This window comes from Marmota marmota, unplaced genomic scaffold, assembly GCF_001458135.2.
Source record: "Marmota marmota marmota unplaced genomic scaffold, marMar, whole genome shotgun sequence".
Lineage (NCBI taxonomy): Eukaryota > Metazoa > Chordata > Mammalia > Rodentia > Sciuridae > Marmota > Marmota marmota.
Window position 1 is genome coordinate 9,007,127 of NW_026000164.1, and position 65,302 is coordinate 9,072,428.

The window sequence follows — 65,302 nt, forward strand, 5'->3', positions numbered from 1 at the left end:
TTTCCGACATGAAATTCGATTCATTCCTACTAACATTTGTAAAGCATCTTGTGTGCATGTGAAGCAAAAAAGGGATACCATACCTGCCACAAAACATTTTTTAATCAACAGGGAGAGGAAGATGCAAATCAGTGGTGCAGTAGAAAGCAGAAGAAAGATTGGGACTCAGTATACTGAGTCTCATTCCTTAGTAGCAGGTGTGAGACCTTGTGAGGTAGGCATAGGAAAACATTACCTTCATTTTCCAGATGACAAAACTTGCTTACCAGCCTGAGAGCTTAAGTGGCTTGTTTATTGTTGCAGAGCTAATAATTAGCAGATTAGGGTCTCCTAGCTGGGTGATCTTTTAAATGTACAACTCTGCTTACAACCAGCAAGGAAATGAAACACCTAGAAAATCAATTAAGCATGCTTGGGAACAGAGTGAATGGCATGGAGCTGGGAGGCCTCCTGGGTAAGATGGCATTTGACCTGGGAATTAAAAAACCCAAGAGATTTCAATCAGAGAAGAAAAAGAAGGAGAAAGAATATTCTAGAAATAAAGGGACTTTATGAACAAAGCCACAGAACAGGATAAGAGGAACAGACCAAGGGCAAGATTTCTTGCCTAGTGAAGACTCCTCCCTCTTCTCCCCTGAGAAACTGAGATAAAGGAGGAGAGGCTTGAGTGTCTCCCTGCTGATAAACAGGCTCCACCCAGAGGCCAGTAGTGTGTGTTTGGGGACAGGGGGGCAGGAGTGGCAGAAGTGCTCTTTCTCCAGGACCACAGACCTGGGGCAAGGGCAGAAGGGAGGCCATTTCCTACATCCCAGTCCTCAGACTCAACACCTAGTGCAGAACCAGGAGGACTCTGGGTGCCGAAGAGGAGAGACAGATGGCAAGTGCCCTGGAGAAGCATCTCCTTCTGGAGCCAGATGCCTGGGGTGGGGTGTGGGGGTGGCTCTGTGAAAATGCCCTGCCCCCCACTAGGGAGGAGGGAATATGGGGCTTCCAGAATAGGAAGTGGGTAGAGCAGGAGGTGATGGAAGAGAAGGGATGAAGTGGCACATCCAGGGGATACATTCACCCTGAGGCCAATCTGGGGACACTACCTTGAGACAAGAATATATCTATGGGAGAGGTTGTGGGGGGTGTCAAACCGCCAGATAAAACTGTCTTTAACCCCCTGCCCCCTTCCTGAACTGGCTTCTCTCTCCTCCTCTGCTCTCTTCAGGAGGGTGGGGACAAAAGTGGACAAGAACGGAGGAGACAGAGCCAGGCCAGGGGCATGGGGCCTCCCTGGAGCCAGGAGGTAAGTGGCTTCCTCGGTGGCATTGGAGCCAGTCCCTCCAGCTCTAAAGTCGCACAAACCCTCCTTGCTCAGTGCTTACCCAAAACGGGTAACAACATCCTGTGCTTTCTCATCCGGCAGGGTCTGAAGAGGGATGGGTCTAGGAGAATCAGCAGAACTCCCTCTGTGCCAGGGGGCCCTGGCACTAACTTATTCCCTCTCTGTGCCCTCCCCTCGCCATTTTCTATCCCTCTCTCAAAACTCCTCCATGTTGTGTTTTTCACCTCCTGCCTCCTCCCACAGAGCTCTCCAGAAGAGGGGCTGCCCACTGAATGGAGCCGAGAGTGGTCAGTGACCCGGCGGGTGCTGCTGGTTGTCTCCCTTTTCAGCCTGCTTCTTGGTTCTTCTGTGCTTTGGGTTTACATCTTCCGGAACTGTGGTCCTCGTAAGCAAGATTCTGGGACACCCCGGGCCCAGGCAGCTGTCCCTCAGCCATGGGCGCCGTCCTTGCCCCTGAGGCTCCTGCCCTCTGACTTACTAGCCGTTGCCCGGGCCCTTGTATCCCCTGTGAATCCCTGGATCCCACACCCTGCTCCCACTCCCACCATGTTCTTCCTACCCTTGTTTCCCAGTTGATCCTCCCCTTTGATCCTCACTGGGGATTCCTTGGCCAGCCCCTTGGGGGAGCCCTCATCCCTTTCCCTCTTCTCTCCTAGCTCTGAGCTGTTCCCCACAGGCCCCTGTGAGACACCCATGTGTTTGGATCTCCTGGCTCGTTACCAGGCCTCTGGGAACACCAGTGAGGCCCCCTGCACTGACTTCTTCAGCTTTTCCTGTGAAAAGGCCAAAAGGATCAGTGATTCTTTTCAGGCTCTTGCGGAGGAGAATAAGAAACGTCTAAAGAGACAACTAGGTGAGGAAAGCAGGCTAGAAGATTCTCTGTGCAAGTAGATGGCTGAGCCAGGACACCATGACTGCCCCAAACTCTGCCCACCAGTGAACAACTGGTTTGCGCCATCCTCAGTGGAATTTCTTGGGTTTGCTTCTCCACCCCTTTGCTCTCACATCAGATACCTCTCTCCCTCCATCTTTTCTGGTCTCTCTCTCCATGATCCCTTCCTCTTTTCTTTACCACTTATATGTGGTTGCTCCATTCTATTTAAATGCTCTTTTTTTTTTAACAAGTTCCATAACCTTCGTTTCCCCCCCAATTTTTAATTTTTATCCTATGCATAGTATTTTCTACTACCTACTCCTCTTCAAGACATCCTGCACTTTAAGTCCTTATCAACATTACCTTCTCCTTCCCATCTCTCCTCAAATTCCCTCTCACAATGACTTCTTGCTTCTCCCCCTGAAACGCTGGACCATGTCAAGCAAGCTGAAATGGAACAAGGCATAATGGAAATGGGTGATTAGAGATGATAGGGGAAGAAAAGAAGCTGAATAGAAGTGAGAGGGGCTTTCATTACGGGTGGTGTGTGTGGAAAAGAATGAGTGAGCACAGAGCGAGAGGAGAGACAACTGAAATGCAGGTGAGGAACATTCCTGAAGATGGAGGTTATGCAGAAGAATGAATAACTGCCAGGACTGAGATGAAAACCAAGACAGAGGGGCAGATGAAAGGCAAGAAGAACGGCACCCAGGTTTGTTCCATGGTTTAGCAATACCATGGTACCAACCTAGGTTCCCTTCAATAGATGAATGGATAAAGAAAATGTGGTGTATATATTCAATGGAGGTTGAAAGAGGGGTCCCAGGAAGTTGGTGGATGGCAATGAAGATTTAGTAATAAGGACACATAAGATAGGCAAGAATTTCCATTCCAAAGAAACCTAGAGAATGGATTGACAGTATAAATTGGAACCCTCCCTTTTATAAGAAAATAGAAGTAGGTTTTCTTTGGTTGAGGAGTACTTTCAGTTAAGGCACAGAAATGAAAAGAAATACCATGTTCAGGATAAGTTCTGTTGTTCACGAAGGGATGAAGAGATATCAGGGACACTGGGAGGAGAGTTGTAGATTTTAGTGGGCAGATAGATGATCAGATAGATGTGTGTGTGAATTACTGTAATGTGTTGGATGGTTTGTTTTCTGAGATCAAGAGATGAGGAGAGTCTGAACTAATGGAGTTCTTCCCATTCTTCTCTTTTGATGAGTTTTCTTCCCTGCGATCCTTCAAAGTCCTCTGGTTCCCTGATTTTGTCCATGTCTCTTCTGCCTTCCGTTTCTATCCATTCTCCTTTGAATCATATCCCTCTTATCCCTATCCTTTTCCTTTATTATTTTGTTTAATTTTTAGCTACGGTGTCAGTAAAGACTTCCTGGAAGAGATACTCAGAGCCAACATTTGAAAACATGTAAGAATTTTCTAAGAGAAGTGTGGTTAATTGTAGGCAAAAGGAGCAGAGTATGCAAATAAAGAAGAGACATTCTTTTCCTTCTTCTTTTGTTTTCCACTTTTCCCTTATTTTCTTTATCATCTTCTTGTCTGCAGTCTCTCTTCCTGTTCTTCTGCTTGCATCAAGTTGATCCATTTCAAATTGGATGCTTTTTTTCCATTTTTTCAAAACAGTTCCTCTCCTTTCTTCTATATTCCTGTGGGGGAACTTCCCTTTCTTTCCTTTAAGTGTTGTGTCTCTCACCTCTCTGTCTCTACACCAGATTCCACCCTTTAATTCTCCCATTCTTCCTTTTCAGAAGATCCAGGGTCCTGGCACCCAGGCTCTGGGGAGGAGAAAGCCTTCCAATTCTATAACTCCTGCATGGACACAGATGCCATTGAAGCTGAAGGAGCTGGTCCCCTTAAACAAGTCATTGAGGAGGTAAGAAAAATTGGGGCATTGACTTTTCTGGATATAGAACCCGTAAGACCCTGGATATAGAACCCGTATGCTTAGGGCTGCCATTTTTCCTAGAATCGGGGTCTCTTTCCTAGGGATCCTTAAGTTCTAGGAGGGAGATGGAGATGGAAATGGCAATGCCCTATGAAGAATCAGGAACTAGGGTAAGAGGAGAGAGAGAGAATAGATGTAGAGACCTAGAGGGATCAAAGGGCTCAGAAGTCAGGAGACAGAGCTATGAGAGGAAGGGAAAATCAAGACAATGGGAAGAGGTCTCATCCCTGTACTTTTGCCTTTCTCTTTTTCTAGCTTGGAGGCTGGCACATCTCTGGTAACAGGACTTCCTTTGACTTTAACCAAACTCTGAAACTTCTGATGAGTCAGTATGGCCACTTCCCATTCTTCAAAGCCTACCTGGGACCTCATCCTGTATCTCCACACACGCCAGTCATCAAGGTGAGAGCTGCACGGGCAAAAACACAGCTGGACACGGGCCTGGCTCAAACTCTAGTCTGCCATCTCTTAGCGGAAGACTATAAGGCTTGGGAGATAGAACAAATGTTCAAAATTTCCTATTTCAAGAGAAAATTACTGCTATGAGAGCCAGGGACACTAGGTCAGGGTGGGAGAAAGAGCAAGAGTCAGTTCTGGGAAGACTGGAATAGTTCCAACCTTCCTCATTGCTAATCTGGATTTTTTTCAACCTCTTAACTAGTCTTCCCATCTCCAGGTTTGCCCTTTTCTGATTTACTCTTCATTTCTGCCCAAGGGACATTTTAAACTAAGAGTTAATTATGCTATTGTTTCTGTTAAATGTCCCCCATCTTAATGGCTCATCGGGTCATCAAGATCTGATCCCTAATCCTTAGCAAAGCCTCCCAAGTCTTGTGATCTGACCCTTATACACTTCTCCAGCCTTATCTCCTAGTACCTTCTTTCTCCCTTTTATACCCCAACCTCTGCTGACTCACTTGTAGCTCCAAGTCTCTTCTTTATTTGCATACTCTGCTCCTTTTGCCTACAATTAACCACACTTCATTTAGAAAATTCTTACATGTTTTCAAATGTTGGCTCTGAGTATCTCTTCCAGGAAGTCTTTACTGACACCGTGGCTATAAATTAGGTGAAATCCCTCTGTCCTGTCATATCCTCATGCTCTAAGCACTTAACACTCTAAATTGAAGACTTTGGGCCTCCTCCCAACAGGCAGCAGAGGTCCTCCTTGTCAAGCAGTTAGAAGTCTTTACTGGATGTTTATTGAGCAAATAAGTAAATAAATAGTGGCATCATCACTATTGTGGTAGGCAATGTCATGCTATATATTTGGCCCCTGTTCTCAAAAAGTTCCACGGCATTATAAGGAAGAATATTCAAGAAGATCTGATAATCAGTGTAAGGTATTCAAAGTTCACTTTTAAAGTGTGTGCTCAGAAGTTTAATGGGTATGGCCTTTGGAGATTTGTAAAGACCTGAGTTGGTTAAGGAAAGACTCAGAGAAGAGAATGTAAGGTGAGCCTTGAAGCATGGTCCATCTGCTCAGATGAAGGTGAGGCTGAAGGTCATCGCAAGAGCTATGGGAAGATTCTGAGCCAAAGGAAGAACTGGGAACACTGTGGCTTTTCCATGGGGTCAGTGAGAAGACTGGTCTGGAGGTAGGGTGGGGGACCGTAGGAAGAAAAGTAAGACAACATGTGAGGTTTGGCCTGGTTGTTCCTGGCCAAGGAAGCCAGGCAGATTTACCAGGAACAACAACAAGAACAAAGCTACTGAGTGCTTTCAAATTTTATGATGGCTATGTATGGAGTTTAAGAGAGACAGCAGTCTCGAAGGTCTACCAGAGATGTTAGGAATCTAAATGAGCACCATGAGGTCCTGAAATGGTGGAAGAAATGGAAAGGAAGAGCTAGGCATGAGGATATAGCCAACTTCATCCTGGTGGTGATGGTCTGAGGTGTTTCCAGAGGACTTAGTGACTGAATAAAAAATGAAGGAGATGGAGGCACTATCAAATGATGGCACTGTTTTGAGTCTGGATGGCTCTTGGGAATAGAATAGGAAGGGAGATGTAACCACAGAAGGAGCACCCATGAGAGGCTGGCTCAGAAGGGAGCCAGAGAAGAGTAAGAACAGCCAGGAAAGTGCAAGTTAGACCAACATGTGTGGGACCACCCAGGAAAAGAGAGGACTTCCAGAAGGGGGTCATTGTTGATTCCCGAGATTTCCAAATTTCTTTCCTTTCCATAGGAATGGAAAGATGTCGTTGGAGACCTGAAGATAGTTTCAAAACAGTTGTAGAAATGAACACAGTTTATATGGCATTTAGGAGAAGGGTAAGGAAGTTGAATCAGTGGCATAGATGCCTTTTTACTTTTTAAACTTAGAACCTAAGATGTGACAAAAGGGTCAAGTGAAAGATTTTTTTTATGCTAGAGGAAAAGTATATAGCTTCAATTGGGAGTGAGATGTAGATATTGATGAGAAAAAGGAAAGTGTAGAAATAAAGATCTTCAGAATCAAGGGCAAACTAGGGCATCATCACTATTGTGGTAGGCAAGGGGAATGGGGCACTCTCCTGGGGTGAAAAATTTAAGAGGTACCCCCAAACTCAGTATCAAGATAATTATGACTTGAATATTCTTTAAAAAAACAAAATCAATGCAAAAATCTACTATGAACAAAATTTCCAATTTTGGTTTATTGTGGATTTGAGAGGGGCAGGAATTATACCTTTTCTTCCCTAAATGGAACAAAAAAACTTTATTAAGGACTTTTTTTTTGGAAAATACTTACAATATTAAAAGAAAATTAAAATTCATTGTGGAATTTATGGTAAAATAATGCTAAGCAAATTTTTGATGTTATTCATCATGGATTTTTCTCCATTAACTTAGATTTTTGAAAAAATATTAAAATATGTGTCCTGTTTTCTGTGTTGTGGCTACTCCTAATTATTTCACCTACGGTGAGTGTCTCACCTGCCTTACCCCATACTTAACTCCGGCACAAGGAAGAGTTCCATTCAAGATGTTGATTTATTATATTTCTCTTTTGCTGAGTATCCTCAAACTGGTTGTAATTCCAATATCTGCTCACATTTTCATACCCAGACCTTCACCCATGCCACTTGCCCCCAATCTCTTCCTTTATTTATAATCTAGCTCCTTCTTTGTAGGCTCTTTACTCACATCTCCCCAAGCCATCTTCAGTGGAGCCTTCTCTACTTTCCCACACCTGCCCTCTCCATCCCCCATGCTCCCCATTTCTCTCCAGTCTCTCTTGTGTCCAGATAGACCAGCCAGAGTTTGATGTTCCCCTCAAGAAAGTGCAGGAACAGAAGATCTATGCCCAGGTAAGATGGTGCATGAGCACAAACCTGCCCTCAGATCTGGAGAAAGATTGGGACCTCTGGCACCTGTGACCAAGGTTGTCTTCCTCCAGATTTTTCGAGAATACCTGACTTACCTCAATCGCCTGGGAACTTTGCTGGGAGGAGACCCCATCAAGGTGCAGCCACACGCCTCCTTGTCCATCTCCATTACCTCACAGCTGTTCCAGTTTCTAAGTCCCCTGGAGCAGCAGGAGGCACAGGACATGCACTTCCAAATGGTCACTATTAACCAACTGCAGGTGCCTGGAACTGGAGGGCAGAGGACTGTGGGCATGACAATCTCCCAAACTTTATTTATTTATTTATTTATTTATTTATTTACTTTATCTTCTTCCTCCTGGTGTCCTTGGCTCCTTTCTATCCCTATTATTCTCTGGCTGTATTTTTTTCTCAACGCTCCTCACTCCATTTCAAACCCAAGAAGAAGCCCTTTCCCCTTCCTTCTCACTTCCCTTCATTCCCCCCACCCTCAGTTTTGTGTTCTTCCTCTAAGGAAATGGCGCCTGCCATCGACTGGTTGTCCTGCTTGCAAGCCACATTTACACCAATGTCCCTGAGCCCATCTCAGCTCCTTATGGTTCAAGACCTGGATTATTTGAGAAATATGTCGCAACTGGTAGAAGAAATGCTGTTGAAGCACAGGTTTGCCCCAATTGGGATTGGAGAGGTATTGGAAATGGAAACTAAATCTGAGGACCCATAGGTTCCAAAGATCAAGGACACTGTAGGTGAGAGGGAACTGCAGAGAGGGGACAGAGTTAGTGTGGGGTGGATGACACAAGAGTGAATGGAGGGAACAAGAAGTAAGCAAGGCTTAGGGGCATGAAGAAGGCATATGCAGGAAATGAAGGATCCTGGGGTCTGTGGGAGGGAGCAAAATGTTACCCTCCGAAGAGGCTGCATCAGAGGAGATGCTAGAAGGACAAGCCTAGAGCAGCCTGGGATGTTCTAGGGGAAGAAACGGTGGGAGGCCCCTTCCCAGCTGTGGTGAGCAGATCCAGAACCTTCTTGAGAAAGAATTTCCAAGATAAATTCTGCTATGATTAGGAAGTCAAGGATGGTGGGACAGGAGTGTGACTCCATATTAGTTTTGCTGCCTTTCCTGATGCCTAAATGGCCATCACCAAAAGGTAGTGGCTTCCATCCGGGGGCCTGGACTCAGGACCCTTCTGCAGAGTAACTCAGGACAGCAGCATCTAGAAATCCCTTTTGAGGGAGGAAAGAATCACCCATGTGGGCACCAGCAGGTTTACATAGGGTACTGGCTGAGAGAGCTGCTGTGCTTAGGAGATGCATCTTCAGATGAACTGAGGTTCCTTGGTTATGGAAATAGATGAATCTGTTTGTTGAGTTGAGCCCACCTCTTTGTGACTTAAGAAGGCTGCCTCTTTATCCAGTTCCTCTGTCATTCTCCAAACCTCACCAAGAAAGGCTCTTCTTGACTTGTCTGCATGCTGTGACAGTTATTCTTTGTAAATACACAGATGGGTCTGCCCCCTGGAATGCTGACTTGGCTTCCACAAAGAGATTCTTTTTCTGAAACACCGCCCCCCCCCCCAGAACCCTACAGTTTATATGAGGTCTCTTTTTTTTTTTTTGTCTCCCTAGGGACTTTCTGCAGAGCCACATGATCTTTGGGCTGGTGGGGACCCTTTCTCCCGCCCTAGACAGTAAATTCCAGGAGGCACGCAGGGAACTGAGACAGAAACTGCGGGAGCTGACAGAGCGACCACCCTTGGTGAGGACAGAAAGCCATGTGTTTTCCAGATGGGGACGAATATTGGTGTATCTCCATGAGGGAAGGGGCCATGAGAACAGAGACCCCTCCACGTCTAGGCTTTCCGTGGAAGCAGGCAGGTTGGGAAGACAGAGACTAACTCAAGAAGCAAACTAGCAGATACCAGATTTTCAGGCACAAATTTCTGGCCACCTCTCTGGCCTTTTGCTGAGTTCTAGAGTTAAAATATAACATTGACATTATCAAGGACTGCTTTTGACAATTTCTCATCACTCTTAAACTGTTTGCTCAGTTATCTTGAGCTCTGTGATTGGAGGACTCCCGACCTACAGTTTAGGACTCACTGCAAGAATACATAAACATAGCAAGCACTGGACTTCCCTCTGTCTAGATGATTCCACGTTTGATGTTCAAATGTGCTTCGCAAGGAGTTCATCTCTGATCCAGTGGGATCAGTGGTAGAGATGTTAATATCTCTGAGGAGGGGCCAATGTAGGAAATATGCTTCACTAATCAGAGACTACTTGGAATTCTAGATCATATACATTCAAATGCAAGTAGAGATATCTACTACCCTGAATACATCCCAACCTCGGCAAAGGCCACAGTTTTGCCTTGAAAGTTATTTTTTCCTTAATAATTTTTGGACCATTTCTCTGCCTTAGAGAAACCTGAAATATGTATGGAATTCAGAGATGGGAAATGTATCCACAGAGACAGGAATATAGTTATTGCTTATTGAGAGATTATCACATGCTCAATGTTTCCCTAAAACTTTGAGTCTCGTAGCTGATTTAATCCTCAAAATTCTCTGAGATATGATGGATATCATTTTATCTTTGTTTCAAAATAGGGAAATAGATGTACACCTATTAGGGAAGTTGCCCATGGTAATACAGCCAGTGAGTCGTTAGAACAAGAATGTAAACCCCAGCGGTCTGGCTTCTGGGTCTGAGTGTTATAGAACATTTCTTCTTGGGCCCTTCACTCAGGGGGGCAAATTCCAAAGAAGCTCTTGCCCAGCTCCTTTCTTGATTCAACTGAAGCCAAACAGAACCCCAGCTCTTGTTTTCTTGCTACAAAATTCCTGGAAACAAATAGCTTTCTGTAAAAGCCAGTACCATGGCCCGACATCATGTGTTGAAGGGTGCAGGAGTGCCAACCTGAGACTCAAGCTTAAAGAATGTAGAAGACTTTCAAATCCTGAAACCACTATCCTTGCTTCTAGGGTACATATTTGTCCTTAGGCTGAAAAGCTGAACCAAGCTCTGCCAAGAAATAGTGGTGTGACCTTGGGGAAACTACTTCACCTTTCGGGAACAACAGTACAAAATATGACACAATAACTACCATGCTCAGCCAAAAAACACTGAGTGGCTGTTGTCTGTAGTTATGTTCCTGGAAAACTTTGGTTTAAACAACAGATATTCTGGGGGTTCCCAAGAAGGTGCATGGTGGCAGGTTTGAGGATCAATGGCATCTCTTTATGACTGAAGCAATGTCTAGAGACCCAGAGTGTTCCAGCAAAGAAAGAGATCTCATCTGGTCAGGACAGCAGAGAACTTAGCGCAATATGGGGAATCCTCCTGGTGGCTCTGTCTGAGAAGAGATGACAAGGTTTGCCCGCAGGGCTGTGTCCAGGGCTACTGCTGAAACATGATGCGGGTGTTTGAAAAACAGAAAGTTAAATCAGGGCAACTGGAACAGAGGGAATAGGAGAACAGTAAGGTGGAAATGAGAGAGGCGTTGAGAGGACCTCACAGGGTTTGACAGGTCACTATAAAGACTTTGCTGTTCTCTGCATGAAATAGGGATTGCAGAGGAATTTATCTTTCATGTTTTAAAAGAAAATATTTTAAGTGAAGTAAGGGATTTTCTGACTCAAATGATGTAAGAAGAAAAGTGGGGACAAGGACAAAAATCAAGGTTTTGACTTTGATGTGACCAAAATTTGGGGTCATTAATTTACAGACTTATTGTTCCTAAGGAATTCTAATTTCAGTCGTCTTTATTCGATAAGACGGCTAACTTTTATCATCTGACTATCTTTGCTGGGATATGTAGTCAGTGAAAATGTTTTGGGAAGTAAAAAACAGACCAAAAAATAAGAAAAGAAAAATAGGACATCACATTTGTACCTGTTAAATGTGTAGTATTTATATTCAATCAAAGATCCCAATTTATTTATTTAATAATTTGAATCGTTGTTTCAACAACCCATTCTATGACCTTTCCTTCATATCCTTGGGTTGTTTGCAGTTTTATTCAGTGTTTCTTCATCAGACCACTGCTAGATCCCGAAGCCGGGAGGACTTTGGGTCAAGTTATTGATGACTTACCTTATTATACAGTCATCCATTTATTTATGTGGCAAATATTTATTGAGCACCTTCTATGTGCCAGACACTTCTTTACTCATGTGGAATACAGAGGAAACAAAACAGACAAGAATTCTTGCTTGTAGGCATTTGTAGGGTGGAGGAAGAAAAAAAAACAAAAAATGTTGGGTAGTGTTAGAGTCAAAAGCGTAACAGCAAATGAGGAAAGTGATGTGAGGTGGGCAGCAGTTGTGAGTCTTGATGGGAGGGTCAGGAGAGGTCATAGGAAATCCAAGTCCTCCACCATCCATGTTTAGTTATGGTTCACCCAGATGAGAGTCTGTTCAAATTGCACCATTGTTCAGCATTGATTTTTCTATTGAATTTCCTAGGACTAGGACTTGATTAGTGGTTCTGCCTGACATTCTCCTGAAATCAAAATAACTCCAACAGAATATATAGAGGAATTAGAATATATAGAGGAAAGAGCCAGGTGTGGCACACATGCCTATAATCTCTGAAGGCTGAGGCAGGAGGATGACGAGTTTGAGACCAGTCTGGGCAATTTAGGAAGATTCCTGTTTCAAAAGAAGAAATAAAAAAGGCTGGCCGGGCACGGTGACACATGCCTGTTATCCCAGCAGTTCGGGAGGCTGAGGCCAGAGCATTGTGAGTTCAAAGGCAGCCTCAGTAATTTGGTGAGGTCCTTGGCAACTTAACAAGATCTTATCTTTAAATAAAGAATTAAAAATGTCTGGGGTTGTGACTCAGTGGTTAAGCACCCTTGGGTTCAATCCCTGGTGCCAAAAAAAAAAAAAAAAAAAGGCTGAGATTGTGGCTCAGTGGTAGGTAGAGATCCCCTGGGTTCAACTCACAGAACTGGGGGAAAAAAAAAGATATAGATATAATGCTTATGGAATTCCAGTGGAATTTAGAATATGCAGAGTATTTTGAAGGTATTATTTTACCTGATCCTCCAATCTGTGAGGAAGGTAGAACAGGCATTACTCTCATTTTTACGGCTGGTGCAACCAGAGTACTGGGGTTTAAATTAATAACCATGCTTGGTAAATGCTGGATACTGTTCAGGAGTAATTGTGGTGGCCCTTGAGGATCATTTAGTCTATAGATTTGTTTTGTTGATTTTTAGAGTAATTTACAACTTAGAATTAATTGCCAGCATTCAAAAACTGGGAGATGACGTGCCAATATTCAGATTTCTAATTGTGTGTGGGTTCACGCGGCGTGCAAAGCTTGGCAGCCCTGGGCAGCCTTCTCGGGTGACAATGTTTGACTGTACCTGAAAAGGGCACCTCAGTCTCCCATAGCCTTGCCCTGCTCTGAGCTTGGGCTGCTGGACTGTTGCTCTCAGTTATGTTGCTGCGTGGCCCCTGTTGGAAATCGTGGCTCCTGCTTGTTCCTATGCCCCAGTTTAATGAGCCTTTTAACCAGATAAATTTTTATTATTTTAGTATTATCTGTCCTCAGTGATCTCTCCTTGGTTCTTAATAGTTACACATTACTTTCAGAGTTCTCTAAAATAATTCCTTTAATGACTCATTCTAGAATTTTGCTTAGGATTTAACATTAAAGATTCTCCACTGGGCTATTGTCCTTCATTCTACTTTACCCCTATTGAAGATTGTCCAAAGTTTTGCTTCCCTTCGGACTCTTGGAATTTTTCCTGAGTTCTGTCACTTCTGAAATATTATTATTCATGGTTCAGAGGTGATAGATGAAAATTTCTCAGTGTCCTAAAATTAATCTACTGAGCTTCATTTCTTCCATCTTATATGTAAGCGCAAGATGATGGGTACAGACCTCAACAGATTTAGGGATTCTAAAGTTTTAGAGAATCAGATTTAGGGAAGCCATTTATTCATTTGTGGACTCCTGGCACCCTAGGGCTCATTTCCTGGATGCGAGAAATGGCCTTCAGTTACAGAGGGGATTTTGGTTTTATAGGGTACAATTAGGGTGGTTTCATCATTGGAATTTGTGGGCGGGCCGTTCGAATAGTCAGGAGCTAGTTAAGTAGGTTAAAACTTTAACTCAGGAGGGCAGCTGTAAAAGGTTGAAATTCATTGTTACTTGGACAGGTAGGAGCCCAGATTGTGAAGGATGGGTATTTAAATCTGTTCATCTCCTTCCTTCAGGGACCATTGTTCAGTATTTACCATGTGTCCTAATTTGCAATGGAGGACGGTTAAAGTCCAGAGCCTAACACTCAGTTTTCAGTATTGGCCTCCTTCCTTCAGGGCCCATTGTTATCAGGAAGGGATTTACTGAAAGGTTAATGCTTGGCTAGTTTCTTTCCCTTCTCCTGAGCTGCTTTGTCTCTGTGCTTTTCCTCTGGGGGCTGTTTCATAGGATTATTATTTTCCATAACTCCTCATTATATATTTTACAGATTTTTCTCTTTTTATTCTACGTCTTTTTCTCTCTGCAGTCATTGTGGTTTTACTTTAGCATTTTTATCTTGAAAGACAGCTGGGGTAGAAGTCTGAATGGTGTCAGTACTCTTGAGTAACCAGGTCTCATTACAAAGGGTGTTGGAGAAATGGTCAGGCATCCACCCGTGAAGGGGATCAGCAAACAAGTCGGGAAGTGTGAAAAGGGCGGGCAGATCCACATCACCGAGCTCACTCGGGTCCCCCACAGATGTGTTGCTGCTGCACCCGGGTGCAGCCATAGTCAAGGGAGAGGCATTCTCAGAGCCAGGTCTGTCTGGAGCAGGAAGGATGTTGAAAGTCATTGCAGTCAGACCCACATTCCCAATGGGAACCCATTGCTTTTCACATTGATATTGCAGAACTTCAACTAGCACACCATAGAAAGGGTCTGACCACTTCTCACAAGAAGAGACATGCACAGAGTTTATGGTTCAGAGAACAGAGCACACAGATGTGGGCACCCAAGACTGGAGCAACCTGCAAAATAATGAACTGCCCAACAGGCAGGCTCAGGAGCTTCCTCTCCACCCAGGCTGCAATGACCCGCCTTTCCATTTCCTCTAGTGGGATGCCCCTGGGGCCCCATCTCCAACCAGAGAACCAGCCCAGCTCATGTTAAAAACAGCAGTGACAGCTTTCCTACCTTCCTTGCCAGCAGATCTTCAGGAGGGAAATAAGTTACAGGAATAAAGTGGCTGGTTTCATCTCTTCTAACCCAGATTAGTCTAGTAGCTGGTTTTTTGCAGGTTCCAGCTCAGCTCCTGTAGGCCAGTTGCCTGAATTTTTTTCTCTGGCTCTGCAATATGTTTCTTCATCCACCTGTGTCCTCTCTGGGCTAATCCCTGGTCAACTTTTCAAAATCACCCAATCCATTCTCTGAAATCTCCCCAGCATCTTTTTTTTTTTTTTTTTTTTATTCTTTGGGTCATGCTCTTAGAAAAACATGTCCCTAGTTCTCTTGAGCTGATAATTTTTCTGTACCTTTGAAGTTAAATTTTCCTTTTCTCATCCTATTCCCCCCCAAAAAAAAATTGGGGTGAAAGTTTCGTAGATATGTGAATTATACACTTAGCTGCTTTTTTTTTTTCTTGCTTCCTCTAGCAAACAATGTATCCTCCAAAGCCCCGTTTTATTGATGATTTTCTTCTTTATGACTTGAGGTCCTGCAATATGATATATACACTTAGAGAGCAGGCATGGGTGATGGTAGAGGAAGGGAATCACTATCTTAACTGTCCATTTTGAGCAAAGAAGTGTGGGAGGGTGGAGTCGTTGCTGGGACCCCAGGGCCATGTGTGTGGTGGGTGGGGGCCGGGTGGGTAATTGTCCCACTAAAGGAAGAGGTTAGGCTTCTCCTCCTCCCCTGCCCAGGAGCCTTTTATTCCTTCAGAGCAATGCCTGCCGGGAGCCTTGCTTTCCAATTAATAGGCAATTTGCTCAACCAGGCTCACAAGACCAGTTGCGGAGGACCCAAGCCCCTTTATGCTGAGTAGGAATGTATGGCCAGAGGGGGTAATAAAGAGAGATAAATCAGAAACTCCAGGGGAGAGAGCAGGCTCTGGGGTGAAGGTCTAGAGAAGATTGGTGAGGAAAGAGCCTTAGACTCACTCCAACTTTGTCTCTGCAGCCAGCCCACCCGCGATGGATGAAATGTGTGGAGGAAGCAGGCACTTTCTTCGAGCCCACCCTGGTGGCCTTGTTTGTTCGTGAGGCATTTGGCCCAGGCATCCAAAGTGCTGTATGTGAGAGCAGTCCCCTGCCGCGCCCCCTGCCCCGTCCTATGGACTGCGTGCTTCTCAGTAGTATGTGCGGGGACCAGGGGGATCCCAGAGGCCCCTCCACCCCCTGGGTGAGCACAGTTCAGCTATGGAACACGAGTAGGCATAACATGCACTAATTTGGACACGTCACCCGACTTCCTTAGTCTTGTGTTTCTTCAACCATAAAATGAGAAAATCGAACTCCCTGACCTTTAAGGCTCCTCCCTGTTTATCTAAGACTTTAGAGCAACACAGGACATGACATGAGCATGAGGTGACGTAACCTTGAGGAGTACAAATAAATAACTACAGAACACTTGGTGAGTGTCTGTCACATGCTGGGACTCTTGCAAGTATTTCACCTGCGACTTTATTTAAGTCTGGGTATCATCCTAATTTTATAGGTCCAAGAACTGAGGCATGGAAAGGTTAGATGACTTGATCAAGGTCACACAGCTACCAAATAGCACAGTCAGGACTGAACTCAGGCAGTCTGATGCCAGAGCCCAGGCTTCCAAATATTGTCACTCATTTTCTTCCCCTAAGAGAGGATGCATGCAAGATGCTGGATGGCTGAAAAACAGGAACTACACTTTCAGGCCCTGAAGATGGGGAGAGGCCCACTTGTTAGGAAGCTGAAGAGCTCAGAAAGATGAAGAGAGGAAGTGCATGCATTGAGAGGGAGGGTGGGAGGACAAGATCCCCGAGAGCAGAGGGGGAGATGGCAGCCCTCTTCTCCCTTGGCTCCAACTGTAAGGGCCTTTCCCAGCTCAGATCTCCCTCTTCCTGGTTGACCAGTGGTGGCCAGCTCCCACTTTCCTCTCTGTGCTTGGCACTGCCTTTTTAGCCCTGCCTTTACAGTATCTGGGAAAAGGCCTTCCCCTCATCTTTCTGAGCTCTTCTTCCTTCTCTGATAGCTCCTCCAGCACAGGCACCCTCCAGAGCCAAGGCCCCCTGAAGGTCAGTGCTGTGGCAGAGCCAGAGCTGAGGCTGATCTTGGTTCTGTTACCTTGTCCCCCACCCTCACCCCCACAGGCCATGGAGTTATTCACTGAGATCAAAGATGCCCTTGTCGCACACCTCAAAAGACTCCCCTGGATAAGTCAAAAGACCCGAAGAGAGGCCCAGAACAGGGTAAGGCCAGGAGTGCAGGCCAGTGTGGGAATGCTTAGGGGTAGGTCAAACGGCAGTGGAGGGGGAGAGAGCCAAAGGCACACAAGCAGGTGGGAAGTACAGATGCCACTGTGCTGCACACACGCCTGGGGACAGTATTAAAGGCTCCGAGACACTCAGGGAATGTGAGGTCCTTACCACCTTTCATGTCTCTCCCCAGATCACTCAGCTGCAGGTGCAGATGGGAGCCCCTGAATGGGCCCTGAAGCCGGAGCTGGCCGGACAAGAATACAGCAATGTGGGTCTGCCTTTTGCAGCTCTCCTCCCTAACCTAGCCAAGTCTTATCCACATCATCCATTTTCCCTGAGCAATTCTTACCCACCCACTTCCTTGCCCTGGTGCTGGCTGGGTCTTGCCAGCAGAAAAACAGAAACTATTCAGGCTGTGATGCTTGTGTGCACACACCTATGTCTTCTGTGACTTCCTGTGTATGTCTGTGTGCTGATGCACGTGGAGCGTGTCTGCACCCACAGCAGTAGTGGTCTCCACTAACTCATGGATGTTTGTGTATGAGGGTATTATGTGTGTTTGGGTTTAATGCGCTCCTTGGCATACATAGATGTCCGTCAGTGTTTGTCTCTGTGTGCCCAAGTCACCTCTTGCCTCCTCTCCAGATACAACTTGGACCCAACTTCCTGCAGTCTTTTCTGAGCTGTGTCCGATCTCTCCAAGCTAGAAAGGTCTGGAGCTTCTTGCAGCCTCTCCCTTACCACAGGTATGGGGTCAGAGGAGATAGGGACGCACCATCGCTGAGATACCCCCTCTGTAATTAGTAGGAAAGGAATCTGGAGACTTGGAGGAGGCCATGGGAACAGTGATATTAGTTGGAGGAACTGTAGGTGTCTTGGGGCAGTTAATGATGGAGCTGTGTTCATATGTGCTTTCCCCACAGATGGCAGGTGTCCCCCTGGGGGGTCACTGCTTCCTATTCAATACCTGACCATGAGGTGGTCTTCCCAGCAGGACTCCTGCAACCTCCATTCTTCCACCCTGACTACCCTAGGTAAGAGCCATTCTGGGAGGGTGGCCAGGGAGTTTCCCAGGAGAGATTAACAGTTGTTATGATGGATGAGATCCATGGCTGGAGAACTGGGGTAAAAAATGTTGAAGGATTCTGGAGGTAAGACAAGCTCTTGTATCCCTAGAGCCGTGAACTTTGGCGCTGCTGGCAGCATCATGGCTCGCGAGCTGTTGCATATCTTCTACCAGCTGTGTGGGTAACAGGGGCCATTGGGATGTGGGATCACAGGGAACCCAAGGGAAGACCTCAAAGCAGTCCTACAGGGGAAAGGAGGATTATACAAGGGCTCCAGGAGGGACAGTCCTAGAAACTTGCAATGTTTCCGGGAGCCAGAACATTCTGTGGCACAACCCACGTCCCTTGCCATTTCATTTTCTTGCTCTGTTTTCAACAGTGCTCCCTGGGGACTGCCTGGACTGTGACACCCGGGCCCTGCAGGAGGCACTCCTATGTTTGGAGCGCCATTACGCTGCCTTCCCATTGCCCAGTGGAACCTCCTTCAGTGGCTCCAGCACGCTCCTAGAGAATGCCGCAGATGTGGGGGCGCTGGCCATTGCGTTCCAGGTAGGTCAACGGCCATGATCTGTTTTCACCAGCAGACTAAAGGCACTGTCCTCAAGTTTTCCTTCCACCTTCTCTCATGCAAATATATTTACATGATTTTCTGCCCTTTATATCTCCACATATCAGTTGGCAACTTGGGGACACACCTCATTCCCTGTAGATTCCCCCCTCCCACTTTCTAAGAAATCTATCAGTCTTCCGGAAAATATTCTTTCTTTTGGCTCAGACCAATATGTTAGTTCAGAACAGGGAACAAAGGCCCATGAGTCTGAGGTACTGCCTGAATGGCATCGAGCTTCCAGATGGTCTCAAGCATAAAGCCAACTCTTCCTCCTATCCCCCCAATCCAGGCATACAGCAGGAGCCTCCTCGAGTACCGTGGGGAGACCAAGCTGCCCAACTGGGACCTCAGCCCCCACCAGCTCTTCTTCAGAAGCTATGCCCAGGTAAGCAGCTGCCCTGCCTTCCTCAGCTTGCTTCAGATCTGATAAGCACCCTATTACTAATACTTAAAGGCATTTTCTCTATGACACACCCTCTTCAAATACCCCTGACTCACTGCCATGGATGTCCCTGCTGTCATCCTTTCTCACTTGTCCCCTTACCATCACCCTCCAGATTACTAAAAAATTCTTCAACCAAATCAGCAACCCTCCCCCCTCCTCAAAAAGAAGAAAAAAATTCTACTTCTAGGTCCCTCCATGAGTTAAGTCCAACATTTTCTTATCTCATATGCCAGAAATACAGACCCCTTAAAATGACCCTACCAGAAGCTGACTATATTTAACATTCCTCCTCAGAGACTTCACCCCCAGGAGTGGTCCCAGTTTGACATGACCCCTTTTATCACCTGTGCTTCCCCAAGAGGCACAGTCCCCAGCTCCCTCGCAGAGCTGTTTCATTATTAGATTTGGCCTCCGGGGTCCTCACAAATGGTGTCATTGCTTAGCTTGTGCCCTCCTCTACTCTCCTAGTGCCAGCTTAAATGACTTACAAATGACATGAACTCTACATGGCCCTTGAGCATTTGAATCCTGCTCCATTCTTTGTCTGCTACTCCTGGTGACCCTTAATCCCAGCCTTGTTCTAATAAACCTATAAGAACTTGATCTGGTCAGGCACATCGTAACACTAGTGACATGAGAGGCTGAGGCAGGAGGACTGCAATTTTTGAGACCAACTTCAGAAATTTAGCAAGATTCTGTCTCAAAATTAACACAATGGAAAGGGTTGGGGATGTAGCTACGCGGCATAGCACCCCTGGGTTCAGTTCCTAGTACTAGAAAGAAAAAGTAAAGACTTCTCTGCTCCTTACCCTTCCTCAGGTCCTGTGTAGGGAACCCAGCACTGAGCACTCCCAGGTCACTCACAGCCCTCCCAGACTTCGAGTTCATGGACCTCTCAGCAACACCCCAGCCTTTGCTAGACATTTTCGTTGTCCGCGTGATGCCCTCATGAATCCCTCCAGTCGCTGCCAGCTCTGGTAACATGGACCCACAGACACAGCAATGCAGGTGGATCAGCAGCCCCTGGCCCATCCAGGCAGTGGGGCACCATCTCTTTTTCCTTCTATTCTCCAAATAAAAGGTGGCACTTGGTCCCCAACTGTCTCCTAAGGACTCTTTCCTGCTATGTTCTATTCCTAGAAATCAGAAAAGATAAGAGGGAACCATGCCAAGGACGGTAGGTAGAAAAGGAAAGAGCTGGCGAGATGGTGGATCTGAAGGTCAGTCAGTCAGTGGGCCAAAGGGCTGGCAATTCCACAGACCATTCAGAGCCCCAAGGGCTTGGTGAGGGCTCAGAAAGCTGCTCCCAATTGTTTTCAGGATTTTATTGCTATTTTATTGTCACTGCCTCCTCCCTCTAATCTTCTGTTTTGGACAAAGCTAGGAGAGGTGTAAGAGACAGAAGGGTGTAGGTCTGGTGTGATGTCTCTGGCGGTGGGAGATGAAACTCTGGGCGTGGGGTGGCAATCAGGCAGTGGCGATGGCAACTGCAGTCTCTGTTGCTGCGCCGAGTCTAGGTACCAATGATAAGAGGTGGGGAATGGTGTTTGAGTCCTTTTTGGGAGTAGTGACCTGAAGCCCACTGGGGGGAAGAGGTCAGTGAGCAATTATGAAGCGCAGGCAGACGTTCAGGTTTTCATTCAGGAACCAGGCCACCACCTCAGCCTCAATGTCTCTTATAAAAAAACCATGATGCTGGCCATGTTAAAGCAGAAGGCTAGATCAAAAAGGTGGTCTCGGACAGCTGCTGCCTTCGATGTCATGTTCTCCTCTTGCTGGGCCATGTCCATCACCTGCCACAGTTCACCCACCGAGGAAGCCAGAAAGTGTTCTTCAAACTGTTCTTGGTTCTGATCTGGAACAGGGAAGAGGGGTAGGGATGGGTGGCCCTGATCCTGACTGCCCCCACCTTGACCTGGCTGAGAGAAAAGTGGGGACCAAGGGGATTTGGCACAATCGCCACCTCTTTGGCCTTGACGAGAGAGGTGCTCCCCATCTAGATGTCCTTTCTGATCTGGGTTCAACCACAGCCCCAAATCCCACACACCCAAACCCCACCTCTAATGCTAGCTGTCTCCTCTAAAGTGGTACCATCCTGAGGGAATGAAGGACATCTTTCAATATGAGGAAAACCAAGGTTCTCCTCCAGGACACTCATGCTCACCCATGCAGAAGCTGCATGCAACTGCAGCTGGCCCAGGTGGGCCCTGGCTGGGAACCCTCCTTGCTCCAGACAGGACATTCTACCATGATAGGGAAACGGAGCTATCTCCCAGAATCCAAACCCATCTCAGATTCACCCTCATCTAAACAGCTACCTGAGGCCTGGCCTCAATCAGACCCAACCCTTACCTCCAGACTTTGTCTCTCTCTTCTCCACCTACCTGCAGAAGCCATTTTCTCTTTCTGCTTCCCCTCATCCATGTCTGCGCTGCCCTTCTGAGACTTCATCCCCTTCACCCACAGCAGCAGTAGGAGGGCTGTCAGGAATGCTACCCAGCAGGGCTGGGAGCCCAGAGATGTCATGGGCCTGCCCACCCACAGCTTCTGGCCCACCAGCTCCCTAGTGCCCAGCAGGCTTCCCCCACCTTCCTCCCTGACCCTGTCCCAGTCCTTACCCTTTCCCTGCATCGATTTCCTCTCTTCTCTTCCATAGGACCTCTGACTTCATGTGCTCTGTGACATCACAGCCATGGATCCCATGCTCATTCCAGCTCACTAGTGCATTCCATTGCCAGGCAGGAGGAGGGGGTAGCCAGCCGGGGATGGCAGAGGCTTTTATAATGGCTGTAGTGGGTCATCCTGTAGAGATGGCAATAAAAAGGACTTAAGAGCTTGCAAAGTACTTTCTTTTTTATTTTGTACCCATGGGTGCTCAACCACTGAGACACATCCCCAGTTCTTTGTATTTATTTACTTATTTTATTTGGAGACAGGGTCTTGCTAAGTTACTTAGGGCCTTACTAAATTGCTGAATCTGGTTTTGAACTTGCAATCCTCCTGCTTCAGGCGCCTGAGATGCTAGGATTACAGGCGTGAGCACTGTGCCCAGCTTATAAAGTACATTCAAATCCACTATGTTATTGGTTCCACACAGGCACTGGCACTCCAAAGTACTAGTATTCTCATACCCTTTATATAGATGAGGAAACCAAGGTTCACAGAAGAAATGAGCTCCTTCTCGAGATCACAGAGTTACCAATGAATGGGCAGAGCAGGACTCTCAATTCCAGCTTTTGAAGGTGAACATGACATCTCTCCGCTGTCCATGTAGCATTTCTTTAAATAGAGTGTCTTGAATAGATAAGGCCCAGACCAGATGTAGCAACAAAGACATAGCAAAAAAAATCCTGGGAACATGCTTCATGCTGTGCATGAAAGCCTAGTCTGTTCAAAGTGAAATAGAGTGGGGCAGATGGAGAGGGGAAAAATTCTCATGCTCTAAACCTGTGCATGAGCAACAGACAGACACAGAGACAGAGAATGCACAGATACAGAAACAGAACAGTCTCCTGTCCCTGAGTAGAAGCCATTATCTCCTCTTCCTTCTCCTCTATTTTTTTTTCCTTTCCTAGACTTTGTCCTCTTGTACCACTTGAAGCTAAAAACCTTCTCTCTTTCTCTCTCTCTGTCTCTCTCTCTCTCTCTCTCTCTCTGTACCAAGTATGATTGAACCCAGGGTCTTACCTTGCTAGGCAAGTGGTTCACCACTGAGCTACATCCCCAGCACTCCACCTTTTCAGATAGGGTGTTGTGTGGATCTGGAATGGCTCCCAAAAGCTCATGTGTTGAAGGCTTGGTCCCCAGTGCAATAGGGTTCAGAGATAGGGCTGTCAAAAAATGATTGGATCTGAAGGCTCTAACCTCACCAGTGAATTAATCCATTTGGTGGATTAATATTTTGAATAGACTATTGGAAGGGGATGGAAATTGTAGGAAGTGGGACCCAGTTGGAGGAAGCAGACCACTGGAGGTGTGCTCTTGGGGACAATTTCTTGTTCCTTCCCCCACCACCCTCTCTTCTTCCCATCTGCCATGAACTGAGCAGCTGTCTGGGGGATGCCACTGCCATGACATTTCTGCCTTGGAGCCAGCTGACCCAGGACTGAAACTCTGAAACTGTGAGCCAAAAATAAAAATAAACCAACCAACCAACCACCGAAGGTCTCACTAAGGTGCCCAGGCTGACCTCAGACTTGTGATCCTCCTGCCTCAGCCTCTCATGTAGCTGGAATTGTAGGTGTGCACCATGGCGCCTAGGAGTCTCTTCCCTTCTTTTACACTTTTCTTTAAGACACAGAGAAAAAGTGTTTCCAGGCTCATCTCCAAGCCCTTCACTTGACGGAAGGAGTTACTCTGCAGAGGAAATGAAGTGGGGCAGGTGTCTCTGCAGCTCACTTTCATCCTGCCCATGAACCTGGTGAGCACAGACATGTTGGCCCCCTGGATGGTTCTGGGTTGGAAAGACAGGATGAAGGCCTTTCGTGGAAAACCAGAAGCTGATGCCAAACCATGAGAGGCAGGCTGGGTGCCCGGGAAGGGGGAGGAGCTATCACAGCCACTAGCGCTGCCCATGCAGACCATGCCCAAATGAAGTGTGCACACGCTGATGCAAGGACACATGCAAAAACATGTGCCCCTTGTTCAAGAGCGACCTGCAGACATGGGAAGTGTGACAAGATTTGCCCGGGTTAGCAGATGTGTTCAGGTGGAGGCTGCTCCATGTGCAGCAGATACCACCTCTGACATAATTCCTGGTGACCCAAACCAGATGACAGTGAACCAGAGAGCGGTCTGGAAAGGCACTTGATGATGAAGGAGGAAAGAGTCAGATTGAGAGTGACCCTGCTCACCCCTTCCTTGTACCCATTGAACTGCAGAGCCACAAAACTAATGCTTGAACGGAAAAAATAAAATCACTAATCTCCTCCTGGCTATTTTGGGGGAGGAGGCTGTTGATTCCCTGGCACAAAGAGAAGCCATCTCCAGCTCTGTAGATATGAATGGGGAAGGGAGCTGCGGGAGGGGCAAGCTGGAGTGGAAAGAACCAGTTTTTACCTACCACCATTACTTCCACCTGCCTGACTCCTGGTGTCAAGAGGTAAATAAATCCTTGCAGGAAGCCAACAATCCATTAAAAAAGTTTTTTTTTTTTTTTTGTAAAGTATAGAAAAGTACACACACACACACACACACACAAAGGCTAATCATTCCATCATTGAATGATATTCACTCTGAATGTTTTTAAAATGTAGTAGTACTCAGATCTGTTTCCTGCTTGCCTGTGGGCAGCTGGGGTGACAGGGCATTTCCTAAAACTTGAAACCCAGGTATGTTTTCTCCTCCTTCTCAGCATGTCAGTCTACGAAGCCCTGCTGCTTTTCTGTAAGAGCACTCTGGGATGTGTTGATGGGGCGAAGCTCCCCAGCCCAGCTCCTCTTCCAGGCACCTGGTGGCATTAGACTCTGAGGTGTCCTGGCTGGGGAAGCCGCTATCTGAATTGGGGGTGTGCTTGTCCACAGAAAGCTGGGGCAGGACAGAGGAAGACAGAATAGCAATGCAGACTATTGCCAAGATGAGGAGTGGCGGGAGACAAGAGATCAAAAGAGAGTCAAATCTCCCCTCTACCAGCTGGGACAGGCAGGCAGTATGGTCTCCATCCAGAGTACTTGTTTATGCTCTTCCCATTAAAGACAACAGTGTAGGCAGCAGCAAGGGACAGGGGAGACACTGAAGACCCAGGAGTGGGGACTTGAACATGGGGCCCTCGTTTCTCCTTCCCAGACTTACAGCTGATGCCCTTAGTGGTAGCCCCAGTACCTGCTCCGTGCAGCTCTGACCGGGCCAGCCTCCTCCACTGCCAGCTCCTCCCTACCCCCACCCCCTGCAGGATTAGCTTTATGGGTTGAGTGTTTCCTTGGCAAGTGCTCCCTTCCTGGCCTGCCCCCCTGCTTATCAGCGCATCTACAACCCCCACTTCAACCTTATCGCTCCCTCCATCTCCTTAGACTGGAAGTCCCCAGGCTTCAGTGATCATTACCACCCACACTGCCCCAACCCTCGGGAAGGCAGAAAAATGTCCCACAAGGTGACCCCTCCCCACTCCCTGGGTGAGAACACCTCCCCGTCTGGGACACCTCCTCTTCCTTTCTTGCTTTATTTTCCTTTCAATTCTTGTCCTTCTCTAGAGGTTATTTTATCCATCCCTTACTCTCTGGAGCACAGCAAACGAGGAAGGCAGTTCTTGGTTCCAGAGGATCCCCAAGAGGAGGGTCCCAACATACCCCACCCAAGTCTCTCACATCTTTACGGACAAAAGACTCCCAAGAAGCAACAAGATCTGGAGAGGAACTCACTGGGAGCCAAAATCCCCAATTCAGAGCCAGGTCCAGTCTTGCCTCCAGCCCTGGGGTTTGGGGGAACCTCACTTCTCCTCTGTGCTCTGTCCTTCATTCAGAAAACCGAGAACTTGTGCCCTATTCCCCTTGACCTCACAGAATGACTACAACTCAATGGCATTGATATGCCTTTTTGAGAACAATCAGAACATTAAGCACAAGCTGTCACACAATAAAGTAATATAACCTCCACTTATCCGTGTCCATTCCTCCTACAGCCTTGTTCCTGGAATGAGTCTTAAAATTTCCCTGTCCTACACTTTACTAGGCTCTTGCTGTTCAACTCCCCTTGGAGCATAGACCTCTGGGGGTTTCCTGGGATTTGTACCTGAGAGTCATGCTCAGGCTGGGCTCAGGAAAATGGCAGGGGAGGAGGAGAAAGGGGAGAGTCAGACACCCTCCTTTGAGGAGGGTCAAGACAAGAGCCACAGGCTTTTGAGGAGAAGCCATCCCTGGGTTCTTTGGGGGAGAATAAGCTGGTGAGGTCTTGTGACACATGGTACCTTACATACACTTTCTTGTTACAGTATAATTGCTTCCCCTACTTTAAAAATTCAGAAGATCGTGGTGAAGAATGCTCACCTGACCCTAAGGGGTAAGAGGCAGGACTTAAACTGGGATCTGCCAGATTCCTGAGCTGGAAGCCTTTAGTTCCCACATCTTGCAACCCACAGCCTGCACACCTTGTTCATGGGACCCACCTTCCAGGCACTGCCCTTGCTCCCTCTCCAAACTTGTCTGCCCCATTCCTTAGCCTCTCCAGGTCTCAGCTGACCCAGCTGACTGCCAGGACCCAAGAAGTTCCCTCCCCTTCCCCTATCCCTGCTCCAGGGCAGCTCTGTGCCCCCAGGCTCAGCTCTGGAAAGAGCTCCGCCCCTTCCAGGGAAAGCCTCCTCTCCCTAGGCAGGTTGGCTAGTCCCTCAGTGCACGTGCACACACACATACACACACACACACACACACCACAACCACACCTGCACACACAAGTCACACAGAGAATACACTCACTCAGGGTCCTAAGCAGACCCTGCCTCCTGAGTTGCTGCTGCCATCCTAGCTTGTTCCTCTCACCAGAGTCTCATACCCTGCCAGTGCCTGCAAGAAGACATGGGAGCAAAAGGGCCTTGGATTCAACTCCAGAAATTTCTGGCCTCCTGGCTGGTTGGAGAGCAAGACTGGGACCAGCACCTGGACCAGGTCTACATGCTGCAGCAGAAGAGGTAGGCTTCTAAGGAGTTGGTGTGAAATGCACCAATTCTCAAACCCTCTGACCCACAGGACTGTTTTCCTGATATTGCACCCTAGAATTCAGCATCAGCCTCCTGGATATATTCTTCCCTCCAGCCCACCCACTAAAGCACCCCAGCGGGACCCTCTTGGTAGTAGTGCAGAATGTAGCATTGGGCCACCTAAGGAGACTTTGTCAATATAAAGGCAGGGGCAGAATGACAGCCCAGGCAGGAACCTGCCTGCCTCCTGGAAGGAGGACTAAATGCGACTGGATTGAAGAAACCAAGCATATAGGATGGGGAGGACAGACAATATCAGGTTGTTGGGAGCAGGTTGCTGGGGATGGGATCAGATATTACCGGTCTTTTGTTGAGAAAACTTGGTGGAAGACAGAACAAGAAGTTACAGTTGGAATTAAAGTCGGTTGTCTGGAAAAGGGGGAGGAGAGATTAGTTTTGTGTGACACTTGGATGTGACCAGCTGAAGAGGACAAGCAGGGTGACATTGCAGAATCCTGCCTTCAATTCTGCCTTTTATTGTGTGTACTGTGTTGGGGGTGCACCAGGTGCCCACTACATGGAGAATGAATGGGGCTTGTGCCGTTCCTGGGACCTTTTGTTTGGGAAAGGGCTGGTCTATCTAGTGCGGACCATCCTATCGTTTTTTCCCTGAGGTCCAGAGTCAGGAAAAGTAGCCTGGGTGGGGGCAGGGATGCATCCTGCAGGCCAGCCTGCGGGGGAGGGAGTGGGGCCTTCCCACTCAGGAGCTGAGGGGTGGAGCAAGCAGACAGCCGTCTCTGAAGCAGGCTGCTCTGTGTATCAGGAGAGTCTTGTTTTTGGTTCAGTGTCCTGCTGTCCCTGTCTTGAGACTGTTCATCATTTTGAAGAGGAAGTCCTGAATTTGCGTTTCACATTGAACCCTCCTATTGACAGGGCCTTCTGCTTACTCAGCCCTAGTCCCCCACAACGCCCTACGCTGGAACCTTTGATCCCCCCTCCCCCTGCATCAGAGTGGGACAGAAGTGGTCTCCCAGGGACCTGGTCACAGGACCTCCCCTCTGCAGAGTAGCAGCGGGCCAAGGGTCAGGAGGGACAAGAGCTTTGTACAGTGGCCTTAGGACAGGGAGTGAACTCTGGAATCTAGCCCTGGCCACTCTGGACAGGTCAGAGATACACAGTTCACTGGGACTGAGGGCCTGGGTGAAAGAGGCAGGTGCTGACCCTTCACTCTGCAAGTCTCTCCCAGTGGTATTCCCTGGGATAGAGAACTCCTTCTTTAACCAGAAAACTTCTTCCCCCTGGCTCCCGGAGCCATGGGAAGAAAGGAATCCGTGGGTCGGGGCCATGAGGTCAACAGCTCCTCTGCTCTGCCCGATGACCCTCATCCTGCCTAACTCGGTGTTTGCCTTTGGAGCCAAGGCTACGTTGTCTAGCAGGCCAGGCTCCAGCTTTATCTCTTGTTGGCTTTAGAAGCAGACAAGGGCAGAAACAACAATGAACTCTTGGAGGGCGTGTAGATGACTGTCTCATCCTGGCTTCTGAGCTGAGAGGCCCGGTGCTCATTCCTCCTCAGTCATGAGCAACTTGCTTTGAGTCCAGGAGGAATACCTGGCCCATAACCTTCCCCAAATTCTCCATCCACAGTAGACGTTGTATCTAAACAGCCCAAAGGAGTAATCAGACCTTTAGAAGCTCAGGATTTCCACAGAGTTCCTAAGCCCTAACCTTCTTGTCCTCCTTGTCCTCCTTCACTGTTTTGGCTTCTAAACTCCCTTGGCTACAGAGAGCAGGTTCAGTAAGCATGAAATCCTGGGGAACCCCACAGAAATGCACCTTCCCTCCACCTGCTGATTTCCTGAAACATCTATGCAATTTTGATGAGTCAGCAGGGTCCCAGGAACTCTTTGCAGGGATGTCATAGCCAGACCTCAGGCTTCCTCCTTCAGGAACTGCACCCTTCTATTAGCCTCCCTCCCCAGCTGAGCCACAAACCTATATACAAGGAATCTTCATGACAGGGATGGCACCAGAACCAGGGAAACCCTTAGACCACACTTTGCCTTAATGTCCCCTTAGTTCCTTCAGTCCTTGCAGATGATGCAAGGGTGGCAAAGTGGAGATGTGTGCATCTTAGACAGAGGATGTCTCTGGTTCCCCCTGCTCCTGGCATCTCTGTGATGGTTTCTACCTGACGCCAGTTCATCCTCCTCCAGGATATGGGAGTCTCCACTGCTTCAGGCAGCCAAGGAAAATGACCTGTGTACACTTAAGAAACTTCTGTTGGAACAAAATTGTGACTTTCGACAAAGAGGTGAGATCAGACTTTAATGGGATAGAGGTAGGCAGAAGGCCCCTCTCCCTGCTGAGCATGTGGGGTCTTTGGAGGTATCCCTGGAGCCAGGAGCTCCTTCCTGGAGGGCTCCTGGCTGGAATTTGATGTTCTTGTCTCATTCCACTCCAGGAGCCCTGGGGGAGACGGCACTGCACGTAGCGGCCCTCTATGACAACCTGGAGGCCGCCATGGTGCTGATGGAGGCCGCCCCAGACCTGGTCCAGGAGCCCACCGTGTGTGAGCCTTTTTTAGGTGAGGAGGCTGCGTGGTAATTCCAGGTAGAGACAGGCATGGGATGGTTGGCGGTTACCTCTTGAAATGGGCTTCTGAAGGGTGGCTTTGGGGAAGTACTGGAGGGCCGAGAAGCATGACACCCATGAATTGGGAGAAATACCTAAATCCCAGCCTTTGCTTTGAGTATCCATGGATTCCTTTAGCCGTTTTGCATCTCAATCCTGTCAGGATCCCTGACTACATCTCTCTCTGCCCCTTTCATAGCAGCCACAGTGGTTTTATTTACATCAAGTCCTCCTCACCTGCCTCCAGTAGTGGAGGGGTAGGGACAATGAGTTGGGCAGCCTGAGGGAGTAACTAGCCACTCTGTGCAGTTTCTGGCCACTCTGTGCAGCCATGGTTGTAGTCTACATGAGGAACTAGCAGAGACTCTTGCTGGGGATTCGGCTGGGTGTTGTGTCCCTGAGAGACCTGAGGGAGATGGACTTGTGACTGATGGTTCTCTCTGGGCCAGGTCAGACTGCCCTGCACATCGCTGTCATGAACCAGAACGTGAACCTGGTGCGCGCCCTGCTTGCCCACGGGGCCAGCGTCTCTGCCAGAGCCACAGGCACCGCCTTCCAACGCAGTCCCCACAACCTCATCTACTATGGTGAGGGCAGGGCCAGGCTGGGAGGAAGGGGAGGTGGACAGCCAGGTCGAGGCCAAGAGCTGGGCTAAGCAGGGCCTTGCCCTCAGCTCCATCTGTGGGGAAGCAGAAGGGCAGCCCTTACAGGACTTAAGGCCAGAGGCCAATTCCCAGGACCCTCTTCAGTGTCTTTCCTCTGGTTCTGCTGGACAAGTGCCCCATGCCCTGAGCTGAGATGTGGGAGAAGCAAGCAGGCAGTCACCTGGGAGAAACTGCCCCCTCAGCTCGTGACCCTGTGGTCTCCTGCCATGGATCTCTCTATGTCCCCAGGGGAGCACCCTTTGTCCTTTGCTGCCTGCGTGGGCAGCGAGGAGATTGTGCGGCTGCTCATTGAGCATGGAGCTGACATTCGGGCCCAGGATTCTCTGGGTAAGAGCTGAGATGGGATGGGGTGTTGGGATGTGCCTGGGGGTGTGAGGGAGGACCCAGGGGGGGAATGGGACCACCAAGGCCTTTAGGCCTGGGTCCACATGCCAGCCCGTGTCCTCCCCAGGAAACACAGTGCTGCACATCCTCATCCTGCAGCCCAACAAAACCTTTGCCTGCCAGATGTACAACCTGCTGCTGTCCTATGATGGAGGGGACCACCTGCAGCCCCTGGAGCTCGTGCCCAATCACCAGGGCCTCACCCCCTTCAAGCTGGCTGGAGTAGAGGGCAACACTGTGGTGAGAGGCTCCCCAGCCCTAAGGTGCCTCTCTTATGACCCTTCTCTCCAAGCTCCTCCCAAAGGAGGTAGTCCCTTACTTTCTACCTCATCACCACAATGTTCAACCTCAGGTTCCCTCTTAGTGGCATTTGAGACTTTCATCTTAAAATATTTTCCATAGTATTCTCAAATCCTACTCCCTTCATCTCATTTCCTCTTATAGAGCTTTATGGGAAAGAAAGAAAGGGGTGGGGGGGGGGAATGGAGGGAGTGGGGAGGAAGGAAGGAAGGAAGGAAGGAAGGAAGGAAGGAAGGAAGGAAGGAGATTCATGTAAACAGAAGATGGCCAATTCTGCACTATCTGTGGAGAGTAAGCAACTGGCCTGCTCCACAGGCGTTTTGTCTCAGACCAACTTCTCACACATTGACTCTCCTGTTCATCCCTGTATCTTTCAGATGTTCCAGCACCTGATGCAGAGGCGGAAGCACATCCAATGGACATATGGACCCCTGACATCCACTCTCTACGACCTCACAGAGATTGACTCCTGGGGAGAGGAGCTGTCCTTTCTAGAACTTGTGGTCTCCTCCAAGAAGCGGGAGGTATGGAGCTCAAGAAAGGTCAGAGAGCACTGTGTCCACACAGTACCTGCCCATTTTCTGGGATTTAGGATCCAGGGAACTTACAACAGGCCAAGATGAGAACAGTTTCCCCCTTTCCCTGGGGGAAAGACCAGCCAACACTAATCTCCTGAGGTTGTTTGCCCTCTGCTTGGCTCTAGTTCCTTCATCTTACCTGTTCCATTCTACCATTTCAGATGAGGAATTCTCCAGAAGGAAGCTCTTCCTTCCCTCCCTCCCTTCCTTTCTTCCTTTTTTCCTTCAGTACAATGAGCACCTTCTGGGTTCCAGACACTACCCAGGAACTGAGAATACAGAAAGAGAGAAAACACGTTTCCTGTCAGCCAAATTCCTCAATTCTGATCCCTATCCTCAATAATTGCAATAGAGCACAAGATGTACCATTATAAGGGCGTGTGCTATGTACCGGGGCAGCAACGTGGAGGTGTAGTCAACTTGGTCTGGATGGCCAAAGAAAGTGTCACAGAGGAAGTGCTCCTCCTAGGTCTTCGACGGGGAGTTGGGAGTCATCAGGAAGATAAGTCAAAAGAGAGGGGACAAAGCATAGATCATTGAGACAGTCCAAGATTGAATAACATGAAGGAAAGGAAAATTTGTGGAAGTCTATACAAGGAAGAAGAAAATGCTGCTGGCATTCGGGAACCTCCAAGATATTGGCAAGCTATAGTTTCCGTTGTTTATCTGCTACATGACAATTTCCTAGGAGCCTTTGTAGAGTCACAAAACATGGACAGTTGTGATGGATGATGGAAACATGAATGATGGGAGGAAGGCTGAGTGGTCAGTTTTTGTGACCCTCCTCAAGGAATCAGCCTGGAGATGGATAAGCTTTGAGCAGGTTTTCTTAGGAATTAGATGTCCAGTCCCTCTGTGTGGACTTGGCCACCATGCTTGTTTAGTTTTTGATATCAGCTGGTTCTCAACAGTCTCTTGTGGGTCTGATACCTTCCCCTTCCCTAACGCCTCCCAGCTATTCCCTTTTCATATTCTTGCTACCTTCACCCTTAGTTCCAGCAAAGAACAAGACTCCTACCTGTGACAAACCTTAGCCACTCTGGGTGGGGATCCTTAAACTTTCTGCTCTGAACTGCCAAGCACTCTGTCTCTCTCTTTCCCTCCAGCTTCAGTGGTATTAAAAAAAAAAAAAATTCTGCTAATGGTTAATCCCTTCAGCTTTGCCTTGGATCTGCCTCTTCCTAATTTCTGACATGCTTCATCCCGTTCTTCACCCTCTCTAGAGCACAGTCCCATCACACTTAGATTTCTGGCACATTCTACAGCCTGCTGTACTGCTTTTCTTGAGTCTAACAGTACTTCCAGAGTAAACTGGACTATATCCTTGCTTAGACTTTCCACTTGCTTTCCATTGTATTCAGACTTCACACACAATACACAATGATATGGCTTATATTTACCTTGCGCATTATATCTTTTGTCCACCAATCCCAACAGGTTCTCCCATATTCCCAACCACACCTCACCTGCAAATGGATAATGCCTTCTCACCCCCTCCTGCCCTGGTGCCTGCTGCCACTTCATGGAATGATCCTTCCTAACTCTCCTTCATTCAGTAAACTACTCTTCAGCTATTAAAGCTACAGTGGTGCTATGGTGCCTTGTTTTTGCTTCTTAATAGTATACCTATAGTATTAGCACAAACCTAGCATATAGTAGAAATGAACTAGTTATCCCTCAAGGAAATGACTAACTAAATGAATGATGATAATGATGGTTACTGTCCTTCACTTCTGGGACCCAGTGGGAACTCAATAACCTCAAAATGTTGGTCACCCCAAGCTACTTTCCTTCCATGGCAGGCTCGCCAGATCTTGGAACAGACCCCAGTGAAGGAGCTGGTGAGCTTCAAGTGGAAGAAATATGGGCAGCCATACTTCTGTATCCTGGGTGCCTTGTACATTCTCTATATGATATGCTTCACCACATGTTGTGTCTACCGCCCCCTCAAGTTCCGTGTTGGCAACCGCACAAATCCTCGAGATAACATCATCTTCCAACAGAAACTACTACAGGTGATTTTATTGGAAGAGATAAAAGGGAATAGTAACATGGGGTAATGATGCTGGAGACAAGACTGATGCTATCCAGGAAAGATACCACCCTTGGGTTCTAGAAGTTGCAGGCTGCAAATCACCATAGCAATTAGGCATAAGATAAAGGAATCAGATGGAATTTAATGAGCGAAAGAGTAATTGCCTAGGGATTTATGGACTCTTTTGCAACAACATTGAGAGAGCCCTTCATATTAGTAACCTCATGCATTTGTGAAACTTTTTGCACTTTACAAAGAGGACCAGCTTTTTGGTAGTGGGATATTCAAGGAAACCTCTTCTAAAGAAGGAAGATTGTACTCCAAGTCACATCTGTGTTATTTTCTGTTCTGGTAGGGTCAGCACTTCTGGCCTGCTTTCTCTTCTGGACACTATCAATATAAGCTCATTGGCAATAATGGGTCAGCTGTCTGACTTCTAGTTGAGGACCTTGTGGATCTGCCTCTTCCTAATTTCTGACATGCTTGGACAAGCAGATTGCAGTAAATGGTCTCTGAGGTCACAGGCCTGCCTTCTATAATGTTCCTGAGAACTGGGAGGGTGAGAAGGGCTGAATAGAGGTGTGTAGACACAAAACTCTGTAGCTGGGGAAAACAAACTGTCTTTTGGGTGTAATAGAGGGAGTAAATTCAAAATAGTACTTTTAAACATGTAAAATTCAACCTAGTACAACTACATTTGGGATTGATCCATGGATTACTAAAATTTTTGTCCTGGTGAGCTAAAAATAGCAGAAAGAGGTCAGGCATATAGGAATAAAGGAACAGAAATGGAAGAAGAATTTTGCAAGATAAGTAAGAGCTGGGTGACTGGAGATCTATGGTCTATGAGGGATAGACCAGCCATAGGAAGAGCTCAGCATGGACTACTAGGAAAAGGGGTAGGTTAAGTGAGAAAGAGAAGAAATACTTCTTACAGTCAAGAAGCAAAAACTCTGAGTTGGGTTACACCAAAGACAATAGTATGCACAGAGAAAAACAGGGGAAAGAACCCCAAACTAAGTAGGCACTCCATCTCTTTCAATTTCTAACATTCGCTACCCTAATTATATGTGTAGCTCAAACTACACAAAAGCTGACTTGTAAGGATGGAGTTAGTTTATCTGTATCCAATTTTGAGAATACCTTGACTCTAAGATGCCTCATCATTCATTTATAGGAGTTATATTTTTCCCCCCAGGGGAAGGGGCAGGAGAGAGAGAGAGAGAGAGAGAGAGAGAGAGAGAGAGAGAGAGAGAGAAAGAAATACTCCTGTATCGAGAGCCCCTGTGAGTTTGTGTTCCATGAACATCACTCCAGGCAAGGAGGTTGTCTCTGGTGTGGAGAGTCCATAAAGCCAATAAGGACATTTAGGAGATAGTCAGGTAGAATGGGGAGTGCCTAGGAATGAAGAGAATGTATAAACATAAACAAATCGAGCGTGCCTAGACTTTCCTCTAGCTTCTGGCCCTATTTCTTCATATGTGCTCCTTCCCAGCCTTCCTTCGTCTCAGATTTCTTGGAATCTTCATGAGTTTTCAGTGTAGATAGTGTTCTGCTCTAGGAGTTGGGAGATGTTGAGCAATTAACCACCAGTGTCTTCTTCCGTGTGTCTGCTTCTCTTGGGGCAGGACTAATTAGATAGGAACATGTTCCCAGATAGTTAAATCACACTTATCAGGTCCCCTAGCTTTGCCTCAGGACTAGGAGAGGCATGATTAAGGCTAAGTACCCCTACCATCCTTCTTCTCTCCTATTCTTTCCTTCTTTCTTCTTAGTATTTTTGCCCTGGGTCAAAGCCACCTCGATCTATAAGGAAGTCTCTTTGAGTTCTAAATGTTCTTTCTCAGTGCAGGAGAGGGGCAAGAGGGTTAAGAATGCAGCTGTGAGGGGGTTAGAAAGAAATAACAGCCAAAGGTCCCTAGTCTTTGGTGTTAGCCCTTAGCCTTGTCCCTGAGTCGATGGAATGTTTGTACTGCTCTTACTCAAATGGTAAACCAATCTGGATTAGATCCAGGCTCCCAAACATATCACCATGACTTGAAAGATTCTGCTTTCCCAGTGCTGCTGAAAGCAAATTTTGCACTTTGTTAAATAATAAGAAATTCTCTTTTTTTTCTTTTCTTCTACTTTTTGGTTACTTGAAAGTTTTAGAAATATTAAAGTGGACAGTATAGAATCTTTATGATTGCAGCTGTCACTGATTAGCTAGTTTATGGATCTTTAGCTTAGATAAATGAATACTCTAATAGCCAAGTTTATTAATAAGCCTAGAAGCCCTTGGCTCTCAGTCACTCTAGCATTTTCTCTGTGGATCTTTTGGGGTCTAAGAAAACATTGGGCTCTATGAACTTTAAGATCCTTTGTAGCTTAACTTCTAGATTTTATGACAGCCACCCAAGAGCATCATCTCAAGACATTTGAAATTGAGAAAAACAAGCTCTTAATTTTCATGAAACTATACAAAAGTTGAATCATGTAAGGATGGGATTAGTTCATTTCTGTCCAATTTGGGATATATCTTAAGGACTCTTAAGATGCTTCATCGTTCAGCTTCCTCAGGGTCTCCCAAGAGCTCTATTAATTAGAATTACTTTCCTCCTGCACTCAAATTTCTACCTGGCTTAGGCAGAGCAGCAAGCACTATAGAACTAGTTCTTTTAGGTTCCCTAGTCGGTGAGCTAGGTGGTTTGGATTTTAGTTCTAAATCTGAAATTAAATAGTTGTTTGACCTCAGGCAAATCCTACCTCCTGTTAGATATGTGATTTTTAACCAAGACTATATATTAGAAATTTGGGAGGCTGGTAAAGAAGACCTGTTCTTATGCTACAACCCAGTAAATCAGAATGTCCGAGCTGAGGCTCTGGCTTTGGTGTTTTTAAGAAACTCAGGGTGACCCTAATGTTCAACCAGAGTTGAGAACTCGCAGATTCTGTCTTTGAGATTTGCTCAGTTTCAGTTGGCTAGTCTTAGGGCTACCATCTGAGCATTTAGATTCTAAAGTTCACTGTTCAGCTTGAGGGTATTAATTTTACATCGCCATATCTCCTTTTTCTCTCTTAGAAAAGATTCCTTCAAGCTCTTCTTTGCCTTTTCCTTTCCTAGAAACATTTCACTGATTCATTCATTAAACAAATAATTATTGCTAAACACTATTCTAGGTGTTAGAAATTCAATACTCACAGTTTGAGCAAAACACGAAGTAGATAGTGTTTTGGTCTGATAGTTTAAAGACTGATGCATATTAATTAAATGAGAGTATGAATAGCTATTTCATTACAAACTGATTAACATTATTTTGTTCCATGGTATAAAAAGGACACGGTGCAAAGAGGGCTTATAACAGGGCCCTGGTCCTTCCAGGAGGCCAGAGAGGGTCTTTGAAGAAGGCTTGTCTCTGAGCTGAAACTGGTGGTGAAAAGAATATTTTAGGCAGAAGGAATGCTTATCCAAAAACCCCAAGGCAGGAAGACCCTCCTTAAGGTCTAGGAACTAAAAGTTTAGCTAGAACCCAGGGAACCAGGGTAGGTGCCTCCAGATGAAATGGTCCTTTCCAAATTACACAGGGTGCTACAGGATATATTGGGGATTTTATCCTTTATCTCCAAAGCAATGAGATGTTCAGAAGGATTTTAAACAGGATAAGAACTTGAGCAGTTTTTTTTTTTTTTAATGACTCGTTGCATGGTAGAGTGTTCTCTGTTGAGTCGAGGGAACTAGAGAGGATGTGGAAAGACTAGTAAGTATCCACTACAGTTTAGCAATCCAGAGACAATGGCAGATTGGTACAGAGGTGTGATGGGAGGTGAGGGGAAGGAGTGACATCAGGGAAGATTGTTAAAAGCATCAGAAGGTGAAAGCATCACTCCCTGGTGACAGATTGGATGCAGAGAGTGAGGGAGCAGATGGGGCAGGAATGACATGTGTTGTTCTATCCGTTTGAAATCATCTTTTACCTGTTGTAAAAAGTGGGATGATTTGTGTACACCTCATTATTCCTCATGAATTCTGGACAACCCAAAGCACCATAGCTATTTGAAAACCCAATTGATCTCCAACTCTGTCCTAGCTGGTTCAGGAGTCCTAACCAACACCCTGTGGAACAAGCACAGCAGATAAAGACAGAGGAAGGGATGGGGAGAAACAGGAAACCCAGGAGAAAAAAAAAATGACATCTACTAAGTGCTTACTGTGTGCACATTACATGCACGGGTCAGCACCTTCAAGAACTTGTTAAAGCGCAGATTCTCGCAGTGAGGCTGGGTGGTACCTGAGAAACTGCATTTCTGACAAGCTGCCCATGAAGTTGATGTGACTCTGTAGACCACAGCAAAGCATTATATCATTTCATACCATTAACAAATAAAATTGTCACCATTTTAACAATGGTGGCTCTGAGGTCAGAAGAGATCAAGCACTCAGGCAAAGACACTTAGCTGACAAGGGCAATGTAGGGGTTGGGGTGCAGGAGTGCTTCATTTGAGAACCTTCACCTCTAAATACCAAGAGAGGGCACTTGTCTCTCCAGAACCATAAGCTCAATCCCAGTCTTCTTTCTTAGGGACCCAATCTATAAGAAATTCATCTTCATCGTGCTTTGAGCTCACCAGGGGACACCGCACTCGCATTTATGTGCCACATCTAATCTTTCCTTCTTAAGATGAGAGGGACATGGATTGATGGATAGATAAGATATGTAATAACTCCTACCCCCAGAGACCGAGCTACTGCCTGTTCTCTCATTTAGGTATGACCTCTTTAGAACTTAGAATGCCAGGCAAAGGGAGAAATTAAAGACTTGAAAGGGTAAAGTGAGGATATGTAACCTGGCAAAGGACAATGGCAAAGGAGCAGCCACAGTTACATATGGCTTCTCGGAAGAGAGTAAAATTTTCCAAGATCCATCTTCCTGAGAAAATGCAGAGTCTCTTTGAAGGTGGCCTTTCAAGGGAACCACATCTTCCTCTCTTATGGCCCAGGCCCAGAAATTCTCACCTTGGAATACAGATTAGAATACATATTAAAAATCTACCAAGATTTTTTTTTTTTTAGAAAAACAAACAACAACATATTGATCCAAACTAACCCAGGCTTGGCCTTTGTGTGTATGTTGTGACAAAGACTTGCCATTTAGTTCTAATGGGCAGCTGTATTTAGGAGACCTGCCCCATTTAGAGAATCAGAGTAACTTTCATTGAGAGCTTGCAAGGACCTGCTGGTAGCTTCATTTATTTACAAGTCTGGGATTTGGGGGAGACAAAGTAAGATCTAGATTGGGGTTGACAAGTGGTTCTGGTGCCCTCCCACTTTCTATTGGGGCAGGGGATGCTCTCCACACTTTCCTGCAGGACACACACCCAGCTCTTTCAACTCAGTGGAGCCCCAGGCTCTGTTCTGCCTGCCTGCCTCTGGGCATTTCCTTGAAGGCAAAGAGCTCAGGCATCTGCCAAGCAAGAACAATCTCGTTGGGGCAGTTTCTCAGTGAAGTAGGAAGGGCCAAACTCTGCAGGGGATTTGGTTGTTGACAACCCCTAAAATTCTAAGACATGTAGTGATGTGAAAAAATTCCAGACATTGTTGGAAGATATTTATTTTTAAAGGAGTGGTGTGGAGTATTTTCTTAGTGCATTATTAGTCAGGCTTGCCTAAGGGACTTTGAGCTGAGGACTTTGGAAATCTCAGAAAAGCCCAATTGTCATCTTTTTCTCCTTTCATTCCCAGTTGGGTGTCCCCATTTCCACTTCTCCATTCCTTCTTTGTCTCCCTTTAGGTAATGCTCAGCTTGAATCTACCATTTCCCCCTCTCCTTTCTCACCTTCCTTCTTTCTTTTCTTACTAAATCAATACCTGCCATCATGGTGGGCATTGTGGTAAAAAGCAGGAGACATCCCTGCTCCCTGGAGAGACAAGGGGTACCCAGACACCTTCAATGTGCTGGGTGAGGGCCGTAAACACAGAGCAGCACCAGGTGTCTGCAGAAGAGACACCTGATCTGGACATAGAGGGGCAGGAAATGAGAGTCAAGAGGAATGCTGGGCTGACCTTAGTCTTGGAGCATCAGGAAGGGTGAGACAGGCTAACAGGGGGCAGAAGGTGTTCTACAGAAAGGGCCCATCCTTGATGGAAGCTTGACTCAACAACCAAGTCCCCAGTAGCTCAGAGCATGGGGACATAAAGCAGTGATCACAGCAGCGAGGGCTTTGTACATCATGCTTGATAATCTGGGGTTTATCTCACAATCAACATTTCTAATTAAAAGAGTACATACATGTGATTTAAGATCAAGTGACATATCTGATGAAAAGCAACTGTGTCCTGCACTGGTCCTTCTCCCCACCACCTCTCATTCCTGGGCACGTCCAGGCTTTACTTGCTTCAGCTCTCCATTCTTGTCCTTATCTCCATGTCATTGAAGTAATATGCATCTTTCTCCATTTATCAATCAAATTCAGACACTATCAAAATTTCTACTGTCATATGAAAGTAAAGAACACTGATCTCTTGCCTACACTTTTATTTTGAAGGCTTTGGGTAGCAAGAAAAGGCATTAAATAGAGAAGCCATATGATAATATTCATGACTTTTGTGTTTAGAAAGATCATTCCAGAAGCTTGGTGGGGCAAGTGGATGCAGATAAACAAGATGATAGATGCCATGGGTTTGACTAAAGGGTTGGTTCTGTTAATTCAGAGAACACGAAGAAAGAAAAATTGGGAGACTGAATTGGAACTTGGGGATGGGTGTTCCTGATAATTTACTTTGCTAAACATAACCTTGAACTTGATCCCAAAACCTGGGTATGAGGACTAAAAATCCAGAAAGCTATGGATTAATTAGCCTTTCATCTTAGAAAATCCTGAATACAATCCCCAAAGAATAAAATTCTAGAAACTAAAAGGAAGTCATTATTTGTTTGAGTTTAGGGCTTAATTCTAGGGGGACCAGGTGGTTTCTTAAAGAGGAATCCTTATTATTGTTTCAAGCAACATCAAAAAATCCATCATTGAAATTTGATGCTCCTTTCCATTTTTGAAACACTAAAATATTCTGAACAACACAAAGAGTACTTATTCTAAACATGAACCAACATAACATATCAAATGAAACTCTAGAGTTCCCCTTAAAATCAAAAGTCAAATGTTTTAAAAGTCCAATACTATTATTTTTATGGCAACTTTCACACACATACCAAGTTGTTGTTGTTTTTTTTTTTTTTTTCCTTGCCCAAAGAGAACAGTTAAAAAAAAAAAAAAAAAGCAAACAGGACCCTATATAAATGTCTGTGTACTGGTCCAGAAGATGAGCGAGGAAGGGGGTTCTCAGCCGACCTGGTACCTGCGGCCTAGGGCCCTGGGGGCAGAAGGTGCAGGCAGCCACTCCAGGGCCGTGGATCCCAGGTGGGGCTGGGCAAAGCGAGCGGTTTCTGTTCCTTGGCCTCCTCACTGTTGAATTTGTGCCAGGAAACGCCTCCGTGTGAAGGAATCTGTGAAATAAGCAAAGAGGAGCTGGTGAGGGGAAGCCCCAGCAGGACCCCACTGTCCCCAATGTTCTCTGTTGGTTGAAGTTTCATGGTTTTCATCTCCTGAGATCATAGCTGGTGCCATTCCTTTTCTGGCCGCTAGGGGTGCTCTGATCTTCACAGCTCTTCAAGTGAACCTGAGCACAGTTCCTTCTCTTAGTTGTGACAAGATACAAAAACAGGCGTTTACCCTGACATACTCAACAAAGATACAACATTTTAAAAGAAATTCAACGTTGTTGTGCAAACACATATATAAAATAATGCAGGGTTTTTGGTTTTTGTTTTTGCAGTTTGGGGGACGGAACCCAGGACTTCCTGTGAGCAACATTCCCAGCCCCTTTCATTTTACTTTGAGACAGTCTTGTTAAATTGCTCAGGCTGGCCTAGAACTTGTGATCCTCCTGCTTCAGCCTCCTGAGTAGCTGGGATCACAGGGGCACCAGCATGCCTGGCTTATTTCTATATTTAATGTAGTTTCTAAAGTTAATATATTTATTATTTTTCTCCTACCACAAGTCTGAAAAGGAGTTGACATGTTTTACAATAAAAAGACATGCTTTAGAAACATTAAGATAAAACAAAATATTAAAGTCCATGAACTGAATTTTAGGAGAGAGGAGAGGGAGTTCAAAGACAGTTGCTAGGACTGAGGACAAAACAAGCCAATGAACAACAACAGTGAACCCTTTTATGGCCAAAAAGTTGCCTTAATATTTTGGAATTCATTGCATAATTGTCTGCACCTGAATGTATTTCTCTGAAAGAGGCTCCATAGTCCTTTTTATATACTTAGGTGGGGTCGTGGCTTTAAACACGTTAAAGATGTTTAATGTGGGATTTAATCCCTGCTTCTGTATGATGTTGCAGAACTTCCACTGGAGGTAACATGCATGATCTTCACTCCACCCTGACCCCAGGACTATGCCTTCTACATCTTCTGCTCAGGATAGACAGGGACCCTTCCTAAGAACTAAAATCCATACAGCATTTCTAGCCCAATTTCTACCCCTATTATGTGTTGACAAATAATAATAAAACCATGATGAATGTTTCAATGGTCCTTTATGGTTTGTGAAGTCCATCCAAATATATTGTATAGTGTGATCTTCACAATAACTCTGCAAGGTAAGCAGTAGAATCTCCATCTTCTGGTTGAGGACTCCTCAGGCTCAGAGATCTTCAATGACTTGTTCAAGGTCTCATTGGAAATGGTAGTTTCTGGGCCCATACTAGAACCTGCATTCTGAGATAGGCTTACAGTGTATTCTGCCCAGTTCCAGCCATAATGAGATTGGAAAAGCTGGACTTCTCCCATAGTCAAAACCATCCCAAGCCACTAAGATCTCTCTTTTTTAAAAAATTTGCTTTATCGGTGCCCTGTACCTTTCCCTTCCCTCTCCTGTTCCCTCCCTCCTCTGCTCTCTCTGCTCTATAGATCTCCCTTCCATCTTTATGAAATCCCTTTTCTTTTCCCTTTTCTCTCTAGCTTCCACTTATGAGAGATTTCTGAGTCTGGCTTATTTTACTTAGCATGATGTTCTCTAGTTCTATCCATTTTCCTGAAAATGACATGATTTCATTCTTCTTTATGTCTGAATAAATCTTCATTATGTATATATATATATCATATTCATCTGTTGACAAACAGACTGGTTCTATAACTTGGCTATTGTGAATTGTGCTGCTATAAACATGGGTATGCATGTATCATTATGGTATGATGATTTTAATTCTTTAGGATAAATATCAAGGAGTGGTATAGCGGGGTCATTTGGTGTTTTCAAAACTAGTCTTTTGAGGAATCTCCATTGTGGTTTTAGTAATTTACAATCCTACCCACAGTGTGTAAATGTAAAGATCTCTTCTTATTTATTAATTCAGTCCTATTAACTTGTGTATCTCAAATATGTTCCCAGTTGCTCATACACAAATCATAAATTACTGCTTACAACATATATAGAAGAGGTGATATCCAATGATAGGTCAAGTCATTAGCATTTAGTTTTTTAAATAAACCTTGAACATATAGACTCCTGTCCTGGTTGGATTTAGCCACATTGGTACTATACTGGGGATGATTGACAGGGGGATGATGGATGGATTTTCTTCATCTTGGATAAACGTTGGAATCTTTAGACCACTCACTTGAAAGGATTCGACTCTCCACCCATCAGAAAGCATTCCTAGTCCTGAATTTCCCTCCATAGGAGGCCTATGTGACTTACCAGGATCACATCCGGCTGGTGGGGGAGCTGGTGACCGTCATCGGGGCTGTGATTATCCTGCTTCTAGAGGTGAGGTGCAGGGGGGTCCAGGCTAAGGCCATCCACCTGAGGCCCCAGGCTGAACTGCAGTCTACATTGTCTCTTTGTTTTACTGGCCTCCCCCAGATCCCAGACATTTTCAGAGTTGGTGCCTCTCGCTATTTTGGACAGACAATCCTCGGGGGGCCATTCCATGTCATCATGTGAGTGTCTCCTCCTTTTAGCCCCTGCCTACACTTAAAATTGTTCCAGGTCTCCAGTGCACTCTCTGGGATATAGACCTTAGGTGACCCTCACTCAGGTGTTTCTCTCCAGTGGACTTATATCTATGTGTGTAGGTGTGTTTTATGTGTTAAAACTAAGCCCGAGTGTGTGGGTACCACCCAAGTCACCACCATGCGGTGGGCATATAGAATATTCCCAGACCACCCTCACTCTCTGTTTCCTGCTCTTCTTCTAGCATCACCTATGCCTCCCTGGTGCTGGTGACCATGGTGATGCGGCTCACCAACATGAACGGAGAGGTGGTACCCATATCCTTGGCCCTGGTGCTGGGCTGGTGCAGTGTCATGTACTTTGCTCGAGGATTCCAGATGCTGGGTCCCTTCACCATCATGATCCAGAAGGTCAGTGCTTTCTGAAGCCTTCTTCTGGCTCAGTCAGAGGACGTTTGCAGACTGAGGGTTGGGGACAGGTGCAAAAAAGGAATTTCTGCTCTGACTGGAGCTGGTGGAACTCTGGGGGCCTCCTGATCTGTTAGTAATAATGGCTCAGATACAGTGGAGAAAGGGTCATTCCACCTTTCTTCCTCTTCTCTGTTTCATGCAGATGATTTTTGGGGACCTGATGCGTTTCTGTTGGCTGATGGCCATGGTCATCCTGGGATTTGCCTCTGGTGAGTGTGTTACTCCTTCTTCCAGTGGATCATTGGGTCCAGATCTTCAGAAAGCTCACCCTCACTCTCGCTGTCAGCTCTCTTCTGCACTCTCTTTTGTTGTCCATGAGATCAGGACCACTTAGGCTGGCCAAGAAGGTAGACTCATGTGGCCTGGACCAATCACATTTGTGTTGACTAACTGCCCTGTGAGACCTTCAGCTGGAGAGGGCTTTTGGAGAGAGATGGACCTTAAACAGGAAAGATGGGCCAGCTGTGGATCCCAGAAAACTGTGTGGACAAAGAGAAACAAGGCAGTGTTTAACTCTTCTTTCCTTACAGTTCAGAAGAAGAAACAAAGCATTCAAGAAGACAGTGTGCTCTCGTTCTATAGGTGGTCTTTAAAGTTGAGATAAAAGGAAAGAATTAGAACAAAGAGATATACAAGAGAGTCTGGACATTTTAAATCATGGTAGAGAAAACAGAAAAAGAAGAGTGGTGAAGAGAGACCGAGAGATATGGGACAAGCAGGGTTTCAGTCAAGGCTTAGTGGAGGGTGCCAGGGAGAGAGAAAAAAGAGAGCAAGGGAAGGAAAAATGGCAGGAAGAGCAGTGGGCGGGGGAAGGAACAGGAAGGAGTACAAGAGAGTTCTTGGCGCTGAAAAGATAAAGATCCTAAGGCCAGGAACTCTGACTCTGTCCTTGATTAGACAGGCAGGTGTATCAGAAGAGCTTTGAAGACCACCAACTCTAAAAGATCATGACTCCTTACACAGGTTCTTTACTATTCCCAGAAATTTCCCTGTTCAATAGGGATTCCCACGAAAACAAAGACGGAAAAACAAAAACAAAAACCAAAAAAAAAAAACACTCCAAGATGTAAGGCATGAAAGGGTAGAGCTGGCAGTCTATCTAGAATGTTCTACTCCCCTGCACCCTCTGATACCCCTCTTCGAAGCCTTCTCCCTTCCTCACCTGCGTCTACTCATACACAGGTTACAAAACAGGGCAAAGGTAACAGAGTTGCTTCCTACAATGTCCTAGACCCCACATTCCCTAAATGATCACTTCTTGGCCATTGTACTTAACTTTTTTATTAAATAAGGAAGATGTTCTCTGTCATGGACCCTATTTCTGCTCTTGGAGCCACTTTGTTGATGTTTCAATTTCCCACACGGAGAAGCCATTTAAAGGGTCTAATGCTGAGATCAGGTCCAAGGATGCCCATTACCGTCCAGCAGGCCACACAGAAAGCAACGATAGCCTTCCCATGAGCGTCCAGGCTCACCTAGGGAGTCTCAGGGTGATGGATAGTTATCTAAAGGCCATCAAGATAAAAGGTTTTCTTCTTTTAGCCTTTTTATGTGCTCCATTTTTAAAAATTGTTGCATAATCCACGCATTCTTTTAAACAACTTATCTTGTAAATGTTTGGCTTTCTAAAAGTTAAGAAACAGGTGACATTATGCCATACATGTCCATACATTTTTTTTTCTTAATGCCTGAGTATTATCATCACCCAGCATGGTGAACTTAGTCATAGGATCTCTTGGAGTTGGCCAGTTTTACAGTTTCACATTTGCAGATGCATGATTGTGTGGACATGTGTATGTATATGGAGATGTATATATCAGAGGTAGAGTGAATACTAACTTGGCCCATGCTTATTGTGATAATTCCATTCTTTCTGGGCGGAGCAGCGTTCTGTATCATTTTCCAGACAGAGGACCCAGGCAACCTGGGGGAATTCTCTGACTACCCCACGGCACTGTTCAGCACCTTTGAGCTGTTCCTTACCATCATCGATGGCCCTGCCAACTACAGCGTAGATCTGCCCTTCATGTACAACCTCACCTATGCTGCCTTCGCCATCATCGCCACACTGCTCATGCTCAACTTGTTCATCGCCATGATGGGCGACACCCACTGGAGAGTGGCTCAGGAGCGTGACGAGCTCTGGAGGGCCCAGGTGAGTTTATCAGTGTGATTCTTGCTAAGGGACGGGGGATGGAGAGAAAAATCAAAGTGAGATGTTATGGTGGACCATTCCCAGAAGAGTCACAGGACAACCCAGTGAAGCTGCCATCTCAGTGATATGTAAATCTGAGGTACATGTGGATAGATAGAGGGGACAGAAGCAGGATAAAGTGGAGGGTAGAGGCAAGAGGTGGGGCTGTTGATCATGGGTGAAAAGTAGATCTAGGAGTCCTTCTTGGATCTGCTGGGAACCAGAAACTGTGCTAGTATATTCTAGTTTTTATATTTGGACCTTATGTTCTCTTAGATTCTATAAATCCCTGTTTTCCATGATCTTTTCTTGTGTCACCATAAGACAATAAGTAGTAGAGTTGGAAGTTACCCTCAGGAGACCTCTAAGAAGTACTCACCTACTACTCAGCATAATTATTTATTGGTCAGAGTCCTTCAACATCTTCTTAATGCTAATCAAGACCTTATTATCTTATATGTTTGGATAGGGGGTAGGAGGAGGGGAGTTTTCCCAAATTATTAAAAATGTCCATATTGCGTTGAGCTGAAACTTGTCTTTTTATAATTTTCATTCTCTGGCCCTAAACTTTTTCCCCTCATACAATAGGGAATACATTTTTTTATGCCACTAGTCAATTATTTGAATAGAGTCATCTTCCAATTTACTCCTCAAACTTTTCATTTTGGTCATGATAATCCTTTAGGGCCTGCACTTTATTGGGAAATTTCTAGGAGCTGGAACACATGCACAAACATGACAGCTGTAACCTGTGACCTCATGGGGCTGCCAGTCTAGTTAGAAAGACAGACATCAAGCAAATGACTCCATAGAAGGTTGCAAACTTACAGCAATAAAAGTGCCATGGAGAATACCAGGTGCTCAGAAGAGGAGGCAACCCAGGAATCTGACTGGAAAGTTAGGGAATGCTTTCCTGAGGCAGTGACATTTAAGATGAGACCTAAAGATGGGCAAGAATCCATTGAGAACAATGGTGGAGAGGATAGGGGTCAGGGATTGTAGCAGCGAGGACCCAGGACAACAGGAACAGAAAACAAAACTCAAACAGACTTGTTTTTAAGTAGGAGGAGGAGGGTATGTTGATCCTTTGGGGGTGGCTGGTCAGAACCCAGTCTCCATCTCACATATTCTGTCAGTCCCTTGTTCTGCTCTCTCTTGTTCTGACTTTCTTCTAAGTCAGGTTCTCCTGCCATGTTGTCCTGATGACTTAAAGAAGTTCTAAGCTTTGAGGGAAAGAGCAGGTTCCTTTAGTGCATAATCCTAAGACCTGTTCTTGTTGCGTTCTGTCAACATCATATAGTGCCGTTGGCTTGGAAAGAGCATCTTTGACCCCAGAAAAATCAGCCTAAGATTCACATCCTTGCAAAAAGTTTGGGTCTCATAGACCCATTTCTGAATTTAACATAAAGCTATGACCTTGCTGGTGGTGCTAGTGTGGAGGTAAGGAGCCCTCACCTCGAGCCCCATGATGGAGGAGATGATTTCCAGGGACTTGGTAATCCAGCTTATTCTAACCAATGGGCTGAGAGAGGTGAAGGATCCATTCTCTAAATGAAGGATGGGTTCTGTTACCAGAAAACAAGGGAAGTGTGGAGTAATAAAAAAGTCCGGAAATGGGAGAGGGTGACGTGGACAGTTGGCTGTATTAAGGACTGCTAGCTCCTTCAATCAATAATGCTACCTGGCCCTGACCCATCGTGACTGCACTCTGTTCCTGTGATAATAGACCACGGTCCTTTTGAAATTAGAATTGTCCAGTCCCTGATATGATTGGAGCAGTGCTGAGAGAGATCATGCCTTTTCTTAGTTTGGATGTAATACTATTATCAAAAGCACCTAAAATCAGGTCAGATCTTTTAGCATGTATGTAACTGCCTCTTTCTAAGTTTATGATCTACTAGAATCTGAATTTTTTCCACATGATTTACTCAGCTAAGTTCCTTACATGTAAATGTAGGACCTCACATTTTTTTTTTTAATTCAATGTTATTGGTTTTAGAGCAGCATTCTGGTTTGGTGAGGTCATTTTATATTGCTTTTGTCACCCCACATATTACGTATCCCTCCCAGTTTTGTGTCACAGGCATATTTGATAAGATTGTCCTCTGTTTCATCTAGGTAGTTAATGAGGGCTGGGCAAAGGACAGAACCTGGGACATGCCACTAGAAATTTCCCTGCCAAGTGAGAAGTCATTAATCAATCCTTTTCCCTCTTCAGGTATGGATGTTTAAGTTGCTGAAATTCCTTGAACTGGAGCATCATCAGTTCATCCCTGAGATCAGAGAGATTTTATTTAATCATTTTATTTAAATCAAGATCATTGGTCTGTGACTTTCCTATGGAAAAAAAAATGAGATTACTTTGGAATGACTCATTTTCCCTGAATCTGAATAATAATGTAGGAGTCACTGTTTTATTCAAAACAAAGAACATCCTTTCTCCTTTTCCTATGAGAAAAGCAGGCTGGCATGGTCTTGTCACAGGCTCCAAGAAGATAATGGTAGCTCTTACTGCTGATCTCTGGCGTCCTCATTTCACACATTGCTTTTGACTCCCTTTGTGGGTGGCCTCCGTGCCCCTCTGAACCTCACAGCTCTTTCTGAGCTCTTTCTCTGCCTCTCCCCTCCTTTCAGGTCGTGGCCACCACCGTGATGCTGGAGAGAAAGATGCCTCGCTTCCTGTGGCCTCGCTCAGGGATCTGCGGGTGCGAGTATGGCCTGGGGGACCGCTGGTTCCTGCGGTGAGTGAAAGGCTGATCAGCCTTAGAAACAAGGGCCACCAGGAGACGTCATGAGACTATGTTAACCTGTCTTGGGGAGGGAGATGGAGTACAGGCGGGGGCTTAGGGAATGCTGATGGTAATGGCAGGCTGTGTGTGTGAAAGGCTCGGATGTGAGCAGCGATTGCCCGGCTCATGGTCTGTTCCTGCCTGACCAGCATTTCCAGTATACTCTGGCCTTGAGTGCTGCTTCCTCCTTCATGCTCTACCCTTATCTCCTTACCTGGCTCTCCTCTCTACCAGGGGTTTCCTGAACTCTGTATTCTCCACCCTGTGACCCTGTATCTGTTAACTGACTCCATTCTATACGGCCATCACCCATGTCCCATGGCCCTCTAAAGGCTGATTGCTCGACTCCTCCATTGCACCCCAGTCCCCTTCCCCTCTCTTGATCCTAGAGGCTCTTCCTGCTTCAGCTCTGGTCCCCTCCTTTTCTTCCTCTGTGATCCTGCTTCCTCCACGTTCACCTCTCCTTCTCCCCACAGCCTCTTCCCACCTCAGGTGACTCCTTTCTGCTTTTCTCTCAACAGGGTCCAGAACCATCATGACCAGAATCCTTTGCGAGTGCTTCGTTATGTGGAAGCTTTCAAATGCTCAGACAAGGAGGATGGACAGGAGCAGCTGTCTGAGAAACAGCCCTCTGTGACTGAGGTTGGAACTCTAGCCAGAGCCTCTCTGGTTCTTCAAACTCCATCCCTGTCCAGGACCACATCTCAAAGCAGCAACAGCCACCGGGGCTGGGAGATCCTTCGTCGTAACACCCTGGCACACTTGAATCTTGGACTGGACCTTGGTGAGGGGGATGGAGAGGAGGTCTACCATTTCTGATGAGGATTCCCTGACTCTTGGCCTGACTCCAGGTGGGCCTGGGTGGGGACAGAGAAAGAGATGCCTGCTGATGCAAGCATCTAGCTTTCATGCCTGTTAGTCACGAGAAGGTGTAGATGGAACAGTTTCTAAAGGGCCATACCATATTTCACCCATCACATCAGCATCTATGCAGGTGGGCGATGGTCATCGACTGTCCCATGTATCTCATGGGTTCTTGGAAGTCTCACGTCCTGAAAATGGCGGGTATCTTTCTGAGCAAAGTTGGACTTGGCAACTAGAGACATGAGATAGGGAGGCCAGATTGATATCTGGACCATCTCTCTTCTGCCCCAGGCAGTCTTCAGAGAGTAGCAAGCAGTGCGGCCTGCCCGGCTCCACACAGCTCCATAGGGGAAGAGCTAGGCTTGGCGTAGAACAGTGACCTTTCTTCTTTTCCTGTCTCCCTGCTGGACTCTCTCCCACCTAGCAACCAAACCCCAGCTATGAAGCTACAAGAAGAAGGCTTCCATATCCTTGCGTTCTCTAAATTTTCTCTTATTGTGGCTAAGTACATGTAATCTAAAATTCACTATTTTAATTATTTTTTAGATGTACATTTCAGTTTCAGGGACTACATTCACATCATTGTACAAAGTTTCATCATTTTGCAGAAGTTTATCATCATCATAGATGATAAGCCCACTAAATAACAACTCCCTTCCATTTCCTGCCCCTGTTTCTAATAATTGATGTTTTACTTGGTGTCCATGACTTTGACTACTCTAGGTACCTCATGTAAATGGAATCATGCCGTTAAGTCCTATCGTATCTCTCTATCTTCAGTTAGCATAATATTCTCAAGGTTCATCCATGCTGAAGCAGGTATCAGAATTCCATTTCTTGTTAAGGTGGAATGATATTTTGTTGTGTATACGCACACACATCCCACATTTTATCTCTTCATGTATCTATAAATATTCACTTATTTCTACTTTTGGTTATTGTAAATAATGCTGCTATGAAAATGAGTGTATGCATATCTGTTCAAGTCCCTGCTTTCAATTCTTTGGGGCATATACTTAGAAATGGAATTGTTAGGTCACATGACAATTCTATGCTTACTATTTTGAGAATCTGCCATACTGTTTTCCACCGTGGTCTTCACATTTGACATTTCCTCCTAATGAGAGTGAAATGGTATCTCATTGTAGTTTTAATTTGCCTTTCCCTAAGTACTAAGGATATTGAACATATTGACATGTATTTATTTATGGGACATTTGTATATCATTGGGAAAATGTCTATTCAATGTCTTTGCCTCATTTCGAAATGGGTTTTTTTGTTTTTATGGTTGTTGTTAAGTTGCCTTATCTAATTTCTCTCCTGGTGTGTGTATGTTTGTTTTTCTTTAATTTGTTTTACCTAGTTACACATGACAGTACAGTGATCTTGACATATCATACATTTGAATCAGATGGGATATAATTTCTCATGTTTCTGAGTATACAGGTTGCAGAATCACATAGGGGTGGTGAATATTGACTTTCTCTGTTTGAATGGCCCAATCACTTCTTCTGCCAGACGCTCCCTGCTCTATCCTTCAGGTGGCTCATTTGCAGCTAATCATCCTTGAGCCTGGAGGCAAAGGCTCCTGCTTTGTATCCTGAAACTGCCTGGCTCCACACCCATCTCCCTTTGCCCCTGTGCTGAGTTGTGAATTGAACAACAAGAATAAAAGGCTGTCATCTCTGCCAGGAGGGAAATTTGGAACCAGGTGTCCAGGTTACAGGAGCTCGTATATAATGTCCCTCTTGTCCCCAGCCCTTACATCTCATCTCAGTCCTGTCATTGCTTCTACCAAAAAACCATTACAACTTTAAAAAGAACTATAGTCTGGAATAGTAAAGAGGTAAGTGGCATTTGTGAAACCATAGCCAGATTCATTCAGATACATAAGTGCCGAGTTGCACTCCCCAACAGTGAGGGCTCACACCAAAGTTCACAAACACTCTCACACCCACGGGACCTACTGGGCATGGTGTTTAAAAGTGCTGAGCCATGGTGATTCCTCTGTTCTCCTTCAAGTGGAAGCACTTCCAAGCCTCCGGAACTGAACTCTCATCTGTGCTTCAGATCCATTTCTCTCTGCATTTTCAGACACCTGTGCCCAGCGCTGTCTGCTCTCACTCTTCCTATTTATGTATCTCCAGCTTCTCCTCCACTAGCTCATCAGTAGATAAACATGCTGCATTCTTAAGCACACTCTCTCCACCCCACATTACTTTCAGCTACCTATGATTTCTACTTTCTGTTTAAGGAAAAACTTCTTAAGATTTGTCTCATTGTCTGCTGGTCTTCCACTGATTCCTCAACCCACTGTGCTTTGACCTGGTCTTTTCCATGCTACTGGTTCTACCCTGGTCTGGGCTATCTTCCTGGGGCCAACTCATGGAGCCATCCTGGTTTTGCTTCAACTCTCTGCAGCATTCAGATTACAGTTGACTATCTGCCACTTCCCATGTTCCTACCCCTCTGGCTGCTTGTCTTCATTTCCTTAAATGTCTCTGGTCCACAAGACTCTGTTTCCTCTATCACCTGGGCAGTGCCACCTCCTGCCATAGATTACTACATGTAAGCTCATGTCTCGCAAGTGCCTATCTTTGGTTCAGATCTGTCTCCTGAGCTCCAGGCATGAACAGCTTCGACGCCAGCTATTGGACCACTCCACTTGGATATTTTATAGACCTCTTGAACTCAACATGTCCCAAACTGAACAGCGTTTCCTCCTCACCAAACCTGCTCCTCCACCAGTGTTCTCAACCAAATAGGCAGCAGCACAATAGGCAAAGTTGCCCAAACCAGTATCTTGGGCGTCATCCTCAGTATTTCTGTCTCAATTCTCATATCCAGCACATCTCATCTTGTGGAAATTCTATTCCTTAAAACATCTGCTTTGAGAAATAATCATTTTGATTACACAGAAAAGTAAACTTTACTATCTCTGCCTCAGCCCCTTGGCTGTTTCCCTCAGGGATATTCACTACTAAAAGTTTGTTATTTATCTTTCCAAAAATACTTTTAAGTGTGCCCAAGCACAGGTGTGTACATATTTTCTTAAAAATAACATCATGGGATAGTCTATTAGAAAAACAGTTTTTACTTTTCTCATTTAATGAATTTTTAAAGACTATTCTGTACTGACATAACATTTAAAAGTTTCCTTTTTTTTTTTTTGTCTGCTTCTTTGTAAAATGGGCCACCATCATCTCCCTCCCACATCACAGGAGAACATTCCCAACTGCTCAGGTTGCATACAGTCTTGGTCTTCCCCAGTCTGTAGTTCCCAGTACAGCCAGAATGACTTGGTATGAAGCAGCCCCTGCCTTACACTATGGTCTTTGGGAAGTGCTGACACCTAGCAACCTCTCCAGCCTTCTTTCTCTTCCTGTGCTGTGTGTCACCAAGATGAATTCCTCTCAGTTCCTGGAGAGTAAGTTTGCTTCCTCCTCATCTTCGTGATTTATGGACCTTCCTACCTCTCTGTACTATTCTCCCTTCCATCTTTGTAACTTTTTACTCATCCTTTGGTGTCAACTTAAAGATAAGACCTTTGGGGGTGTGTGTGTATGTGTGTGTGCCCGCGTGTGCACGTACCATCTGGAAGAGGAGGGGTAGTCTCTGTCCCCCTAGATTAAGTTAGAGACCACCTGCTGTTTCCTGTCTAATAATTTTTTTTATATTATGCACCCTACACTATTCCACTTACTTGTTTAAATATCTATTTTCCTTAGTAAACTACGCACATCACAAAGGCAAAGATGGTGCCCATCCTACTTGCTATTGTTTTCCCAGAACCTGGCATAATTCCTGGTATTGTGAAATAAATATTCATTAACTGAATCTATGAATGATTGACCTGTTTTTAGTTTAAGTTCTCACTGGCCACCCTCACTTTTTTTTCCCCCCCGATACTGGAGATTGAACCTAGAGGCACTTTGTTATTGAGCTATATCCCACCCCTTTTTATTCTTTATTTTGAAAAAGGTCTTGCTAAGTTGCTTAGGGCTTCGCTAAGTTGCTGAGGCTGGCTTTGAACTTACAACTCTCCTGCCTCAACCTCCAGAGTCACTGGGATTACAGGCCTGCCCCACTGTGCCTGGCTTTCTTACTTCTTAAAGGTGTTAAAAAAATAACTGACTTTGAGGGGAGTTGTAATACTTAAAGATGAACAATGAGTAGAAACACTTGGAAAAGATAAAACCAATGCAAATGCAATTAGTGGGACATTTTTCCAGCTTAATTATACATGGGCCGGGGAAAGGGAGCTGCGGAAGGAAGGAAAAGGTGAAGGACAAAGAACCATGAGGAATATCAGGAGGGAGAGGAAAAGGGAGGAGGCCCCAGCAGCAGAGCTCTGGGACAGACCTCCCTGCACCTGCTACTGTGTGGCACCCTCTGTGTGGCACTGAGATCTACAAGACTCCACACCTGCCCCCAGAGGCCCAAGTGAGAAGGGAAGAGAAAACATGCACAGACATCTGTACTGCAGGCCAGACATGGTAAGTGGGCCATGTGTGAAGGGTTAGACCAAAGAGCAGGTGTTCTTGTCCTGCCCTCCTGCTTGATGAAGCTCCAGAGACAGGGACAGAAGTAGAGCAAAAGAAATCCTGCTGTTTCTGTACCAGGAATTCTTCAGATACCCCAGATGGTCACCATTCTCCCCTCTTGCTGCAGTTCCACTGGATTCTTCAGAATAGAATGCAGAACATTCTGGCTCCCGCATGCCTCATAGGCTAGAAGCAGGGAAGTTCCCACAGGTGTCACCAGGCTGGACAAGGTATCCCCTCCCAGAGGTTTGCAAAGAATGTTCTTGATGAGGTTCTGAGTTCTGGTGAGGAGGATTGCATTGCCTCTGAGAAGTGGCTCTGCCGGCAGCCTTGGGGAAGGCCAGAGGCCAGCATCCTTCCCCTTGTGCTATATCTGAAGAAAGACAGGATAAGGTATTGGGTCCTGGAGCTGAGGGAGATGGAGAAGTGGAGGAAGGAGAGACCCAGAGAAGGAAGGGCTGGGGAACTCAGCCAAGACTGGGCAGAGAAATGGAGTTGGCAAAGAAGGGCAAATGGTGGCCCCTTGCCACCACTAAGATCACTCAGTGAGAAGCTGAGAAAACACCTTGATGTGGGGCCAAGGGTCATTTACCTCTCTGAGCCATGCCACTTATTCCTTAAAGGTTAATGAAAAAAGTTGAGATATGTGCAGGGAAAGACATGTTTTGACCACGTCACTAGTGCCACACTGCTGGGAGAGCTTGGGGAAGTGTGGTCCCCTTTTCCTGCCTGGGATGGCAGCCAAGCAGGAGCCACCTGGGGAAGGGCTGGACACACCTTCTTTCTACTTCTCCCTCTTCTTCGTCATCCCTAGGATTGAGGAGGCGGCAATTAGAGCCACTTGGGCCCGAGGGAGCAGGTGTTTGTGCAAGGCTGCAGCTGGGCAAAGGCAGCGTGTGTGTCCGCTCTTACCTTTGCTGGGCCAGGTATTCTGAGAGGGTGCTTGCTGCTTGGTGTTCCCTAAGGTCCACTCTCTAGCCACAAAGCTCTCTCCTCTCCTTCCTCCTATAGTTCCTGCCACTTCCTGACCAAGCCTGAAGTCAACAAAGGGGGCCAGCACAAAGCTCTTCCCCAGCACCATGACCACCCACGCCCAACCCCGGATCACCATCGTGGGCTTCTTCTGCGAGTGACTACCCCAGGTTCCTGAAAACCTGAGGTCTCCTTGTTTCTCATTCCTGGGGGCAGGGTTCTCTGGGGAACAAGGCCCTTTGGAGGTGATGAGTGCACATGCAAACCCAACCTCAGTCCCCATCCCTGCACATGAGATTAGCTGAGGGAACTTGGGCTCAGACAGCTGATGATGATAATTCCTCACTAGTCTACCTGACGTGGCTGTGACAAGATATGGAAGCCTGCAGTCACTGAAGTTTTCCTGATGTAGGAATTACTGCAGTGTCTTAGCCTGCCCCCAGCTCCCTCTCTGGGTTCCCATTGCCTCTGCTCTCCCTCAGCCCTCCAGTTCTGGGATAACAAGACAAGAGAAAGAGCCATGGCTTCATGAAGGTGACCCTGGCCTAGTCCACGTAGCCTCTCTTGAGTTCCTGGGTCAAAGAGCATTAACCCCAGTGAATGGCCAGCTCCTTCTCCCAGGGAGTCCTGGAGCCCGGGCCCTGACTTTCCCGCTGCTCTCCCATCTAAACCATGAACAGAGAGGGCGGCAGCACATTGGTCCCAATTATTCCTCTCTTCCCCACAAGGAGATCCCTGTCTCTGCTCTTCCCTCTCCCTCCATGAGCAAGCCTGGTGGCAGGAAGGAGACAATTCCAAGGCTTTGTGATCATTGTTCTAGCCCCTTTAGGCCTCCAGTCAGTGACCACTCCCTCCCTGGGGCACAGGCTCCTGGGATGGGTGAGTTCAGTTCAGGAGTGGGACAGTGGCTGGGACACAGGTGCCTTTGCTGCCTACACCCCGCCCTCCTCATCCCAGCTGCGGCTCCCTACCCACCTTCTCAGGACAATAAATCTTTCAAGAGCAGATGGCCAGCCGTTCTCTGTGTGTCGGCTGAGAATTGAACAACACCCCCCAATCCATACTGACGTGTGTGCACGCACACACACACACACACACACACTTTCCTGCCACCTTCCCTTTCCCTGTCACCTTCAGGGGCCCCTTCTCACACACTGACCTACTTTTGCCCTTGGGGCCCCAGAAAGGAAAGACAGCTACTCAATGACTTGCAATTTCCTTGGCACAGCTCACTCTTCACAAAACATTGTTCAACACAAACTCTGCCAAGTGCTCTCATGGGGAGAAAGAAGAATTCAGTGTGGGTTACCCTCTTCCTTGGAGACTCTGAGCGAGGAAAAGAGGTAAGTGAAGGAAGACTCTTACTGCCTTAGGACACCTTGCACTCCCAGTGGGCAGGAAGGAGCCCCAGCTGGGTGGGATGAGATGCAGAGGAAAGAAAAGGGAAAAGATGGCATTTGAGAGGAGCTTCCAGGGATGAGCTGGAGCTTGCAGACCAGGCCATCCGGGGTATCTTTGGCCTGGTTAGAGAGCCTTGTTTTGGGAAATGTCAGAGACGTTATTTATGTCCTACTCTAGTCAACAGTGAATAAGGGAACTACAGATGCACAGTCTCTCAGGAGGGAAGGGGGCAAGGCCAATGGGATGGAAGATGGAACTTACCCTGCGAAGGTGGCGACAGGCTGAGATTGGATTTTCTCTGGTCCCATGGAGGGAGGGTAAGCTGGTCACTGAAAGGTCTCCAAGACAGGAAAAACTGCATAAAGAAGATTGAGGGAAAGGAACAGAGACGATTACTGTACATTGGTCATGGGCCAGGTGCCCCATACACCTGTCACTTCTAATTCTCAGGAGCCTGCAAGTCAGCTGTTGTTATCCTTGCTTTCCAGACAGGCAACTAAGGGCCAGAGCAGGGTGAATTAACTTGTCCAAGGTCAAGTGACTATTACCGTGATCATTTTGTAGACAAGGAAGCTGAGGCTCAGAGAGGTGGACTAATTTGCCCAAGATGGCTCAACTAGTAATTAGCAGAGTCTGACTTTAAACTCAAATGTATCTGACCCCAAAGCCTATGCTTCTACTAAGCTTCAGGGCCCCTGAGACAAGACAATTCTAATGTCTCTATCAGAAAGCAATTTCCTCGAGTCTTCAATTTCAAATACTCCCACCCAAGCAAAGATGATAAAACAAATGGTTTGCATTCCTATGAAATTTTGTAGCATGTAAGGCCTTTTCATGTCCATTATTGTCTTTAATCCTAACAACAACCCTATAAAGTTAACAGAGCACGATGAGTGTCCTCACTTCACAGACAAGGAAGTCCATTCTTAGATTATCTGATAGAGGTCATGGATCTCACCACTACAGAGCAGAACACTAACCCAGGACTTCCAGGTCCCCTTGTTTTGTATGGACAGCTGGACAAATCCAGACCTGTGGCAGGGTGGGTGGTGCTATCCTCACCACCAAGTCCTTCACAAGAGCAGACACAGAAAATGAGATCCAGAGATGCTGGGTGCAGTGCTAAGCACACAGGCCTTGTGTAACCTCTGACATAGAAAGTGTTTATTTTATTTTTAATATTTATTCTTTAGTTAGACACAATATCTTTATTTTATTTATTTATTTTTATGTGGTGCTGAGGATCAAACCCAGGGCCTCACACATGCTAGACGGGCCCTCTGACGTTGAGCCACAATCCCAGCCCTGGAAAGTGTTTTAATAGTCTGCCCTCCATGACGGACACACAGTCTCGGGCACACAGTCACACCCATCACCTTCAGCACTGGCTCTCATGGGCACCCTGTGCTCTGAAGGTATATTTCCTCTCTCTGGTCTGTGTGAAAGACTTTGAGCTCAACCCTGACTTTTTAGTAGCTCCGAGGCTCCTGGGTCCCTTGGACACTCCAGAGTCACCTCCTGGAGTTGCGCACTTCAGCAAAGCAAGAAGAAGGGGGAGGAGGCAAGAGAACTGCCCCCAGGGCTCTGCATGCAACTCTGTGATAAGGAGATGATAGGTCAACAGGTTTCCAACTAGAGATTATTACACTCCGGCAAATGCCTGTCCACCTCCACTCCACCCCGATTTCTCACTGCCCCATGTGTGTTCCAGAGCAGGCATGCTGCATAAATCCAGGTGTCACATTCTGACACCGCCATGTCCCCTGTCCTGGGATTATGTATGGTGGGGACAGGGGAGGTAAGGGAGTTGCAGAGTAGTTAAGATTTTTTTTTTTCTTTTTCAATTTCCTAGTTCCTGTTATTGTCGAGGCTGACAAAGGACCTCACGCTCTTGGTTCCTAGGTAGGTTCAGAATTGCCCAACAGCCAACTAGAGAATGTACTATTTGGCTTCCGTCCCTCCCTTGTACCCAGCAGGGACACCTCCTTCTGGTCCCCTTGGTTCCTGCCTCTTCACCCTCTCAGCCTCCCAGCGCACCCTGCTCAAGTATTGCCACAGAATCTGTTCAGCCCCTCATGCCCTGGTGCTGACCTCTAGTCCAGGGGGTGCAGATGGTGGGCCTGGCTTCCACTCCATCTCCAGGGAACCCCAAGCCCCAGCTATGGCAAAGGGTGTTTCATACTCTGACTGCAGGACTCAGGGCCAACCTCCAGCCCCTAGATTCTCAGGGTGTCCTTCACTCCTAGTTCATTTCCTCCTCTATTCTGCCTTTTCCTTATCCCTCGGTTGCTCTGCCTGGGCCTTCAGAAAGAGCACTCGTGCTTGCTCTTAGTGTGTCCCCTCCCACAGTTTGCATGTGTCTGAACACATTAAACAATCACCACTACTCTTAGACAAGTCTGGCATCTCACTTGGTTTTTATGACGGCGGTGGTGGGGTGTTGGGTGAGTGCTTGCGTTAAATAAATAGAATTTGAAAGAGTTCTTATCGCCCTCTGCCCTTTCATTGAGTGTGTTGGGGTGGGGAGAAAAAAAAGAATAAAAAACACAGGTGGGGAAAAATCGGGGAAAGATCAGTGATAAATGTGGCTGCCTGCAAGGGCCATGGGTTCTAGACTAAATGCCCTTGGAAAGGGGTTTGCCAAACATGATGAGATTAGGGATAATGATTAGGTCCTGTCTCCTGGGCCCAACCAGTGCTATTTATTCTAGTCTCTAGGACCCCACAGCCCCCTCCCTATGCCCCTGGCTGAGAGGCCACAAGATTCTTGCAGAACAAAAATAATTGGCGATGTCGGGCCTGGAGTCTGGTGTCACTGCCCAGGAGCAGAGAGCCAGCCTACTGCTGCCTTGTTCCAGGGGCCACACATGTTATTCCCTCCCCTTTTTGTGGCTGTCCAGAGCTCTGGGAAGCACCATGGTTGGGGAGCTTCACTCTTCCCCACCCAGAGCTAGCGGTGATCAAAGGCTGTGTGCCCAGTTTCTTCCTGCTACCCTCTCCCTCTCCTCCCTGCCTGGTGGAGCCTCTGCCAGTGTCTTTCACACATAAAGACAGCCAACCAGCCTGGGACAATGAGAGCCCTGTTGACATGATGCTGCATCCAGCTCCTTCCTCTCCACAGCTGGAAACCCAGGAGAACTGCCTGGGGGAGCAGGGAGTGGAGAGAGGAGCAGAGAAGTTGAGACATGGAGACTTTAGTTTTTCAGATCAGAAAGCAAAAGATAAGTGACATAGCCGAGGTCAATCAAATAATTTCTGGGTGAATTGATGTTGTATTGCAGCTTTTCTGATCCGACCGATTGCTCTCCTCTCTCCGTTTTCCTCTCCCAGAAAGCCAAACCCCTCAGCACATTCCGCACACTTGTAAAGCTCCTTAGTGGGCTCTGTGCACTTCTGAAGCCTGTCCACCTGGTCGGCCTTGGTGCCTGCAAGAGAGTAGATGGGACTGGGGTCCCTGAGGCTTGATGAGGAAGACAGACAGAGGGAGGCAGAAAAATTCAGCCCGGGGAAAACAAGGCCCATGGGACTGGGACTCACCCAGAGGCAGGTTGTGGACTTTGACACCCTCCTTCACAAGTCATAATCGTATCTCTAGGGGGCCCTGCTTGGGCATAGGCCAAGACTCTAGTTAGGTGGGTCAGGGCAGAGCTGGTGGGTCCTGGGGCCTCATGGGCTTCCTCTAGATCTCAGAACCTCTCCTCACAAACCCAGGAGGCCCAGGGCCCATTCCACCCAGACCAGAGCTGAACCCCTCCTCTGACATTTTCTGGATGGGGCATTATGAATAAGGTGCTCAAACTTTCCATCAGGGTAAGGGAGGTGCTGTCATCTACATGAACTCTCTCAAAGTAGGACCAGACAATCTGCCAGCAGAGTGTCTGGGAAGGGAGAGGGGTGAGACTGGGCACCGGTGCATGGAAATGCCCCATACATGTGTTCCTAGATGCCCCCTTGGGTACAGCCCACGAAGGGGCAAATTCCATCAGGACTCAATACCTAAGGATTTTGAAGACTACAGGAAGGAAGCCAGATAACAAACACTTGCACACAATCCTTCGAAAACATCACTATAGCATATAGATGCATTTCCACATGAAATACCATGCATCAATTTAGGTCAAATATCATACATGTCTGAGAAGTGCACTAGCTGCATGACGCTGTTCGTCATGGCCACTGCCTCCAGTATGCGTCATTTCCACCACTAACTCAGCCCTCAACCATCTCCCTAGTGCCCCTCCCCAGAGCTCTCCAGGGAAGCATACACAGAGTCTGAGGCTGGCTGTACAATGTTCCCCATAGTGTGAGGCTCAGTGGGGTCTAGAGAGAGAGACTGCAGGAAATGAGGGCTCAGGGCAGAAGATTGGAGCTACATCTACTTCTGGGATAAAAAGGGGGCATGGGGACTGAATTCACACTTTGGTAAAAAAATGTATGACAGTTCTGCAACAAATGAGACCTCCTGACTTGTGAAAGCCAAAATGATTCTGTGCACATGAAACCATGTGTGACTCCTATTTCTTCAGAATCACAGGATGCTTGAGTTGAAAAGGACCTCGAAGGGTTTCAGCACACTGGGTCATACAGACACAAACAGGGGAGTGATAGAGCTAGTCAGACATTGCAGTGGTATACACCATTGCCCCCAGCTCTGGTGGCCTGCGCACTCCCCTGCTGACCTGTCTGTGCTACTCCACAGGCTTTATGAGCTGGGACCCAGGGCTTGTGAACCCAGTGATTGGAACAAACTCCATGATGAGTGAGCACTGGTTTTGACCTCACTGCCCTGCATAGGCTCCGTCCTCATGGCCCTGTGGCTGGCCTGACCAGTCCTGCTCCTGACCACAGAATGAGGAGACACCCTCCATGAGGGAGTGAGGCCAAGGAAACAGAGGCCTAGATAGAAACACAGAGAGAGGAGAAGGGAGAGAGGATGCAAGAAATTCAGAGCTCCCTGGAGACCTCGAAAGGTCTTGCAGGTACACATACACATACACATGCACAACCCACCACCATCCACTGCACACACCATACACACACATCCACATGCATGTACCGTACATACACCACATTCAACACCCAACACCACACACTGCACGTACTGTGTATATACCACTCATACATCACACACACCACACACATACACACATAGGCACACACCACACACATACACACATAGAACCCACAACGCACACATAACCTACACCACTCATGAAACATATTATACAAGCCACACACATGCACACACCATACAATACGTCACACTCCTCCACACACCACACACATACCTCACCCCTGCTCATGTACATAACCCCCATACCTTAATGCACACCACACACATGCACCATACATACCATACACACATATCACATATACATACCAAATACCACATGCACACCACCCAAGCATGTGTGTGCACACACACACATATACATGAGCACAGAGATTAAGACTGAGGGAGCAGGGACACCTCTGCAGAGTGACAGAGATAAGATAGTGAAAACCCACCCAGACTGAACCCACTGACCCTGGGTGGGTGGGGAGACAGCTAATCGAACATAGAATGAACAAAATGAGACCCAAAGCCAGAACAAAGCTATATACGTATTTACTTTTTGGCCCTAAATCAGTGGTTCCCAATGGAGGATGATCTTGCCAGCTGGGGGACTTCAGGCAATATCTACAGAAACTTTTGGTTGTCACAACTGAGGACAGGGAGAGACAACTGTGGTCATCTGGTAAATGGAACCTAGGATACTACTAAGCATCAAGAGATGCCTGTACGACAGGCCCAGGCCTGAAAGAAGGGTTATTTGTTCCAGAATGAAGCGTCCAGTGATTGTGCCTGAAAGGCAGGATGTGTGTCCTAGGCTCCGAATCGGGGTGTGTCCCAGCTGCTCCTGCACCTGCACTGACACACATGGCTGAAGGCCTCTGGCCCCGCGGGGGCCTTTCAGTTGACTCCTGAGGACTTCATTGTTGCTTAGAGTTTGAGGCTCAGAAGCTCAGCTTGGGGCAGGCAGGACTGGCTAGAACAAGCTCCTCTTGTGCATCTTGGCCTGCTTTAGATCTGTCCAGGTGGATCCTCCCTCCCCCATGGGTCCTGCTCCCACCAGTTCTCCCCAAGGCATGATGGGAAACTGCCATAAGGTTGGCACAGACTAGATGTCAGCCACCCCTAGTCTGTGCACCTGCTGTTACAGAGGGGACCACTGAGCGGGATGGCGACTAACAGCACAAAAGTTTTCTCCCATTTGAAGTTTGGGCAAGTGATGTGAATGGGGTGTGAGGGCAAGACTCACAAGCTGAGGTCAGCCCCTGGGACAACCCTGCTAGGAGCACCAAGCTCCCTCCCACCCTCCAAACTCCCCATCCCAATGTCCGTGGCCTCCTACTGGTGGACACTCCTTAGCTCTGGGTTGCACAACTGATTCTTCTCCCGCAGTGGGCTTGGCACAGTAGTGGAATGGGCAGAGAGCCATGCCACTCTCAGGATGCTTTCTGTCCCCTGGGAACCTCAGTCCTGGAACTACATCCTTCATACGTGAGGCTGGGAGTTAATGGGGTGTCATTGGCCCTCGGGTAGTGCTGCCGCCACATGGCCCACTCCATTACTGACCCGAGTGCATGATGTGGGTCCCGAGGACTGAGAGAATGGTGCCACCAGAGCCTATACGCAGCAACTCGTACCTCCCTTTCTCTGCCTCCACCCCACTGTGAGTCCATTCTCAATTTCCTGTCATTGGTCATTGCAGCCGACCTGTGAGAAGGCAACTCGAGGGTGGAGCTGCAGGAGGAAAGGAGAGCTGGAAACCGACTCCTCTTCCTGTCCTCCCTGATCCCCAGCATGACACACCTCATTGCTCCATCCCTACCCCCACCAGGGACTAAGCTGGGGTCTTTTCCTGGAGCTGAGAAGCATAGAGGTGTGGGCAACAGGCAAACACTGGCTTAATGGGCCCAAAGGTCCCGGGGTCAAGGTTTGGATTCCAGCACTTTCCCCCCACCCAGACTGAACCCACTGACCCTGGGTGGGTGGGGAGGCAGCTAATCGAACTGCACTGTTTGCTCAGGGCTGTATGGGCTGGCCTTAGGTCCAACAGCAGGAACACAAGTAGCTTTCCATTTAAAGGTGGTTCTTCTATGCCCCACCCACAGAGACACCCCACCCTGCCTGCACCCAAGTACTCCCTTGTCCCTACACATGTGCTCTCATACACACACATACAGAGTCCATACAACATGTATGATACACACCACATGACATGCACACACACCATACCACATGTGCCACACACGGACACCGCAGACACTTAGCACACACTGTCATTACACACATACACATAATACTACACACAGCATGCACACTATATATCAAACACTCAACACATACACACAAGCACACCAGAAACATATAGCACATGTTGCACCTCATGTACCATGCAGTCGTACATAGAACACACATGAATATCAAACACATAGGCACCTCACCTCCTCACCACCCCCACCATATATACCATGACATTCATCATATTCACACCAGACAGGCCATACCCAATATACGTACTCCACACACTCTATATACACATACCATACACACCAGACACCATAGACACATCATATACACACAGCACATACACACCACACACCACACATGCACACACACACACGCACATATACAGAGGCAACACACATGTGCACGCACACCATGCACACCTTATAGGCATCTCACATACACACATACTGCCATGGTTGCAACTTCCCACTCTCTGTATCTGAGACAGAAACAAAATATTACAAAGTTAGAGAGGGACCCCATGCCTGTGACTTTAAACACCCAGACACCTGCCCCAGGCTGGCAGGCCCTTGGCTGGCAGCAGGGCCTCCACTCCTCTCGGACAGTGAAGATAAACCAGAGGGTCTCCCTGGTGGCTCCCAGTAGCTCCTGTTGGCTTCTGCTGAGGCTCTCTGTGGCAGGATCAATGTGGCGGGGGCGGGGGGGGGGGCTCTCTGCAGCAGCATCCCTCGGGTGTGGCGGGAGTCTCTCACTTCTCTGGAGTGTGGGATGGAGCAGAAGGGAGGTGGGCTTCAGAATCGGGGTGGATTTGGACCTCGCCTCTGCCACTCTGTGACCTTGGATGGCTTATTTCATCACTTTGAGCTTCAGTTTTCTCTGTGGGAAAATGGGGACAATAATACCTGCCTCACAGGTTTGTTGTAAGTTTCTGTGGGAACACTCAATTAAAGGACCCAGCACCCGTAGTGGTGAATAAATGTGGCCTCTACCAGAAGCTTGCGGGATAAAATACTTGATAAAATCTGGAGCATTTTTATACTAACATTTTTTTCTTTGCTGATTATCTGAAATTCTAGCTTGCCAAGCATACTGTATTTTATCTGGCACCACATCCATTGAATGTATGTGGTGTTGGGGAGGGGTCTCCAGCACTTCAGAGCCCAATCTGCCCACAGTTAGGTTTTGGGCCTTGGCTAATGAGCCATGGGTGAATTTTACATCTTTAAAGGTGGAATCAAAACAGAACAAAAACCCACACCCCAAAATACACAAAATAAAGACGAATGTGCATCAGAGACTGTGCCAAACTGGGAAATCCTATACTATCTGTCCCTTCACAGCGTCAGCTTGTTAACCTGAAGTTGGTAAGAACCAAGAATCTTTGCTATTTTGATACCTATCCTAGGCCCTGCAAGAGGTTTAACCAGAAAAGTCAAGAAAACCTAAATCTCCAGAATAAGGAGTCAAGGAGGCCCAGAGAAGGAGGGGAAGGGGACTGACACAAAAGGCGCTATAA

General features: G+C 46.7%; 3 protein-coding genes across 4 annotated transcripts; 2 read left to right on the top strand and 1 right to left on the bottom strand.

Annotated features, from left to right (window-relative positions):
* The first annotated feature begins 600 nt into the window (after positions 1–600).
* On the top strand, positions 601–20,145 carry Kel (Kell metallo-endopeptidase (Kell blood group)). 2 transcript variants are annotated; one of them, XM_048786792.1, is made up of 19 exons: positions 601–877; positions 1,214–1,291; positions 1,574–1,715; positions 1,987–2,183; positions 3,971–4,095; positions 4,423–4,569; positions 7,400–7,462; positions 7,552–7,740; positions 7,995–8,143; positions 9,110–9,239; positions 15,638–15,748; positions 16,806–16,904; positions 17,104–17,181; positions 17,559–17,659; positions 17,837–17,947; positions 18,090–18,157; positions 18,360–18,529; positions 18,880–18,975; positions 19,855–20,145. In XM_048786792.1, exons 3-19 carry the CDS (start codon positions 1,603–1,605, stop codon positions 20,014–20,016), a joined length of 2,109 nt encoding a protein of 702 aa, XP_048642749.1. In that variant the 5' UTR covers positions 601–877; positions 1,214–1,291; positions 1,574–1,602; the 3' UTR covers positions 20,017–20,145. The 2 variants fall into 2 exon arrangements, with proteins under 2 accessions (XP_048642749.1, XP_015349415.2); XM_015493929.2 differs by having other exon boundaries at positions 2,007–2,183.
* Positions 20,146–20,433: 288 nt separating this feature from the next.
* On the bottom strand, positions 20,434–21,561 carry Llcfc1 (LLLL and CFNLAS motif containing 1). The gene is made up of 2 exons (XM_015493930.2): positions 21,420–21,561; positions 20,434–20,890 (listed from the first exon to the last, which is right to left on the bottom strand). Exons 1-2 carry the CDS (start codon positions 21,559–21,561, stop codon positions 20,712–20,714), a joined length of 321 nt encoding a protein of 106 aa, XP_015349416.1. The 3' UTR covers positions 20,434–20,711.
* Positions 21,562–26,150: 4,589 nt separating this feature from the next.
* On the top strand, positions 26,151–53,409 carry Trpv5 (transient receptor potential cation channel subfamily V member 5). The gene is made up of 15 exons (XM_015493931.2): positions 26,151–26,653; positions 28,876–28,973; positions 29,124–29,246; positions 29,743–29,880; positions 30,187–30,285; positions 30,410–30,582; positions 31,020–31,166; positions 33,023–33,235; positions 42,983–43,069; positions 43,166–43,242; positions 43,500–43,665; positions 43,868–43,934; positions 45,612–45,880; positions 48,554–48,660; positions 49,230–53,409. The coding sequence occupies exons 1-15, from the start codon at positions 26,541–26,543 to the stop codon at positions 49,525–49,527; spliced, it is 2,175 nt and encodes a 724-aa protein (XP_015349417.1). The 5' UTR covers positions 26,151–26,540; the 3' UTR covers positions 49,528–53,409.
* The last annotated feature ends 11,893 nt before the right edge of the window (positions 53,410–65,302 follow it).

Excerpts from the sequence above, each read along its gene's own strand:
- Llcfc1 (XM_015493930.2), bottom strand. The coding sequence starts at position 21,561 with ATGACATCTCTGGGCTCCCAGCCCTGCTGGGTAGCATTCCTGACAGCC. Across the intron at positions 20,891-21,419 it reads AGAGAAAATGGCTTCTGCAG|ATCAGAACCAAGAACAGTTT; the intron begins GTAGGTGGAGAA and ends TCCCTGTTCCAG.
- Trpv5 (XM_015493931.2), top strand. The coding sequence starts at position 26,541 with ATGGGAGCAAAAGGGCCTTGGATTCAACTCCAGAAATTTCTGGCCTCC. Across the intron at positions 43,070-43,165 it reads TGATTATCCTGCTTCTAGAG|ATCCCAGACATTTTCAGAGT; the intron begins GTGAGGTGCAGG and ends GGCCTCCCCCAG. Across the intron at positions 48,661-49,229 it reads GGGGACCGCTGGTTCCTGCG|GGTCCAGAACCATCATGACC; the intron begins GTGAGTGAAAGG and ends TTCTCTCAACAG.
- Kel (XM_015493929.2), top strand. Across the intron at positions 17,182-17,558 it reads CCGGACAAGAATACAGCAAT|ATACAACTTGGACCCAACTT; the intron begins GTGGGTCTGCCT and ends CCTCCTCTCCAG. Across the intron at positions 17,948-18,089 it reads TTCCACCCTGACTACCCTAG|AGCCGTGAACTTTGGCGCTG; the intron begins GTAAGAGCCATT and ends TTGTATCCCTAG.